We start from the raw sequence: 71384 nt of genomic DNA on the forward strand, positions 1-71384 counted from the left end.
TCTCTCTATCCTAAAATCTTTTTCTCCGCAAAAACGCAACAAGTAGAAGGTCATTTACGTAACGCCAAATCAATATTCTCCTCATTTTGTTTTAAAAAATAATAAAAAAATCCTCACAAAATATCCACCGTTGGATTCCACCAATAATGAGAGATGAAGGGTCAGAAATGGGAGTTTGACCAAAGTACAAAAAAGAAAGAAGGGCGGAATGATTGGGTTTGATCCAAGTTTGACCGCAAAGACAAACCAACAAATTTCGAAAAACATAAGGCCACCTGGACTCTAGAGAGAGAGCGAGAGCCCATATCTTAGAGAGAGAAAGAGAGGTTGAGATTTTTTTGTTTTTTTTGTTTTGTTTTGTTTTGGAATATTTTTTTTTTCTGTCTTAACTTCTTTTGTTTGTGGGAGGAGAGAGAGAGAGAGAGAGAGTGAGAGAGGGATTTGAAATTCTCTCTCTTCTAGATGATGTGTTGTTGTTTTTTTTTTTAATGATTTTTTTATTTTTTATTTTAGATTGTGAAAATTGTTTGGGGAATTAGGGTTTCCAAATTCCAATCATGAATGTGATGCGTAGGCTAAAGAGCATTGCTTCTGGTCGCACTTCCATTTCATCCGATCCTGTAAGTTTTTTTTTTTTTTTTTGGCTTAGTCTTTGTTTGGTTGCTCAGAAAATTTTCAAAAAGAAGGAAATACAATGTTGAAGCTTTGAAGCTTTTTTTTTTTTTTTAAATTTAAAAAAATGAGAACTTTGCATCAGCTTTGGCTTTTTATTTATTTATTTTATATATAATTAATTTGATTGATTTTGTTTTGTTTGTAATAAAAATGGTTTCTTTGATTCTGTTTCCTTGTGGGAATGATCAGATTCTTAAATGCATTTGTCAAAAATGAAAAAAAGAGAGATAATAAATTTTTGATGCTATATAAATTGTTTATTTTTATTGCATTACAAATCATGGGATTGTTTGTGGTGTTGTAGTTTTCCATTTCTTTTTCCTTCTAAAAATGCTGTTGAAGTTAACGTGGGGTTTCATTGTTATGCAATATAAGGTTAATTTAGCTGGTCATTGTTTTTTAATGTTTGTATATATATACAAGGTGTGGTTGGGAAAGTGCCCTCCACCCAAAATATATGTTACAAGTTCGAGTACGAAAATCAGCCTCTCCACAAATTTGGGGCGAGCATTGTGTACTGGGTACGACCCTATAACTTTGCGAATAATGGGCTTCTGCATGATATTTTGATGATGGATCGTGGAGTGGAGTGCGGCTGTTGCGTGAGTCTGGGATTTAATTTTATGATTGTAATGCAGCTAATAAGGCAAATAAGTTTATAGGGTTGTAGTTAAAAGCTAGGAAGCACGGACACTTCATTTAGGATGCGGCACCCGTGTCGTACCGGTGTTGTACCGACTGTGTTATGTTAAATTTTTCAGAAGTTAAATTTTTCAGAAATTGCTCGTGGCACCATGTCGGACCATGTCCGTGCTTCCTAGGTTAATAGTAAGCTTTAGTTTAGCAGCTGGCTTCTGCAATGAACGTCTCTATTTGGTTGGCTATGGGTCTAAAATCTAAATCACCATTGCTTGCATTTGGGGGGAAAAATTGTGGAAATTTGAACAAGGAATTCAGAAGAAAGTCCCCATCAAAGCAATAAAGTAAAACCTAATGTTTGAAGCATTTGGGCTGTGGTTTGAATTGTATGACATGACAGTTTCGGCTGCTCACAGTAATCAGTCTGCCTCAAGGAGATTTTTCTGACTTTTGGCCTCTGATGCCTTTTGAATTATTAGAAATTTAGAATCCTAAAACTTGTTTTAGTCATGCCTCAAGGTGCAGCTAAATTTCACTTTTCTTGAAACTTGTATAACTTCCCAATTGGCTAGTTGGTCGGTCTGTTTATTTAGTGTTTCTGGCTCCTTTTAGTTCATTTTGCTACTTTTATTCTTACCCCCTCCCTGGGAATGTTGTTATGGTGAAAGAAACAATTCATTTGCAGTGAGGTTGGTTAATTCAGACAGAGTGCAGACGCTATGTCAATTTTATTTTTAATAATTTAAGATATTTGGGTGCATCACATTGCTACAACTGTCTAATTCATTTTTATGGCCAATTTAATTGATTTTCTTTAGGGTGGGGATTCTAGCACAAAGAGAGCAAAGGTTGATCCAGAGACTGAACACAAGGACAATGAGAAACCAAATAGACTAGAGAGGTCTGCCACAGGTCTGGAGCAGCATATGGCCTCTACATCACTGGAAACTGCTGCAAGCACATCTGATGCATCTACAATGCCTAGAAAAGAGAAGTCTGGTTATGATCAGCTTCCTAAAGAAATGCATGAAATGAAAATTAGAGATGAGAAAGTAAACCACCACGATGAAAAGGTTAATTTTTTGTTTGAATTAGTCTGTTTCCTCCTCCATGTATAATTTTCTAATTTCTTTAGTCTATATCATGCCTACTATATACGTTTATGAGCAATATTTAATTTTTTTAATTTTAATTTTAATTTTTTATACCTATTCAATCTTTTGAAACGTCCTTATACAGGATTTAATTCTATTAAATCACACAGATCTTGCAAAATCTTTGAAACCACGAAACCTGAAACAGTTAAATCGCTGGTCTAAAATTTTGCATTTTGCAGGATATGGAAGCGACTGTTGTAAATGGTAGTGGTACAGAAGCAGGTCAAATAATTGCAACTACAATAGCTGGTCGAAATGGACAACCAAAACAGGTGACTTGATTTCTTTTGTCATTGCATTTTTTGTCTGCTGTGCTGTTTTCATGCTTGTCTATTGAGATTGAAGTAGGAGTCTTTAAAAAAAAAAGTATATTCTCACCTTCTTCTGGGCCCTGTGATTGATCTGAGGAGTCTGCTTTTATGGTTTTCTTTCTTCTCTTCTGGCTCCCCTCCCCCTCATGCAGTTGCCTGTTGGGGAGGTTTTTATTTATTTTTTGGTTTTTTTTGGATGCCTTTCATGGCTTGGTTGTTGAATATGATTTACAACAATAGCATGCTCATGTGTATATGAAAATATGCGTACTTGAGTGTACTAACTTTCCATGCAAGTAAAATTTTAGTTGATACATAACTCTGAAAACTTGACATCTAGTGATTGAAGTTTCTCTGCATGATATTTGGCTTTAGAACCTCTGCCCTGCATTGTTCTGTATTTCGAACATAAATTTTATTAGAATCAGCAATGTACAAAGCTGTTAATAATTATTTCTTACCTGGTTTCAGACAATCTCATACATGGCAGAGCGTGTGGTTGGCACAGGTTCATTTGGTGTTGTCTTTCAGGTACTTGGACTTCATCTGCCTGTGTGCATAAGTCCATATTGATGTTTTGGTTTATTGTGTGTCTCTGCGTTGATATTTTTGTTAATAAAGATTTTGATGTCTCTTCCATTTCCACATGATACGTATATGTTGTAGGCAAAGTGCCTGGAAACAGGTGAAGCAGTAGCAATAAAGAAGGTGCTGCAGGATAAGAGATACAAGAATAGAGAACTTCAGATTATGCGCTTACTTGACCATCCTAATGTTGTTCCACTGAAGCACTGTTTCTTTTCAACCACTGAGAAAGATGAATTATATCTTAACCTTGTCCTGGAGTATATATCTGAGACTGTCTACAAAGTTTCAAAGCACTATATCAGGATGAACCAACATGTGCCCACTGTCTTTGTACAACTTTATACATACCAGGTGAATACTGAAACTTTGCATTTATCTGTGCTGTAATATTCGACGCATATACCACATAATTACACAGTTGCCTTGGGTCTTTTTACTCATTAAATTGTGTTATGATATCTTTGTAGATTTGTCGTGCGTTAAATTACATGCATAACGTTGTTGGAGTGTGTCATCGGGACATTAAACCACAGAATCTACTGGTAAGATTTTCTTTCTTGCTTCATTGGTTCAATATCAGCATGAAAGAATTTATCAGTCTTTGCTTTTGTACATATTTGTGTGTCAATTTGAACCATACATTTAATAGCCAACCACCCCTCTAAATGAGTCATGAAATTTTAGCAAGTTGCTGTTGTGGCTTTTGACTGTGATTCAATTGATCTAAGAAGATTGATTCTGTCAGAAAAAAAACGCTAAATTTTTTATAGTAAAGATAAGTGACTAACTCTGAGAATATTTTTTATGCAATAAGAAAGGTAGTTGAAATTACTTGTTAGCGCTTCACCTTGACAAATTCTTATGATTTTATCATCTGCTTTGTATGAAGACGATAATAGTTGTTATAATGCATAATCTAGGATTACAGAAAATACAATTATAATGCTATATGGTGCACATTGGTAAAATCAGGGGTTATGTTGTTCTCTGTTCAGCATTAAGATGTCATTTTATTTGAACTCATGTTTGTTACTACATAATGACAAGGCTTCCTAGGGCTGAGGTGTATGATACTTACTGCAGGTCAATCCCCATACTCATCAGTTAAAGATATGTGATTTTGGCAGCGCAAAGATGCTGGTATGCTTTTCCTTCTATTTTCTTCCTTATCGAAAAGGATTTCAGAAATACTCTGAACATTTTAACCAACTTAAAAAATTTATTTGACAATTTTAGGTGCCAGGTGAACCCAACATATCGTATATTTGCTCACGATATTACAGGGCTCCAGAACTTATATTTGGGGCCACAGAATACACAACTGCTATTGATATGTGGTCAGTTGGTTGTGTCCTTGCTGAGTTGCTTCTAGGACAGGTGGGTGTATATATATCTCGCTCTTTTATTTTCTGACTTTTGATGTCAAAGTTTAATAGTCAATATATCTTTGAGATATTAGTTAATGTAAATTTCTACTTTATTTCATCAGAGATGGAGCATGTTTTTTGCAGCACTTACAATAGAATTTTTATCTTTCTTTTTAACTTCTAGAAGTGGTTTCTAGTTGTATAATTTCAAATCTTTTAGTGAATGAAGTGTGGATAGATTTACCCCTATCGTGTTCTCTAGCAAAAGTTTTCTGGTATAGTTGTTCAGTGTGCTTTACCTCTCTATTTGGTTGTGTTCCTTTTTGGACATGCCTTCATTCTTTGGAGATTGGAAGTTTTTAATCTTAGAGGTTTACAGCACTAGGACCTATTTAAAAGCATCTCCTATATTTGTAATTCTGTTTGTTTATTATCTTCCTGCTTTTGGCTTCCCTTTTTTAACTATCCTTGTATGAAGTATGCGCATATTTTTTTGTTATGAAGTTTTTGGAGATTTAGATTATCAAAAAAAGTTTTTGGAGATTTAGTTTCTTTTCAAACAAGACACTTGTCTGGTTCTGATGTTTACTGGGTTTCACATCATATGCAGCCACTGTTTCCTGGTGAAAGTGGTGTTGATCAGCTGGTTGAGATCATTAAGGTGTACTATCAATAACTTTTTGTTTCTTTTGATTATTATTGCTTTTTATGTTTTGCATCTTCTTAGTGATTTTCTTCCTCATTTTTGGCTGTATTATATTAGATTCTGGGGACACCGACCAGAGAAGAAATCAAGTGCATGAATCCAAATTACAATGAGTTTAAGTTCCCTCAGATCAAAGCTCACCCATGGCACAAGGTTTGCTGGAAATTTTATCACTATATTTTCCTCATTGTACATGTACTTGTTGTGATGGTGAATCTTATGACGTTACGATTTCTAGATATTTCACAAGCGAATGCCCCCTGAAGCTGTGGATCTCGTCTCAAGGCTGCTGCAATATTCACCAAATCTACGTTGCACTGCTGTAAGACAGTTTAAATTTTGTTTTCTATGAATGTTGTCAAATGTTTCTGCTCTTACTTAATGATGGTTCAGTAGATACTGGATGGTTGAAGTTTTGTCTTCCAATAATAATGTGGAAGATCGGCTTTTTTTTTTTTGGGGGGGGGGGGGGGGGGGGGGGGGTGAATCTTGAATCTTGATGTGGCTAGAGCTTTGATAGGTACATTTTTAGAATGAATTTGCTACCCAATTCTAGGGTCAAGAAGCTGCTTTGGTAGCCAATTGCTATTATTAATATGCCTTTATAGTAAAACATGATTTCATTTAATCTGTATTTTGGCTTGTTTTATTTATATTATGTAATTTGTCAAAATATAGCCTTCTAAGTCTAGTCATTGTCGGAGATTATTAATTCTTGAGAAATATCGATTGTTGTTAGATGATGATGTAATTTAATCCTGGCTTTAATTCTTGAGAAATATCGATTGTTGTTAGATGATGATGTAATTTAATCCTGGCTTTCAGTTGGAGGCATGTGCGCACCCCTTCTTTGATGACCTGAGAAACCCAAATGCATGCTTGCCTAATGAGCGAGCCCTTCCAGCTTTGTTTAATTTCACAGCTCAAGGTAAGTTGATATTGAGTACTTTCCCTTTATATATTTGCTTAAGGATCCATGTTGCTGATGCCAAAACTCCCTGCAGAACTGGCGGGTGCATCTATTGAACTGCGTCATCGACTCATTCCTGAGCACGCAAGGAATTGAATTTTTTATCAGACATGGTGGTCACATCTGTAGGAAATATAAATGGGTTTTTGGGTGCTTAGTTATCCGATTAGCCGTGCTGCCCTGCCCCAGTAGCCCAGAAGCCGCCCTTTGGTCTTCACAAATTATCATGATAGAAACAAGGGGTAGGAGTGTCATGGGGCTGGCAGGCTGTTCGTAATGGTGTGGTGGATGTGCAGGTGGAAGTGGGAGTGCTTGAATGAGGTTGAAATTTTCCGATTTTTGGGATGTGACGAATGCGTTGATGGTGAATGAGTTGTTACAAATGTTGTTGTGTTGTCATATATAGTTAATGGGCATTGATTGGAGACTAACTGAATGGGATCTGTTAGATGAATTAGGATGTTTTTTTTATTGTATACCATTCTTACTCATTTTTAGTGTTACAAAAAGAAATTCAGATATTCAAGAAATTTGTGTCCAGTTCTCTATTTTCACCTCCCTTTGAGAAATAACCTGTGTTATATAGTGTTGCTTATTGGAAGAGTTGCTGAAAGTTGAACTGTGGAACACTAGAACAGCACAACTCAAATCATAATAAAGCTATTCGCGTGCTTTTTTAATTTTAAGCTTTTTAATCTTATCGTGTCGTCAACCATTCAAGCAACGTTGGAAAAAATTGCCATCTAAATGTGGATGAGCTTGCTGCTATCAGCCATATTGCAAATGTCCCATTCATCTGCTTGCTTCTTTCCTGAACGTGAAGAAAATGCAGGAGCTTCTCAAAAGAAGTGAACCCTCCATGGCTCAGCTTGAAAAGGATAAAAATTGCTTGTATTTCCTTAGTCAATGTAATCATGTGTCGTATCTCAAAAAAAAAAAAAAGAAAAAAAGAATGTAATCATGTGTTATGACTTAAAATTTAATTGGGGAAAATCTATGGCACCTAATAAATTGTACTTGCGTTTTGTTCAAATTTCAAAACTTTGGACGGAAATTCAACTCATTGACCAGTCTTGCTGCACTTTCTCAGTACCAGAGAAAAAAAAAGGGTTATGTTGTTTGATATCCTGGAACTCTTTTGGTGCTTAATACATCCAAGATGATCTATAAAACTTTGGGACTTGGTAGAATACCTCTAGCAAAAACTTGACTGTTTGCTTTTTTGATCTGAATAAAATTAAAAGATACCAATTTCAAAATGTACCAATAAAGACAACCAAAAAAAAGGCCGGAAATTTTAAGCAAGTGGTATGATAAGTAGGCAAAGGTACACCATTTTTATGGTCTGTGGCACTTCCCTTTAAACCATAGTATGCTATATGTCAAGAAGTGAGTATAGTACAAGCTTGTGAGAAAGTCCAAGTAATAGCCTGCAGCTATTAAAGAATGCAAAAATATAGCTCAGCTACATGAATCAGTCGTTCTTATTATTTTAAGTCTCAAACTAATTGGGATGCACGTAGTCTAGGCACTCAATCCTCACTTGGATAAAAAAACTTTTTATTTTTAATTTTTTTAAATCTTTTACTTTTTCTGATAAGGATAAAAGTTAAGCTGCTAACTGTAAACTGTTAACCTCTTTAATCTCAATCCTTAAAACTAACTAATTATACCATATTTCAATCCCAAAGTAATCTAAATTAGTTTGGACAAGGACAACACCCCCTCCAAATCGGGTGGCCTCTCCTTTCATAAGGCCGAAGAATTTTCTTAATGATTCCAATATTTCAACTCCGCACTTAATTCTAAAGATTTAAACAACAGCAAATTGAAAAAATAAAAATAAAAAATTGACGAATTCCATTTAGCTAAATGCCAAAACTATTTTTGGTTGTACAAAGACCTACTGTACTGATTCATGACACCTAAGCTAATTTCTGCCTTTCATCATGAACGTGTTTAGAAAACAAACTGAAATATAAATGCGAGTAGATTGGTTTTTTTTTTTTTTTTTTTAGAGTTTCAACTTATAGTGTCTGCTTGTAATAATATCTCTTTTATTATTAGACCCAAACACCAGTCAGTTTTTGGTGTAGGCAATGATAGAATCTCAAATCTTTTATTCAACCATCAGAGACTTTACCAGTTAAGCTAACTAGAACTCACAAATTTTTCTTGTTTAGTTAGATAAGAAGTAATGTTCGTTTTAAGTTTGTGCCTCCTCATTACTTAGACTTTCAATTGAAAACTATTTTAATCTCGAAACATAGTTCGTACTGTTTGAAGTGATAAAAAAATGACTACTTGTGTGGAGAGAGAGAGAGAGTTGATTACGGATGGCTGAATTTAGAGATAATTTTTACAAGTCTTGTGTGATTAACTAGGTCCAACATAAGAGTGGGTGGCAATTACACTTCTAATCTTAGACCATTGAAAGTTTCCAGGACAGTTCGTTAGCCTAGGAATATCAAATCCATGAAAGGTATTCAAACCCAAAAACATGAATAACATCGATGAAGATTAGGAATCTAACTGTAATGTGATCAAAATTTATACAAGATAGTAGCAGTATAAAACATCTAATAAACCAATATTTCCAGACAGTTTGGGGGGAGGTGGGGATGGACAATTATTTTACAGAAACTTTATACAGAAGATCCAATCCAGACTCAGTCGGCTTGCTTATCATGCACGAACAATCTCTTACCAGCCTTTTATTTAATCATCAGTGGTCTCACTTTCTTGGTCATCCAAACTCATCTTATCAAAGTTGTCTTCTGTGTTATTGTGTTGAATAGATACCTGATGAATTTCTAGACCCCTAGAGGTTATATACCCAAGCATTTGAACTCAGGTGTGTACTCCATAGTCACAGCCTGACAGATCAGATACACTAGGCTCGCTGTAACCAAACTCATCTCATTCTGCGATCATGACACCAATTAAAAATCTGTTTAAAATAATTTCTTTTGGAGATGAGTAAATTCTTAACTTTCATACCACAAAGGACTATATTATTTACTGCAACAATAATTCATTAAAAGACCAAGAAATTGGGGCTCTGTACGAGTATCTCAAGATGCAACAACTGTAATGCAAAGCAATATAGTGTATGGGCAAAAGTAAATTTGTATTTCAATTGGAGTAATTTAACATTTAATGTTGATGGATGCAAAATCACAAACAGCAACTAATTTAAAAACTGCAAAGTTAAATCCCAATTGATGCAGGGAGCGCAACCAGAATTAATGTTGAAAGATTTTAATTGGTTTGAGATACCAGATTTCATTTTTGAATTTTGAATTTAGGCTTTATTGTGATTGGGGATTTTATGAAATGTAATTGTGGCTTGGTTAGAGCTCTCCTTATTGATGTCATCCTTGAAGCCTATTAAAATGAGATTCCAACAATAGTTTGAAGGAGTGCATTTTGACACAATTTCTGATGAGAGATGTTTCTCTTTAGCTTGGTGGTGAAGCCTAGTTTTTTTTTTTTTTTTTTCCTTATTTTTGCAAGCTCATTCTGCACCAACTTGGGTATGGACAGAATTATGATCAATCAAAGGTTTAAGATGAAAATATGATTGGTTTTTATGGATACTAAGTTCTTAAGGATGCAGATCCTGGCCAGGGGTCACCATGGAGCTTGTAAACCAAAACATGCAAAATATTCTAACTACAATTAGATTATTTCATCCTTGAAGTTGGATCAGGAACCAAAATAACCATTCTAGTAATAATTAGATGTCACTTTTCATTGAGTTGTATTAACACCTACTGCAATCATCTCTTAAAGATTATTACTATTATAAAAGCTCATTTCGTCTGCACTACCTTACTTTAGGGTTTGTACTTTAGTGTTTTTTTATTGACATTGTAATCAGCAATCAACCAGCATTAGAGAAGAATTATAAAATTTGAAAGGAAAAGAGAATACAAAAGAGAAAGAGCCAATTTGAAGCCTACCTTATTGCATGGTGATTATTGCTCAACCTGCCAGAGATGTAGTCTGAGAATAGCATGCTGTCTTCATACTCACAAGAATTTTGATATTACTCCAATTCTGCAAGCCAATGATTTGATATAGAATTAATTAATTCAAGCAATGAGATGTAACCTGGAAGGCAATGGATGAGAACTTCCAAATAAACCTCATAAAATGCAGCTGCTTATAGAAAATTGTCTGCCTCATTATATTTAGCTAGCATTCCATGGGTAGTAGCAAGAAGCTTGTTGGCATCACCTAAATATGAACCCACTGGGCCTAAGATGCTCCACCTGAGAGGATATCATTTTTCAAAGGCATATTGTATTTGCAGAAACTGAAACATGCTTTGACATCATGGAAGGAAAGCTTCTCAACTTGAACTGAGAGCGTTGGGCCTTGGCCTTCTGCTTGACAATAACTGGTTCATATATTTTTTCCACAATAATAATAAAGCATTCTACTTAAGCTTTTGATGATATATTCTTCATTCACAGAATCTTTTTTCCACCAAAAGTTTGGTGATGTAGGATTCTGATTGCATTAATAGGTCAAGTTGAAATATAGTTAATGCCTTCAATCCTCATTATTTTTTGATAAAATGTTTTAGAAGATCCAATGTGGAAAATTTCATAGGGGAAAATTATAGTTCATCCCCTAATGTATGGCCTGTTTTCATTTTGCCACTCTATGGTATGGAAAGTCTTAGTTTAGTCTCCTGAGGTTTCTTCCATTGTGTTTTTGCTGATGAAATACAGGATGTCAAACTGCATATTCCATTTAACTTGAGAAAAAAATGTAATGGAAAAAACATCATGGGGATAAAATCACATGATTCAACATAATTCATTTCATAAGAGTATTAAGGATAGGAGGTTCATATTACCTGCTAAATCAGTGTATAGGGCAGGTCCGTGCTTTTCTGGGTTCGAGCACTTTCAGATTTCTGTCTGTGTCAAAAATATCCATCTTAGGCATTAAAAAAAAATTCTATTATAAATTATTAACATTAGAGCAAAAGAAGAATGAGGTTTATTGTTTCAACCTTGAAAATGAAGTTGAAGGACAAATTGTGTGATGACAAAAGCAACTAGTCATTCCATAGCATGCTTCACAAAGGACACTAGAATAGGAGCCAAGGTTTGAGGTGAATATTCTACCAGTAATCCCCACAGGAACACTTTCCTTCTCTAAAATGATGAAAACAGTTTGAATCCCTCAAAATAATATGCCGAAGAAAAACTCTTGATATATATTTCATAGCGGTATGGCAATCCCCACAAACCCGAAGATTCTTGAAGATTCGAATTGGTACTACTGGTGGCAGAGTGAGAAGCCCAAAAGCTATGGCCAACTTCTCACTGTGATAAGCTAGACCAAGCTCCTTACTCTCCTCATCCATATCATGAAGTGCAAACTTCTTATCTGGCACATACCCCGCTTCCTTGATCAATATCATAATCTCATCAAGCTTAGAATAAATCTCAGATGTCCTAGGATGGCCTCTATCTTCAGACATAAATTCATGCACATGACTGTTCATCTCAATCCAACTGCAACCAGGCTCCTTTCTGATTCCCATTGATTTCATCATTTGTCGAATTCTTGCAAAATCTTCCGATCTACCAGCTGCAGAATAGAGGTTAGCTAACAGAATGTAAGGCACAGCATTTGAGGGCTCCAATTCAAAAAGTTTGTTTGCTGCACTCTCTCCCAGCTCTAAATCCCCATGTACTCTACATGCTCCAAGTAGTGCCTTCCATACTGTTGCATCCGGTTTAACATCCATTCTATTCAGTAATTCCTTCGCCTCATTAAGGTGTCCTGAGCGCCCCCAGAGGTCAATCATACAGGCATAGTGTTCAGGACCTGGTTTTATTCCATAGACCTTATCCATAGATTCAAAGTACTGGAGACCATTTTCCACAAGACCAGCATGGCTGCAAGCAAATAGCAAGCCAATAAAAGTAATGAAGTCCGGCTTTGTGCCAGTTGCTACCATCTGATCATAAAATTGTAGGGAGTCCTTTCCTTTGCCATTCTGTGCATAACCAACTATCAAAGCTGTCCAAGTAATCACATTCCTTACTCGCATTGAGTTGAAGACTCTGCTGGCATCTTCTATACACCCACATTTTGCATACATTGTGACTAGGGAATTATCTATTGACAAAGATTCAAGTCCAGATTTAATAAAGTTTGCATGAACTTGTTTCCCAAATTCTAAGACTGTCAATCCTGCACAGGCACTCAGAATGCTGGCAATCACATATTCATCTGGACAGGTTCCTGTAGTTATCATATCATGAAACAACTTAATAGCTTCTTCATGGGAGCCATTGTGAGCATATCCTGTGACCAGGGAGGTCCATGAGATCACATCCTTGTCCACCGTCTGATTGAAAACCTCACAAGCGCAAGCTAAGCTTCCCTGTTTAGCATACATGTCAACAAGAGCATTGCTCACAAGATTGTAAGCCTCAAATCCAGTCTTGATAATCAAACAATGAACGGATTTCGAATTTTTCGTATCCATCATGGAAGCAAAAGAGTTTAGTACTGATGGAAATGTAAAGGCATTGATCTTCATATCTCTTGAATGCATTTTCTTAAATAAGGACAGAACTTCCTCTTCAAACCCATGCCTTACACACCCAACTATCATGGAGTTATAAGAGATTACATCATCAGTTTCCATTGTCTCTAGTCCCCTCCTTGCACTTATCAAGTCTCCACATTTTGCATACATACAAACCAATGCACTTTGAACAAACACGTTAGCACCAAAACCACTCCTAACTATGCACCCATGCACCTGAGCCCCAAAATCACTTGCTGAAACTGTTGCACAAGCTGTCAATATGCTAGGAAATGTGAACTGATTGGACTCAACTCCTTCGGCCCTCATGTCTCGGAAACACTCAATTGCCTTATAGCCATCACCATTCTGAGAATACCCTGTAATCATAGCAGTCCACGACACATTATTTTTCCTATCAGTCAATGTTTCAAAGAGACATTCGGCTTCCAAAATGCACCTGCACTTTGCATACATGTCAACAAGACCAGTGGCAACAAAAACATTAGAGTCAAATCCAGTCTTTATGGCATAGCCATGAAGGTTTTCACCTCTCTGGCGCAAACCCAACATTGAACACCCCCTAAGAACACTTCCCAATGTATACTGGCTGGGTTTTTGTCCCTCAAGCCGCATTTGACAGAACAATTCAAAAGCTTCAATTTCACAACCATGCCGACAATACCCAGATATAAGAGGAGACCAAGTGATAGAACTTTTTTTCGGAGCCTCATCAAAGAGTTCTCTAGCCTCATCTAGTCTCCCTAAATTAGCATAAGCAGCTATAATTGTGCTCCAACTAAATTCATCCCTTTCAGACATTTTATCGAACATCTTACGGGCTTCATCAATTCGGCCCGATTTAGATAACTCATTTATTAGCCGGTTCAAATCAAACGTATTAGAATGAGTAGAATTTGCAACGCTGTAATTACAAATAAAATGAGCTAATCCTAGGTGATTGAATTGATGTAAAGCTTTACACGAGGGACCCAAAAGCCGTAATTGTAATTTAAACATAAACCCAGCTTGTTATCGCTGTGTTCTTTATTGAAATGATCGTATTGTAATTTGTATCTGATACCTGAAGAGCAAAGTAATAGGATAGTATAGCAATTAGCAATGACCAATTAGGATCAGTGCAAAGAAGGAGAAAAGGTGAGGATGGATGAGGTGGCGGGAAACTTTCGTATTCAAAGCGGTAGAAGCTCAAAGCTGAATAGCAATCAGTAAGAAAAGAATGCCAAGGCCCAAGACTCAAAAACCAAGTCATCGTATTTTGAATTCTCAATTGTCAAAACCAGTTTATCCATGACCGTTAGATCGTGATCCGACGGAAGTTGATTTTTTCCCATAGAGTTTCAAAATTTTAATTCGCTTCGCTTACGTTACGTTTTGATTGTTTGAGATATATATTAGACATATATTAGTCCAATGTAATAGGCTCAAGCCCATTCCTGCTTGTACTAGTAGTCTAGGGTTTAGTCGCTTATATATACTCATGTTAGGGTTTATTATAATACAGGTATTGTACTACACTTTTATACATAATAAAAATGTAACCCTTAAGGGATTCCTCCGTGGATATAAGTCGACAAGGCTGAACCTCGTGTTCTCAGTGTTCCTATTCTATGCTTCCTCTTCTGCATCCACTCTAGCATATACAACACAGTATAACACATCGAGCTAATATTTAACATGGTATCAGAGCCAAACTACGATCTTGGCATTAAACAAACATCTCTACACAGTAAAGAAGATTAATGCATGCGTAGCACAGATCCACAACGGTGTCCATGCTTACTTTTAGATCAGGACCCACTGCATTACATAGCTCCCACGAAATCATCGCTGTTGTGTAATTGATGTGTGCAAGATCCACAAACTCAAGCAAAACCGTAGCTTTAATATCAGATCTGTGCAAATTGAGGCTTCAACTGATGAAACCAACCATACAGACGTGCTCCACGGCCTCTCGCGATCAAAACCTAAGAAGCTGGTCTCCCCAAAACAGCTCACGCGCTCCCACGCGCTACCGCAGTTTCAGCGTAGTTATCCACGCGCTGCCTCGAATTCCTAAGGAGTAGATCCTCCTCCGGCAACACGCGCCGCCATGACGGCCTTGTAGCTCGCCGATCTGCCAAACCTTCGAAGTCCGAGCATCAATCTCCCTCGCACGCGCTTGCACGTGCCTCCCGAAGTTCCACACGCGCCTGAAGACTGCTGCTGACATCATCTGATGACATCATCTTGCCACGTTAGCACCATGCAAGCCGTTGCCACGTCAGCCCTAATCCAGGTCATCACCACGTCATCAGCCACGTCGTTAAACACGTCAGCCGTGTCGCCTCGTCAGCACCATGTCACCTAGCTGACCGTTGACTCGGACCGACCCGACCCGGACCACCCGGATTTGACCCGTGAAGCACTGACCGTTGACTTTGACCCTGGACAGTTGACTTTGACTTTTGACCAAAGTCAAAATTTTCCGAGAAGGCCTATCTTGCTCAGTTTTTCGCGTAGATTCCAATTTTGGACTCCATTTCTTCATTTGAAGCTCCAAAATTGGTCAATTGGCACATTCTTCATTGTGGTTTCTTCAAAGGCATTCTTCAAGGCATTTCCAAGTGATCTTCTCATACTTATCCAACCTCAAGCCTTCATCGAGCTTCTACCTTGAGTTTGAGAGAGGGTGTTAGAGATATATATTAGACATATATTAGCCTAATGTAATAGGCTCAAGCTCATTCCTACTTGTACTAGTAGTCTAGGGTTTAGTCGCCTATATATACTCATGTTAGGGTTCATTATAACACAGGTATTGTACTATACTCTTATACATAATAAAGATGTAGCCCTTAAGGGATTCCTCCGTGGATGTAAGTCGACAAGGCTAAACCTCGTGTTCTCAGTGTTCCTATTCTATGTTTCCTCTTCCGCATCCACTCTAACATATACAACATAGTATAACACATCGCGTTTGATAATATTGTCCATTTAACATGGTATCAGAGCTAATATTTAACATTGATCTAGTTGATATGGTCGTTCTAGTTATCCAGCTGAGACCTATTAAATTTTCAAAATTTTAATCCACTCCCCCATAATCAAAATTTCTCTAAAGTAGAGACTATGTTCAAAAATGTTAGGGAAGTGGATCAAGATTCGCTACAAATTCTTAATTCCAAGGTTGCTTCTCAATAGGATAACTAGTAAATAAAATCATTTCTGGTGAGGGGTTGCATTTTCCATTGGTGCATCGTATTCATGTTGTATTGAAGTATAGATATACACCTAATTTGATCTATTTAGTAATTATGTTAAAATACCTCAATTTAACATGACTCGTTTATTAAGCAAATTAACATTACAAGACCCACACACGTAATAGATTTAATAAACAATGAAATGAACAAAGAGCAATGACGTAGAGACGTGAACGAATATTATGTATAGACAATATTTGTCTATACACAAGTGTTTCTAAAGAGTTCTTGCAAATTTGTCCCAATTATACAATAATAAAAAAATTTACGAGTGATAGCTATGAGAATTCTTGTAAATTTTTATAATAATGGAAAAATTATGTCCTAAAAAAACATTTTATATAGAAATACTATTTATACACAATGGAGTATGTGCCCTATGGCCTTTCAATAGGTATATTTGGAGAGAGAGACACCTCAATTGGTTCAAGAATTAAAATTTGTTTCATGGCCCTCACTAGCCGTTTGAGACAAGAAATTCTCAAAATTTTGCAAGCAGTTTCTGTGAGTGAGTCTTTCACTCTACTCAAGTGAGCTTTGATTAGTCGACAATTACTTGGGCGACCTGTTAGGCATGCTTCAAGCAAATGTCTATTTGCCTCCACTTGATTGTGCCTATCAAGTTTGTTTGAGCAGACTTCTCTCTGCTCAAATCCACTCAAGCAGGTTTGTGTCCTCTTGAAATTTAGTTGAATTGCACTTTTTGTTTGCTTATCAGTATTTAAATAGTGTCGTCAAAACTAAACCCACATAAACAAAAAATAAAAAAATTTATTTCTTAAAATTCTCTCCGTTATTTTGATTTTCTTAACAAAATTATTTACACATTTTACAACCTACATTGGTATTTATTTGTAAACAATTTGTATTGAGTGGTATGATCCATTTCAACCCATTTAATAGACATGTTGTATTGAGCTGACACTGATGCAATCCATTTCAACCTATTTTAAGAATATAACCTCTCTCTCTCTCTCTCTCTCTCTCTCTCTCTCTCTCTATATATATATATATATTTACATTTAAACCATTTATGATAATTTTGCTATATTATAATTTTTTAAAATAGTATAATGAATAACTTCTTATACAAGTACAATCATAATAAATACTTATCAATAACTACTGTAATTATGAAACTTTATATTAAGTGTGTGTTTGGGTAGAGAAGAAAAATTAAAATTATTTCATAATTCAGCTTACTTTTGCTACTATTCATGGGCCTCACTGCAATTTTTGGCACTATTCATGGGAACCCCTATATTATTTCAACTAATTTTTACTTTTATCTATAGTACTTTCAGTAAAATAAATAATATCCAAATACACCCTAAGACATAAAAATAAAAGAAAAATAAAATAAATTATATTTTATTAAACTTTATTATATAACTTGTCTCATATTGCAGGAATCCATTTCCAAGTCAATTGCAGAACCAACTGTATCATCATTCACAAATCTATATATCTATATATATATATATAATAATAGGTGAAGCAGAGAAAAACTCAAATTGCAATTCCAAATTAGAACTCTAATTTTGTGCCACGTGTCTACGTCTATGTGGCGATCAGTTCATAATTATCCTTCCAATTGTTCAATTAGAATATGAAATTGAAGTTGAATTATGTGGCTAAATGTCTGTAGGCCCATTCTTATTAAAACCACTTCTATGTATCGAGTCAAGTGAGTTACTGTGCTAATTAAGTTATTTATTTATTTATTTATTTTGCAGTCAAACGTGAAAACCAAAGAGACTATTTTTATACCCAATGAAATCACTGATTTCACTAGAGACGGGGAGGGAGAGAGTCTTAGAGATTTCTTTGGAAACTTTCATTTAATTCTTTTAATAATGATTGTTTTCTCCTTTGGTTCAGACCTGCCAAGTCCAAGCACTGCAGCATTTGTGATCGCTGTGTTGTTCGCTTTGACCATCATTGTGGATGGATGGTAAAATATCAAACTATTTTGTTTATTATTTTTTAATAGTTTGTAGTGAGCTGGTTTGTTTTTTAATTGTTAACTATTACTTTCAATTTCTACTTAGCTCTTCATTGGTGTAGAATAATTGTATAGGGGAGAGAAACATTGGCTACTTTATGGCTTTTCTTTTGTGGTGAGTAATATCTTATTCGCAATAGAGCTTATACTTTCTAGATATATGCTATGGTAAATAGCCTCATCTGGCTACATAAAATAGTTCATTATTTTAGTTAGTGCCTCCTTCTTAGAAGATGTTGATAATGAGGGGTAGCAAATCTATCTCTACAGCTAATGTTATGAGATGGGCCTTTGAACAAAGCTTTAATTTTCTTCTGTTTGGAAATTTGACCATTTAATCCTCATGTCCAAGATTTTGAGGTGATTAGGAAAAAAAAGACATACTTTCTATGCTATATAAAACTTTTGAAATTCATGGCACAGTAGTGGAGAAGTTCTTTTTTTTTTTTTTTTTTGGTAAGAAGAATAATATCATTAAAAACTATGCAGAACCAACTGTATCATCATTCACAAATCTATATATCTATATATATATATATATATATAATAATAGGTGAAGCAGAGAAAAACTCAAATTGCAATTCCAAATTAGAACTCTAATTTTGTGCCACGTGTCTACGTCTATGTGGCGATCAGTTCATAATTATCCTTCCAATTGTTCAATTAGAATATGAAATTGAAGTTGAATTATGTGGCTAAATGTCTGTAGGCCCATTCTTATTAAAACCACTTCTATGTATCGAGTCAAGTGAGTTACTGTGCTAATTAAGTTATTTATTTATTTATTTATTTTGCAGTCAAACGTGAAAACCAAAGAGACTATTTTTATACCCAATGAAATCACTGATTTCACTAGAGACGGGGAGGGAGAGAGTCTTAGAGATTTCTTTGGAAACTTTCATTTAATTCTTTTAATAATGATTGTTTTCTCCTTTGGTTCAGACCTGCCAAGTCCAAGCACTGCAGCATTTGTGATCGCTGTGTTGTTCGCTTTGACCATCATTGTGGATGGATGGTAAAATATCAAACTATTTTGTTTATTATTTTTTAATAGTTTGTAGTGAGCTGGTTTGTTTTTTAATTGTTAACTATTACTTTCAATTTCTACTTAGCTCTTCATTGGTGTAGAATAATTGTATAGGGGAGAGAAACATTGGCTACTTTATGGCTTTTCTTTTGTGGTGAGTAATATCTTATTCGCAATAGAGCTTATACTTTCTAGATATATGCTATGGTAAATAGCCTCATCTGGCTACATAAAATAGTTCATTATTTTAGTTAGTGCCTCCTTCTTAGAAGATGTTGATAATGAGGGGTAGCAAATCTATCTCTACAGCTAATGTTATGAGATGGGCCTTTGAACAAAGCTTTAATTTTCTTCTGTTTGGAAATTTGACCATTTAATCCTCATGTCCAAGATTTTGAGGTGATTAGGAAAAAAAAGACATACTTTCTATGCTATATAAAACTTTTGAAATTCATGGCACAGTAGTGGAGAAGTTCTTTTTTTTTTTTTTTTTTTGGTAAGAAGAATAATATCATTAAAAACTAGAAAGCAGAAATACAACGATCAAAAGCCACCCCAGCAGAATTTAGACTAAGTAACAAGAAGACTTCCATTGGGGGTTCTAAGAAAATGACAAAATCTTGGGAAAGCAAAGCCCCCTTCTAGCCAGTGCATTGGCGCATTTATTCGCCTCTCGATAGCAGAGAAGTTCCAAACTATTTTCTTAACTTCCGTTCCAAATTTTAAATAGCGTCAATCAGTGAGAAGTTTCCTTGATGTTTCTTCCATATTTTTGTATCAATTATTGTAACTTTATTTGAGATGTAAGGCAATATGTTGTATATGTTTGTTCTTCTCTGATTTTTATTTTAAGATTGTTTTTCAGGTTCTATTTATTTAATGATTTGCAGGTATTTCCTTCTCTGCATATATGGAGCAATTACCATTGGGCTGATTCTTGCTGGACGATTAAAAGAATTAAGAGTTATATATATTCTAACTGGTAAAATTCTGATTTGCATTATATAATTTCAAGTTTATGGCTCAGATGCATCTAAGCCTAAATGTGACATCTTTTTCCCTGTTTATTTGTTGCAGTTTATAATGGTGTAGAAAATTCTTTTTTAAGTTTAGCTCCACATGTTGTATAGGTGAGTGCTCTATTTCCCTACTTTTTCTGTCATGATTTGATATCTCTAGATTCCTCCTCAACTACAGGTCCACTATGAAGAAACTTAAAGGAAGAATAATCTTTACCTGCTTTAAGGGCATATTTGAATTCTTCTCTAGCCACCTAGCACCTCCCCCTCATAAGTTCTTAGTGGAGGGTGAGGTCATGGGTTTAAGACCCACTGGGTGCAATAAAAAAAAAAAGTTTCAATAAAGGTTTACTGTTGTCATGCTGATAATTGATGATTAATGGCATTGAAAATTCTTTTCATAGTTTAGCTCCACATGTTGTATAGACGAGTAAGTTTTTTCTTGATTTTGCAGTCAAATTTGAAATCCAAAGAGGCTATTTTTATACCCAATGAAATCATGGATTTTACAAGAGACAGGGGGAGGGAGAGAGTCGTAAGGCACTATGAATGAGAGATTAAGGACCACCACCATGTTAGACCATCTCCCACCTTCAACCCAGCCTCTTGCCACCAATATATACTACCTGAACCACTATTGATACAGGTATCTTTAAACAATAAAATTGGTATCAAATATGATTTAGGTTTTGTTATTTTGGGTTGATTTTTATTAATTTAGGTATTTGGGTTATTGTTTTGATTAAGCTTGAACGACGAAGTAATAAAGGGCATGATCAAATACGTTTGAAACCCATTTAGCTTAGGGTTGACAGCTATTGAAGGTATTGTCGAATTTTCTCTGCTTAAACGTGGTTTGGTTGTCATCCTATGTGATGTTCTTTTCTTCTTCTTCTTCTTATTTCAATTCATTCACTGAATTTATTTAGTTTATTTATTTATTTATTTATTTTTATATATCATTTGTTTTTAAATTCCTTTTGATTTTGGTGTCTTCTTTTTTTCTTCAAATTTTCCTATCTACTGGTTTTGGTGTCAATGTTAACTTTCTAATTTAATGAATACTCCAAACTGGATTGAGTATTGCACGCTAACTATTTGATTTGTATTACCCTTTTCTTATTATAATTATGATTGTTGTTTGGAATGTAAAATTGTATTATTTTATTTTTCTATTTGTCTACAAGGGACAAGAACGAGGCGCTCCATACATATAGTAGAACTCTTGCAAAGGTGTATTTCTACCCTCTTTTGTGAAACTTTATTTCTTCTGCCATCGCACCGCCAGAGCCATTATTGGGTAGGTTCCTTTGACTCTCTATTGATTCAATTTTAATGTCATTTATCATTGATTTATTTCAAGTGTAGATTCCCTATGAGATCTCGACTGCACTTTTTGTTAATATTTCTTTATTTATTTCTGGGTTTGTAGGTGGAAAGGCCAAGCCGTTGGGACAACCCAAAGTTCAAGAAGAATGGGTAAGATTAGGTCTATTTTTCCCTTTATTGAAATCCTATGAATTTAGACCTAACTAAGCTTTTTAAACATGAATAAACTCATGATTAATAATATATTCATTCCCGTGCAGTAGCACGGGTTACATACTAGTACACCATAATGTTTGAGTTTGATTTTTATATTAGATAAGCCAATAATTAAGTTTATTTATTGAGCTTGAATTGTTCACAAACAATTTGACTAGTTTAGTGGGGGAGAAAAATACTATTCTCAAACTAAAAAAAATAAAATAAAATAAAAAATAAAATAAAAAATAAAAAAACAACCACCACAATAACAACAACAACAACCTAGAGGTTTCTGGTACGGTGGTCCCTCAATATTCATAACTAAAATACAATTTATGTGATAATTAGACAATGACATGACGGATGGCCAAAAAAGATGGAAAAGAAAAAGGGACATATAATTACAATGATAATTCATACATGTTTGTTCTCAAGTCAGAAAAAACTATACCAAAATAACAGGAATGGTCACAAATATTATAATAAGAGCCAACATGAGGTCACTTCTTCTTCAACTTCAAGTTCCAACATATGCATCCCACATCCAAGAAACAGAGACGACGAAGAGCCAAAAACATGGGGTCCCTTTATCCCGAATTCCAGTCTGGTCCCTCTCACAATTTACTGTCTGAGAGAGGACCACTTGTTATAATTTTTCAATCAACTTTGGCGGGAAGTTTTTTTTTTTGGTGTCAAAGTTGGCGGCGAAGACATTATGAGACGAGAAAGATGGCAAGGTACAAATGTCAATAATAAAACACAAGTTCCAGCAGTATATTTCTTTATGGTTCTCTGTTGTCGTACTCGTACGTTTTGGCATCTTTTCCCTGTTAATTTATGTCACGTAGTTCACACTTTGACAGTTCACATATTCATTATTTCATCAGCAATATTAATAACACAACAATTTAAACAATTTTTGCCTCAATTTGACATAAATTATGGTGATGTAAACCTTACTAAAATCATTATTTTTTTTTTCATCATTTACAACTCGTCATATGTTGAATTCGACAAGTTATGACAAAAATTGTGTAAATTGTTGTGCAAATTGTTATGCCTTAGCATTTTTCTTATCCCTTTCACAAATCACACTCATTGCGCGTTTTTGTCTTCAACTTCCTAAGACTTTCTTCGTGTTTACTGTAAAGTATTCGACAGTTCAAGGAAAGTGATGATACACTCGCTTTTGATCCAATTCTTGTTCCACACGATATTAATCAACTTTACTAAGATAATGTTTTTTAATCACTTGACAATAACGAGGCATTGTTGATAAATTTTATCATTGAAAAATCATGGAGGTATGTCGTGTGTCATAGTTCCGTTGTACAAAGTAGGCAAGTACCAGCACATTGATGCATACAGATAGGCTTTTATTCCAATAGAATTTTCCACTATTTCAAGCAGAATATGACTTTGACTATTATGCAAGGCACATATAATTAATTGAAACGTGAAATGCAATTTGTCTTTAACTTGAGATCTAAAGCTTAATTATTTATTTTAATAATCTAAAAAAGGAATGAAATAAAAATAACGCAATTGATTAAAAAAAGAAAATTGTTTGTGATGAAACTAGAAGTGTCAATTCGGGTTAGCGTGTCGGATTCGTGTCGTGTCGAGGTAAGGGTATTCGACTAAATGACTTAACTCTAACTCAACCTATTTAATAATCGTGCCATGATCCTTCAACTCTAACTCGACCTACTAATGAGGCGGTTTGACTTGACCCAACCCACTTGACACTCTTAATAAACAAGTTGTGTTGGGTTGACAAGAATGTGACACAACCAATTTTAACTTACTTAATATTAAATATAGCATCCATATAGAAATAAATATTTTTTACATCCCAAAAGTAGTGCATACACTTCAAGTCTTCAATCCGCATTCAAAATAATATAGTTCAATTTCCAATTATATTAAGGTACGTAAAATTTGTAAAGTTTCAATTTCCAATTATACTTGTAAGTTTTTTTATAATTACTAACTTTTCAATTTAAATTTAAAATATAAGTTGGATATAAAAGGTATTTGACAAATTTAAAATAAAATGAATATTTGTTTGTTATACAAGTTAAATAGGTTGTGTTAAATGGGTCATTTTAGGCTGACACAAATAATTTGACATGTCAAATGTGTCTATTACAGGTCATGCGAGTTGACCATCTTATGACTTATTTCTTATCGTATTGCTTTGGAGTCAACTCGTTTATGACCCAAACCCGCTAAAGCCCAACTTTAACATGCAAAAACTCATGTCGTGTTCGCGAGTTAGGTCGAACATTGACACCCCTAGATGAAACTCGAATAGATTAGCCATAAGTCTTAAGTGGAACTTTGGAAGATCTGCAAAACCCAAAAAAGGGAAAGCTTGTGGTTAATATTGGTGTGGTACTGGTTAAAACTTCTTCAATGCCTAAATCAACACTCACATATGTTGTGAGTTCCAGTTAGCTTAATTAGTAAAGTCTATAATGGTTGAATAAAAGATTTGGGGTTTAATTCCTGTTTACACCAAAAATTGATTAGTGTATTAGTTTGATAATAAAGAGCTATTATCAGGAACAGACACCATAAGTTGAAACTCTCTCAAAAAAAAAAAAAAAAAAAAAAAAAAAAAAAAAAAAACCTCACATGTGTTATGTAATAATCACAAGTGTTTCTAGGTACATCATCCCCTTCGTTCCATTAGTTTGAGCATGGCTTATTTCCTACATAGTGTGTTAACTCACATGTTCCAAGATACGCGCCTTCCCCAATAGGGAGGTCATCCATCATTAGGGTGTTTCTCGTCATGACAATGTCAGTCATCGATTTTGGATTTGGACAAGGGTTTGGGATGATTCAGATTGAGCCATATTGCATAAATACACCATACAAGATACAAGATTTTTGTATTGCCTTACATATGATTAGTGTAAGGATTTAGACCCCTAGAAAACACAATATGTAACCTAATTTATTAGCCAAATAGTTACTTAAATTAATTGTTTAAATTTAGGTTAAACATTCATCACGTGTATCAAACACAGGAGAAAAGTAAATAACATAAGATGTGATGACCCAGAAAAACCAATGAAACAACTTGTTTCAAGGTAAAAACTTGGAAGGAATGATTCCAAGAGAACAATCCACTATATCAAATTGAGATTTATAGTCAAGAATACCAATTCGTAGTAAATCTAACTACAGTTACCAAATTGAGCTTTGAACTCCTCAGACTTTTTTGACGTGGATTTGCTCTCACATGAACTTCCAGTTCATGCTTTAGATCTCCCACATAGACCTATAGTCTATGACTCCAAAACCACCCTTGAAAGTTTAGATTTCTAGCATGACTAGTGATGACAGCAATTTCTACAACATTGGATCTTGAGTTTCTTCAAAGAATAACACCGATAGAAGATTTTAGAGAGTTTTGGGTAGAAAAACCCTAGATCTATAATAGGAGGCACAAGAAGCACTCTACTCTCTCTTTAAAACATGCCTTAGGATTTCTTTTAAATACTATGTGAATTAGATATGAAACCCTAATTATTTAATGAGCTTAATGAGCTGTTGGGCCAAAATTAAAATTTTGTAGAAACACAGTTCAATCAATCAAGATTGGCATGTTCATGAACTTGCAACTTCCTTGTTCTTGTATTCTAACTTGCAAAACCTTGAGCATTGTTTAATATACTATATAGACTCTATGATCTAACCTAGACAAGTTTGTGCTCATGGTTTGCCAAATGTTTTAAACTTTTTGAACCTAACAATCTTCTCCTTGGACAATCTGTGACAAAACTTACATACAAAATTAAATGCTCAAATACAAGAACAACTTTATTACAATAAAATGTCCAAATACATCACAAATCTTAATCTAAAACTTCTAACTCAAAAGTTACAAGGAAAGGCAAAAGATCTTGATTGAAATGTACCCGTCTTTCCTGAAATGCTCAAAAAATCACATCAATGCATGTGTTGAAATAAAGACAAATAAATAATATGAATCACGATGCTTTAAAATTCTGCAGAAACGCAGTTTGACCAGTCGAACTGTTTTCTCAATTGGTCGAGACTGACATATTTCAAATTCCTAAACCTGCAGCTTCCTTGTTCTTGTATTCTGACTTGCAGCACCTTGAGCATTGTTTAATATGCTCTGTAGACTTTATGATCTATACCTAGATAAGTTTGTGCTCATGGTTTGCCAATTGTTCTAAATTTTTAGAATCTAACAATTAGCACTATCATATGGCACAATTGCTTTTAGATGTTTCTAATTTTTATTTATTTACTTTTTAGATATGTTTAGTATCCTGACCATTTGGATGAATTTATTTACCTCTATAATCTATAATATATAAAATTGAAGATGTTTTAACTTCTTATTTACTTCTAATATTTTGCTTCACAAGCCTTTGAGGTTTCAAAATTTTACATGTCATTATTATAAAATATAATATTTAAATTTGTATTTTATATTAAACCCTCCATTAGATTTTTTTTTTTGATGTGACTCTATTAAAATCTTGTCTAATTCTATTATATTTTAAACACTCCATTAAAATCTTGCAATGTTATATTTATTTTTTAAATGATAAAAAAAATAATTCCATATAAATACACGATCATTTATATGAATAATTAATACATTTTTTTCCATAGTTTTTTTTAGTAAAATAAAAATATAGTTTTTTTTAGTAAAATAAAAATCATATATATATTTGTTGCACAAGTATTAATTATGTATTTACTTTGTAAATAAGATAAATTCATTGGGACGAACATGTGTTTATATATATATATATATTGATAAGAACATGTGTTTATATGTTATAAGTTATTTTCATTAGTTTATTTTACTTCAAGAAAGTTAAAAAAAAAAAAAAAATTTGGTTAAAAAAAAGTTGTATTTCTCTTTTGGGATGAACACAAGTGGAATTTCACCCAACCAAACGGACAAGATAAAAAAAATACAAAATGGAGAGGTTATAAATGCAAAAGTCATTGGACAATTTAATTATGACAAAACTGTGGCCAATAGCAAATGGTAACTGGTTAATAACACAGTATTATGCACTAATCTCTCCCTACACTCACGGATCAGAATATCTACTCTGTCCAACCCACCGTGAACGTCAATTAGAGCCTAAATTATCTTTTTTAAAAAAAAAAAAAAAAAGAAAAAAAGAAAAGAAATCCACCAATCCCATCGTTTCAAATTCCACTCTCGTCAAAATCTCAACCCCAACCAGCCAAAACAAAATTCCGACAATTTCAAAACCTCAATTTGTCCGAAACAAAAAATTCAAAACCTCGTCAAAATGCAAGACTCGAACACACAACCGCCTCGTTCTTCTTTGTCCGAGGCTGCCCTGGACGCGTCGCCGCTCCTCGGGCACTCTTTAACCGACAGCCTAATCCGGAGCCGCCGGTTCATCCGTCGAACACCGCCGCCTCTGCGAGGCGCCGCTCGGCTCCTCCGCCGCGCGAGTGGGCGGCGCATGATGCTCCGGGAGCCGTCGGTTAGGGTGAGGGAGAACGCGGCGGAGCAGTTGGAGGAGAGGCAGAGCGACTGGGCGTACTCGAAGCCGGTTTTGGTTTTGGATATGCTTTGGAACTTTGCGTTTATTGGGGTCGGGTCGGTGGTGTTGGGGCTGAGCGTGGAGGAGAGGCCGACTGTGCCGTTGAGGGTGTGGGTCGTTGGATACGTGGTGCAGTGTTTGTTTCATATGGGGTGTGTGATCGTTGAGTATAAGAAACGATGCGAGGCGCGTTTGATGGGATTGGAAGGAAGTGGGGTTTGGGAAAGTGGTGCGGATTTGAATTTGAATTCGAGTTCCACTTCTGGGTCTGGGAGTGATGGTGAAGATTATGGGATTGAGAATCGACAGGCTGAGGAAGAAACCAGGTTAGACTTTTTGACAACGTTGTCCTTGTTGTTTTTTGTTTTTGTTTTTGTTTTTGTTTTTTTTTTTTGTTTTTGTTTTTGTTTTGTTTTGTTTTGTTTTGTTTTTTTTTGTTGTTGTTGTTATTTGCTTCGATATATCTTTTGTTTAACGTGGGGCTTGGTGAAAAATTCATTTTGCATTGAGAAAATTTGTTGACAACCTTTAATGTTGTTTGGGGAAGTAGTAGATGGAAATGGTTTATGGGATTTGGGTGCTGTGTTATATGAAGTGGGTAGATATGCCATTTCTTTGCAATTTTCTGTTACTCATGGTTGCTACTATGCACAGGAATGAATTAAATTGTGAATTTTACTATATTAAATAATAATATATAAAGGAATGGTATTTGGGCCGATTTGGAGATCTTATTTACAGGATGGCAGTTAAGCATAAAAGGTTTGAGCAGAGCAGAGCACAGTTATTAAACGTTGTATGAAAAATTGAATGCTGTTATAAACTAAACAATGCTGTATCTTATCTACTTGGTAGTTTCAAGGGCTATGAGAAAAGGAAGTGAGACCTGGATGAGAGTGTACAGTTCACTTTATCTATTAGCTTCTTTTATAGCTGTGCAGTCTGCTCGTTTAATTTTGTGTGACACTTTTGAGTAATTAATTTAGACTTTTCAGTAATCAGGATTTGGTTTCTGCACTATCCATTTCTAAAATGAAACATCTTCCCCCTCCCCCGCCATCCCAAATGCAAAGTTGAAGTGGAATACATTCTCTGAGCATATTGTTGAAAATGTCGTTATGCTTCATATTATTAAGCTATAGAAGTAAACATTATTTGCTTATATCTAATAGAAATGTATGTGGATAAAACTGAATGCTTTGGCAGTGTTGTGAAGCATCTTGAGTCAGCAAATACGATGTTTTCATTTATCTGGTGGATCGTTGGATTCTACTGGGTAACTGCTGGAGGTCAAACTTTGACACGTGATTCACCTCAGCTTTACTGGTGCGTGTAAATAGGTTTTCTTGGATTCAGCAGCTTCTTTGAGCATTTATCTTCTTAGCTTTCCTTTTCTATTTTTTTATTGCTTATGGATGGGTCTATTTTGCAGGCTTTGTATTACATTTCTTGCTTTCGATGTTGTCTTTGTTTTGATATGTGTCGCCGTTGCATGTCTCGTTGGAATTGCTGTTTGCTGCTGTCTGCCATGCATAATCACAATCTTGTATGTTGTGACGGATCAGGTAGAAAATGATGAATGCTTCCATTATATTCACACAATTTAGTCTAATTTTTCAATCGAACTTGTAACCTTCAGTTGGTGTTTGTAAAATTCTAATTGCTATTCTGGTTGTGAAATGGTAGAACTTTTAATAGAATTGAATGGCCAATCCACATGTTCACAAACCCTTGTTAGGATACTTGTACGATTTGATGATTGTTAGAAAATTTTCCTCATGTTCTTGTTTCATGATAGAAAATTTTCATATAGGTGGAGCTTTTCTTAACTTCCTCTTTGAGTATGAGGAATATTCACAATAGAAAGTGTACTATGTATTAGGTGGGTTTCTTTTTTTGGTGTGTGTGTTTGTGTCTGATCAGTCTGAAGAAAGCATTCCGTCTAAATCAAAATCCTAGTGGTTATGTGTGTTTGTTTCATTAGTTGCAAACTGAACTTAATTCTCCCTTATGTTTTTCACTTTTTCTTTTTGGAGTCAGTTTTTGGAATATTTATTTAGATTTTATTGCAAGATTCACTCTACTTGCTGCATTCCAATGCATTGGGATCTTTTAAACAAAGAATTATGTCAAATTGAAAGGATTATTCTGAATTAAAGTTTGAAGGATGCCCTGGAAAGGCATGATGGATGGGACACATTTAGTTAACATTGTTGTTTGAAGCAGGGGATATCATTCCTTGTGGTTCATTGTGATGAGGTTCTAATTACTGAGTTTGACCATAAGGGATCTATGTTTTAATTTTGCTTGGGCACTCACAAATTTATGTATGAATATGTATTCTTCCATCCACACTAGGCATTGGGTATTTCACATGTGACCTCATTTCATCTTTTATATGTGAACAGGAAGGAGCAACAGAGGAGGAAATTGATCAATTCCCAAAGTACAAATTCCGAAACATAAGTGATTTTGAGAAAGTTAATGGTGAGATTCAAGAATCTTTTGGAGGAATGATGATTGAGTGCGACACAGATACTCCCATTGAACGTGTTCTGTCCCAAGAGGATGCTGTAAGTTACAATTTGTGGTTTATATATGTCTAATATTTTGAATACGTCTTGTATGTCATCCTTGAAAATAGCTTCACAACTGACAAAAAGGGTTGGGCTTATGGCTATTTTTTCTGAATAATACTATTTTAAAAATCATTTTGTTAATTAGGAGTTGGGACTGTTTTGAAAGTATTTGGAGATGTGGTCTTTTTTAAATCTCATCTCTGAAAGGGTCTGGAACTCATCTCTTGATGGAACCTAAAGTGACTTGGTGAATAGGAGAATTATATCTCGAAATTTCACTTTTGACACTTTTGTTTTTTGGGTTCATCTTAGGAATGCTGCATTTGCCTTTCTTCCTATGATGACGGAACTGAACTGCGTGAACTCCCTTGCAATCACCATTTCCACTGCATTTGCATCGACAAATGGTTACACATCAATGCCACCTGCCCTCTTTGCAAATTCAACATTTTGAAGCCTGTCAACCAAAGTGGTAGTGAGGATGTATAGAAAACAAGCTTCTCAACCAAGTGCTGATCAGATCCATCTTTTATAGCATGAGCATGTGCGTGTCTCTCGTGCACACTTGGTGTGCTGATACGCATCCTTGACCTTACTTGCTGTAAGTGACCTTGCTAATGTATCTTCCATGTATTGGTGTATATGGGTTTTTATATATATGTTATGTATAAGCAGTCTTGCATGTTTCCACGATAATTGTAAAGATGACAGTTCTTTTGAGTTGTAATGCTAAATATTTTGGAACTTAGGTTGTGTTTGGAAACAGATTATAAAGCCAGCTTATTTTACTATTTAGCTTATTTATGGTACTATTCATGGGTTTCACTGAACTGTTTTAGCTAGCTTTTACTTTTATCTACAGTACTTTTAACAAATAGTTTTCAGTTTCAGCTAAATAAGCTGTTCTCAAATGGACCTTTAATCTTATAAATGCTGGGAAAAAAAGGAAAAAGAAAAGGAAAAGCCTTTTACTATTACAGAACCTTTCCTGCTGTAGCATGTGCGTGTGTTTCAATTCCTATACTACTGCTGATTGAGCATTTGAGCTTCATCCAGTAGAAACTTGGACCAGGTAAGAATCGAGGTCCGCTGCGTGTTAGGAAATCCTGGATATGTTGGCATTTGTCAAAAGGAATTTTAGGCTTAACCAATAAGAAACTTTCTTTGCGCGCGCGCACACACCCATATATAACGGAAAACTTAAAAGCTCTTTTTTTTTAAGAAGACTAGTATTGACTGCACATGCAAGGGATGTGCTAGCCAGTATAACGATTGAAATTAAGCTTAGAAATAGAATTTATTTATAATTATTTAATTATTGAATTGCTTAGAAATTATACTATTAAATGTTTCAAAATATTTGGATCTATTGCTAAATTTATGGTTACTTTCAATATAGTCACTAGTATCTCAGCCCTGTCCTCATCACTTTCTCCCAAAGCTCTCTATAGCAGTCATTAAAAAAAAAAGAAAAAGAAAAAAAGAAGAAGCTCTCTATCACACTCTAATTAAGTTTCTATCAACACAGAACTACTAATAGACCAGAATCTATCAAAAAGCTTAAAGATTACTTATCCAAGTTAATATTATAGTTTCTATTACAATACTGGTATTAAATTTTGTGGTAATACTCATATTTAATTTTTTAAATCAGCTCAACTTCTCAAGAACAAACTAAAAAAAATTACTTTCAAAGATTATGTTGAAGTGCATGCTTGAAGCAAAATCATACTTTCAAATTTCAATGATTATGTTGAAGAGTACTTGTATACCAATTTTTTTTTTTGGTTGTGTAAGTATATATATATATATATATATATTGTGTTAACCAAACTAGTGGTATTCTAATGCTATTGGTTCATGCCTTATAAAGTGCTAGGAGGAAGGAAACCCTTCCAATATGAGACAAAGAGCAAAAATTGCTTAAGGAATACTCATGAGTTTCCTTAGAGCAAAAAACTCTCCCATAATAAAAGGATCACATATATATATATATATATATTTTGTTGTATTTTTCCCAAATGTTATTTTCAAATTTTACTGTGAAGGATCACATACATAGACAATGTGTTATTTGTTATATTAAGTAAATAATATAATTTTTTATACTATATTTATGTCAAAATCTAAATGTAGGAAAAAAAAGTTTGATAAATTAACTACAATAATAATGTTAGATCATATTAGACTATATACAAAAAAGAGCTTCAATATCACAAGTGTAGTTTATAGTGAATACTCATGAGTTTCCTTAGAGCAAAAAACTCTCCCATAATAAAAGGATCACATATATATATATATATATATTTTGTTGTATTTTTCCCAAATGTTATTTTCAAATTTTACTGTGAAGGATCACATACATAGACAATGTGTTATTTGTTATATTAAGTAAATAATATAATTTTTTATACTATATTTATGTCAAAATCTAAATGTAGGAAAAAAAAGTTTGATAAATTAACTACAATAATAATGTTAGATCATATTAGACTATATACAAAAAAGAGCTTCAATATCACAAGTGTAGTTTATAGGGATGAGTATATACCATGTATAAATAGAGGCCTAAAATAATGAATATATCCATATTTAGACATTTGAAATACAAAAGGGAAGACAAAATTGATACATAATTGAGTAAGGCAGCACAATCTAAAGAAGAAGCAATCATGATTTTTATTTTTATTATTTTTTTTTTCTCTCTGTGATCCCTAACAGTGAGGTAATTTAGGTGATAAATTTGGGAGAAAAAATTGACTTCTATGTGTATATGGATAAGTAAAAAAACATGTATGGCGGTAAAATCTAGAGAATAAGCAATCATGATTCCCTTTTTTTTTAATCTCTTTGAACCGTAACAGCGAGCTAATCCAGGTGATAAAATTGGGAGGAAAATTTGAATTTTGTGTGTATATGGATAAACAAAAAACATGTGAGCAAAAAGACAAAATGCCTTCCTCTTTTCCCTCTTTCTTCTCTTTTTCTGTCGGTTGGCTCATAGCTGACTTTTTTTATTTTTTCATCTCTGTCCCTCAACGTGTTCTCTATTTGTGTCTATCAACAAGGTTAGTAGCTGAACAAAATTAGAACAAAGAGATAAAGAAAACTACAGTTCTGATTGCTGCAGAATAAAATTTAAAAGACAAAGTACCCATCAAAACTGACTAACAGCAGAAGATAGAGCAAGAAACATCTACAATTGACAACAAAAGGACTAAAAAGGGCCCCATTTTTTTTAATAGCTCACACATGAAGTTAGGAGCAACATAGTAAAGTAGGAAACGGGAAACCTCTAGAACTGATGAGGAAAAGACCAAAAAGGAGTCCACTTCTTTTTAGCTCAAACATACACTTAGCAGCAACACATTAATTTTAGCATTATAAAATTGCAGCTGCCGTTTAAGTCATGCTTGTATCGTTTTGTCAAACACAAACACCTCAACTATCATTTTTTATATAGATTATAGATGACGGTATTTTGGGAACTTCCATAAAAGGAAAACGAGGCATTTAAATGAATTTTTTTTTTTTGAAAAGAATAAGAAATATAAACCAGTAGATATATGATAAGGTTTGCTGCGTGTTAGGAAATTATGTACGTGGACATGCTTTAATATATATATATATATATTAAGGTAAGAACTTGCAGATGAATTGACACTTTCTCAAGTACAGAGTGCCTGAGGAACTGGGGGCGAAAATGTTCAAGTTGCGGAGTTAGCAACATATTATAATTATTTCTTAAAAAAAAAAAACTTTTATAAATTAAGTATAAGGCTTAGTGTTTTTTAATTGATCATATGACTTTTGTGATGGAATACATAATAAATGTTGGCTAATAATGTTGTAATAGTAACGAACTTAGTAATAATATTGTAATATAAACAAAAATGGGTAAAAATGATGTAGACCAATTAGAATAGATCATGTCAATGGTAGTGAAATAAATTGTAAAAAAAAATGTTATGTTACTAGTATAATATCATTATTCTCTCCCAGCGTGTGCATGCGTGTATATATATAAGGTAAAAATGATGTAGACCAATTAGAATAGATCCAGTCAACGGTAGTGAAATAAGTTGTTAAATATTATGTTACTAGTATAATAGCATTATTCTCTCTTTCAGTGTGCTCCCCAGCTGCTATCGTGGCTTTTGAGGGGTCCCTTAGGCATGCCATGGCCTCAGCAGCCCACACGAGGTATGCCATGGCCTAGCCAGCGTGCATGCCACGGCCTTGGCTGCTTGCCCACGCAAGGCTGCCATGACCTTAGCTGCATGCCCAAGCTGGATTGCTATGGCCTAGGCTGCATGTACACGAGCTGTCATATATATATATATATATATATGGGTCGTGCTAACGAGTGCCTTAAGGGAACTCGTTAATAATTTATTTTATGAAAGTTTTGATATTACTTTTGTGAGAAATGAAAAAAACTGTCAAAATATTAACTTTTTTTTTTTTTTTTCATTTTCCATAAAAAATTTCTTTAAATAGATTATTAACTAGTACCTTAAAGACACTCTTTAGCGTTTCCCTATATATATTTATGAAGTATCTTGTACGGTTGTTATGACCAAATTGATAAAACTAGTATCTAATAGTGTAGTAATTAAGGAACCAAACCATTTCATCGTTAGGGAGTTTATCATGTCATCAAAGTCGGCAATTTTTATCATAAAGGAGTCTAGTTTTTAGATTAGAACGATATTATTAAATTGGGACTAGCTTGGATGGTTGGATTGGTGGCTCATTGAATTGGCACCTAAACTACTATTTTTCGAAATTTATATTATTTGTGCAATGAATTCGATCAAACGTGGTTATTGCCAACTGATTTGATTTTGGTGTTTACATCAATTGCATCAAATGAGTGTAACATCTTGTTTTAGTTTAAGCACCTAAAAAGCAGTACCATTTTGAATTACATTATTTATACAACTACATGATTATGATTGACAGTTTTGTTGTAAAATTTTCAACGCTTTGCGTCCCTTTGCTAAAGTTTATTTGCTGAAAAATGATTAAAATATAGTTATATTTAATTATTTATACCTAAAAATTACAAAGAAAAAAGAAAAAAGAAATAAAATTAAAAAGAAAAACACATTATGACACCCTAACAACACATCACATGGGCGCCGGATTTGTCATCGCAAAAACGATGCACCAGCCGGGAATCGAACCCGGGTCTGTACCGTGGCAGGGTACTATTCTACCACTAGACCACTGGTGCTTTGTTTGTTCTTTTTTAGCTAGATTCCATACTACTTCTCTAATTCTATGCCGGATATGAATTTTAAATGAGGAGGTATATTCGGCATGTCATAGAATCAAGTAGTTTAGAAACAATACAATCAGTTTTGATTATCTTTAATCTGGTGAAAATTTTAATTTAGAGAATTGATTCTCAATTTAAAACTATCATTCAGACTCCTAAACAAAAAACCAAATTTAAATTTGGTTATTTGAGAATTTTTTCCATTAAAAAAAAAGAGTTAAATTTTTTTTTTCGTTATATATATGGGCCCGTTTGGTTTGTGTTTTCAAACAACATTTTTTAATTTTTAAACAGCATTTCATGCATTTCAACACACTTTTTCACCTATACGTATTTCAAAAAACTACAAACAACAATTTTCAAACTACTCTACCAAACACCCCCATATGTTCTCAGTTCTCGCAAGAGACTAACTTTAAATTTGACATTTTTACGGACATTATCCTTTTGTTTTATATACTTATAGTTACTTACCAATTTATGTCGAAGGTGGTTTAGGATTTGAAAACCACATGGATATTGGAACATGCCAGCTGCAGAGACGCGCATTAGAGTAGGTTAATTTAAGTTGCTTGGCTGATCAATGTGTATCCTAGTATCTATTTAGAGGAAGGAGTTTTGGGTTTTTGGGTTTGTAAGATAATCCTATAGTTTAAAGCTACTCTTAGCATATATAGGGCTGGGAAAAGAGAGTTAATCTATTTGTGTCATGATTGGTAGCATTCAAAGCAGCTTTTGTATCAGAAACTTGGGCATAAGTTTTTATGGTACTATATATATCAGCTAGATAAGCTCCTGCATGATCTGAGCAACTGATATTAAATTAGAGCAGATTGCGTGAAGTTCAATTAGGGGAAAATGATGAAGCTGTTTTGGTTACTTGCAGCTAATGGAAAGTATAATTGTAGTGATACATGGGAAGGAATAAGAATAAAATTTCCATGGTCAGCTATCAGCTAATGGAAGCTGATTGGTATAAGAAACATATTCCTAAACGTGCTTTCATATGTTAGTACTTAGTTGACTATCAAAGGCAGACTTACAACAATTGGGAGAGGCTTGTGAAATAGGGGCTGCAATGGACATGTCTTTTGTATATGTACGTTATAGAAAGAAAAGAAGAAAAAGAAAAAAACCAGAGACCGTTTACTCTTTGAATGTCCCTACACTAGAAGACTCTTTGAAGGAAGTGCTGCAAAAGTGCCAATATGGAAGAGAAATTGGTAGCTGATGAATCAAATTGGCCAGTGAACAAACTTAGTTGCAGAGGGGGTTTAGAAAGCAAGTCCATAACTAGCCAAATAAAAGAACGAATGATGCAGCGTGAGGTTCCCACGGACGTAGAATTAAGCTCTCAATTGGACTCTCACCAAGGAAGTGAAGTGATGTTTGATATAAGGAGTTGATTGGCTACAAGTAGAAGAGTTGTTAATTGGATTTAAAATAGAGTTTTGCAACTTTGGGAGAATCACAGCTGATTTCATTTTGGAAACTTAATTGTACTTGCTATTGCAACTATTATCATGAGAAAATTATACCATGTTTTGGATATATGCAACTTCTCTCTCACAGCAGGTGAACCTCACATTATATATATATATGGGTCTGGTTAATGTGTGCCCTTAGAGCACACATTAAACTTTCTATTTTTGAAAATATTTTCTTGAAAATTGAAAAAATTGTCATTACTTTTTTAATTCTCGAGAAAACTTTTTTCAAAAATGAAAATTAAAGGCACACATTAGTAAAATCCTATATATATATATATATATCTTTTCTCTCACCTATGGTAGGTTCTACAGTGAGAATTTACTTAATGTTAGAGAAGATACATATACCCAAAACATAATATACTTTTCCATTGTCAAGTGCAAGTGCTATTGAACTTTTGTTTATAAAATTGTACGTAGGTCTACAATAGTTCTACTTTCTTCCTTAGCTCAACTTTAGCCGCTTGTTTTGGAATGATTTAAGTTTTTATTGTACTCTTTTTGTTGAATACGTATCATTGAAAAAACAGTTTCTCAAAAAAAAAAAAAAAAGATTATTAAAAAATAAAATAAAAAACCCTTAATTAAGATATTATTCAACTTAAAGTTGTAACTTCTAAACAAATTTTTCTGTGACAATTTGTATGTATATTCAATTAATCTTTTGAGAAGCACCAAATCCTTCAATATTTTCCAGGATAGTTAATTATACAAAACTGGAACCCCAGTCACAATCCCACCACCAAAATTCCTCTGCCCCCAAGCCACTCCCATCCCCAAGGGAATTCCCACCTCTGTCCTCGAACACGATGCGTATTCTGGGACCTTAACTCTCACAGAGATATTCACAATCCCATTCCTCTCGCCATTATGATCTCTCAACCTGTAACTCAAAAAATGCAAATAGCTCTCGGGCACGTACCCCCCAACAAAATCTGAGACCGGAATTCTTGCCGTCCCCACAGTTTTATCGCCCAACGAAGTCTTGCATTGAACCTCCAACGTTATAAACTGTGCATGCATCGACATGTCCACCACGAGTTTTTGGTTCCACTTTGGACAGCTCCCGCCGTCAGTATCCATATCTGTCCTGCGAGAGTTGTAAGAATCGGTTCGTACAACAACGAAAGCATTCTTCTTGATGGGTCTTCGATCATTTCGTAGGTCTTCCCCAGATATCACTGTGATTTCAACGGTACGGAATAACGTGCTTGCCATAATTAAGCGTGAATGAATAATAATGCACCTGAGGGTTGTAAACTTGTAATATTTGCGAGTTTTGGGAATTGAAAGGTTTTGATGAGATTGATAAGGTGCGAAAGGTGTGTTATTTATGTATAGAGTTTTTAGTTGAGAAGGGAAGGTTGAGAGAAAGAAGACAGAAAAGTAGAGGTGGTTTCAAAAACTGACCAAAGAACTAACACGGAAGATGAGTTTCACAGCGTTTTATAGACCGCGCCTTGTGGTTGTGGCCATGTGGGTACTAGAATCTTTTACAAATACTTTTTCGGAATGATCCTATGTGCGCGCGTGGAAACTGCATCGAAAGTCAATTTTGGCGTGTGAGCTGTGGAATTTTCTAGTCCTTTGCGGAGAACAATTCCAATCCCTTTTGACTCATGTTTTCATGTGTTAAGACAATTCCAAATATTGGTATAAATTAGTAAATTATTTCCTTTCTCCTTCTAAGTTGTTACCATTATTTGCTCTCGAGTTTTGTTTGTTACGCATACTTTATTGCATACACTTTTATACAAATTTGCACTAAAATTTTAGTATAATTTTTTGCGTGTGTAAAAAGATGTATGCAAGAAGATGTGTGAAACGAATATTTTTCTTCGCTCTTTAATATCCAGATTCAAAGAACCAAACTTGAATTTTCAATAAATGATACTATAGTTTTCCTTCCAACCACTTTAGAGGAAATTTTTCTTCGATTTATTAAGTGGCGGCTTAATTTAGAATTTGCATATAGTCAACATGTTAAAAGATTTAAGTAATTACATATATATATATATATATATATATATAGGCATAGTCAACATATTAAAGGATTTAAATATATTTTTGGTCTGACGAATTTAGCTTTTAAAGTGGTTGCTTTTAGTTCCCTAAAAAATGTGGTCAAACTAAAAATTGACAAGCTATCATTACATATAGACTAAAAGCTTGATTGTAGATCACACGACATTTAAAAGTAAGTCTAAAAACACAACAAGTTTTACAATATTTTTCAAAATTGCTGAGGTGACAGTAATTCGTGATTGGTATATACTAAAATCATGTTAGTGATACTCTCATATATAAATTTTACTCAAAAAAAAAAAGAAAAAAAAGAAAACTATTACAAAATTTTATTAGGTCTATACTCTTTAGTATAATTAGTGACTATAATGATCACTTAATTAAAACTTTAGGGACTAAAATTGTTTATGAACTAAATATTAAAGACCAACAATATATTTAATAACCAACAATAATTTAAGAGTTATCTGAACAAATAGTCATTTAAACCGTTTGCATAACAGGCTCCTCGCCTCCCCCAGTTTAATTTGAAGGAAAACTAAACTTTATCGTAAAACATATCTTAACATCTATATTATTATGTCGGAAAATTTCAATTTGGATTTGATCCACTCTTCGTCACATTTTCAACATTCCTTAATGAAATAATGATATCCTTGTCCATAAAATAATCCTATCATTATATAATTGTATGTTTTTGAAGAATTGCTAAATAAACATACATTAATATAGAAGACATATTGTTGGAAAATCTGGTTTTGCATTGTATACAAAACACGCAGGGAAAGCAACAAACATGAATCTATTTCATTCATGAGAGATAATATGTAATCTTGAATTCTAGAACAAAGAATAGAAAGCATACCTTGATGCAGTGAAATTCAAAAACAAGACTTAAGAATACCTCTAATCAACATCCCAATTCCACATGGTGCTCAAGATAAGTGGTCTCTCAATCAGTCTTTATGTACATTAATTCTAAAAAAAAAAATCTTCTTTTTCTCATTGTAGAGAAAAACTATTTTCTTTTCTATTCGTCGTACGTACATTCTAACTACCTTTGTAGTTACTTTATCTAATAACTTATTAAATAAAAACTAATTATATAATTGGGTTAGCCTTTTTGGGCCTACCCAATTGAGCTTTAGTTTGTGGTTTGAGATAGAACCAAAGGGAATAAATAAGACTCTAACTCTAATGGGTTTTGGATTTATCTGCCAACTCTTGATTAGTCCAAAGTTACCATTAATTATATTTAATACTACTATATAAATATAATTGCACTCTAGGTCTTATTAATAAATTATATCCCAAGACTCTAATGATATCATTTGACCCCTCCATGAAATATCTATAGTAAACAAAGTTATAATGAACTGTCACTTTGTAAACAACTATTTTATCATTGAATATCCTGTTTAATCTTTTAGTTATTCATATTTATTGAAATCTGATTTTAATAAATATAAACTTTAGTAACTCCTTACTAAAGTAGGCGCCTTGAATAACCAATTTCCATTAAATTTATTTCAAGGGGATATTTCGTGTCTCTATAAAAAGGGATTATGAATTCCATTTTGAGAATATGTATTCCTTCAACATTATGTGTAGTTACCTAACATACTGAGGTTTTGATTGTGAATATTATATCTCACTCCTGATATATCAAAGTAACCTATATTTCATGATTGGATTCACTATCCTCTCAGGATTGAGAGTCTATGAAATTAGAAGTCGTGAGATTAATTATTCATGTAACAGTTATTGATTGAATAATTAATCTTACAGCAATCCAGTTCAATATGTCTTAACACTTAAAGACACATCAACATATCAACTAAAAGTCTCCACTTCCATGATCAAGACAAATTATCTTAGTTAATGTGTTATAGTCTTCGCAGATGAAATGTCCAATTTCATCACCGACTACGAACTACGTTTTAATTTTGCAAGGAACTTGTGATTTATATATTCTATAACTAAATCACATATAATGCATTTCAAGGACTATAATAACGTCCCATTAATTTATTTATAAATAATCTTATATAATTAAACAATTTAATTATTTATGACATTTCAATAAATTGGATTTTAGGGCATAAACCCTAACACATATATCTACTAAAGTGTTAGTTTACAACTCTCTCCAATGCATTTCATATGTGAAAATAACTATGCGGCTAGTCAATGCAAACGTGAGAATTTACAAAATAGCAGGATATCGTATGTAACTAGTCTATACTCTATAGTTTTTGGCTTTTTGCAGATTGGGAATTCTTCCCTCACTTCTTATATTCTATGTATAAAGTGTATTGTTATTTTTCATTATTTGGCGGCGCCACTTGGTGGGGGGTATGAGAGTATCTTGATTTGGTCCGAATGGTTTTAGGCTTTTAGCTCCTTATTGGAATGGAGGGCCCGCATGCAAATTTTAAAAGTCTCCCACAGTCCCACCTCTAATAGACTACCACCACCAAGTATCAACTAGTCAATCTACGAATATATCCAATTTCACAATAAATTTGAGTGTATTAGAGTATTTATATTGGTGGTCCTAAATCTATTTTAGCACCTAAAATACTAGAAAACATGCAGTATTGATGGTAAATATTTTATTTTATTTCTCTCTCTTTTCTTCACCTTAAAATAATATTTTATAAAATTACCAAGAGTACTTTTGAAAAAATAAATTTATGTACACCAATCACAAATATTATAAATTTGGGTGTGTCTCTAGATTTTTTCAGTATCAACTACTAATCCATTATCAACATAAAGAAGCTAAATAACGAGTCTAGTATACAACTTTATCCATGATTTTTTTTTTCTATAAAAAAAAAATATTAGAGAAGTGGTGAGTTGTTAGTCAATGAATCTGATGAGATCTTTGCGTGATTTGACAGACCTTGTAGGCTTGAATAGTGAAGGGCTGCTATAGGGTGGAGTGACCCTTTAAGCTTTCAAACATGTCGATTGAACTTGATATTCTAAATGGGAAATTGACACTTGGTTCCATATTGAGTTTCAAAGGCAGAAACACATTGTTGACCAACCCATTGCTCGGATTGGACTGCTTTTCGCTTGAGTGTCATTTGATTAGGCAGTTATGTACACCAATCACATATATTATAAATTTGGGTGTCTCTAGATTTTTTCAGTATCAACTACTAATCCATTATCAACATAAGGAAGCTAAATAATGAGTCTAGTATACAACTTTACCCATGATTTTTTTTTTCTATAAAAAATATATATTAGAGAAGTGGTGAGTTGTTAGTCAATGAATCTAATGAGATCTTTGCGTGATTTGACAAACCTTGTAGGCTTGAATAGTGAAGGGCTGCTATAGGGTGGAGTGACCCTTTAAGCTTTCAAACATATCAATTGAACTTGATATTCTAAATGGGAAATTAACACTTGGTTCCATATCGAGTTTCAAAGGCAGAAACACATTGTTGACCAACCCATTACTCGGATTGGACCGCCTTTCGCTTGAGTGTCATTTGATTAGGCAGTTATGTACACCAATCACAAATATTATAAATTTGTGTGTCTCTAGATTTTTTCAATATCAACTACTAATCCATTATCAACATAAAGAAGCTAAATAATGAGTCTAGTATACAACTTTATCCATGATTTTTTTTTAATAAATTCTTTTTTAGAGAAGTGGTAAGTTGTTAGTCAATGAATCTAATGAGATCTTTGCGTGATTTGACAAACCTTGTAGGCTTGAATAGTGGAGGGTGGCTAAGGGGTGGAGTGACCCTTTAAGCTTTCAAACATGTCGATTGAACTTGATATTCTAAATGGGAAACTGACACTTGGTTCCATATTGAGTTTCAAAGGCAAAAACACATTGTTGACCAACCCATTGCTCGGAATGGATTGCCTTCCGTTGAGTGTCATTTGATTAGGCAGTTTCGTTGAGTCCAAGTCCAAGTGTGGGTTGGACAATCCTAATCGAATCTATTAAAAAAATCGTGTACATCTATTCTATATTCAAGGTTAAAATTCACTTCTATTTAAATTCTTTAATTTCTTTAATTTTATTTAAATGTAAGATATCTGACATTTAAAAAGTAAATAAATGTCAAGTGTCTTACATCCCACTAAAAATAAGAGGAAATTGGAGAATTAAATAGGAGAGAATCTTATCTATGTTATCATGGTTTGCATAGTGATGTTGACAAAACAAAGAATTTCCATCGGTGTGTATATAAAGAAATGTGGTATGATCCAATTCTTTCATACAAGTCAAAACTTAAAATAAACATTATATGCATAATGTATGGGGAAAAAATTCCACATTCCACTTGCATAGTTGCAATTTATGTGAGTCACGATCTTGTCGACTTTATCCACGCAACAATTTTACTTTTTATTAGTGACCCTGACCATTACATACAATGATACAAATTACAATACACGTGACGTGAGCTCGGCCGACGTGGAGTATACGTTTCGTTGGTAGACAAATTTGACAAGGTCAGTGGTCCAATTGGTCAATTTCCCTGCTCATGCTTGCGAAGTTGCGAGTTATCATCAGCCTCACTAATTAAGCAACTTCCTCTCCTTTTTAAATATAAAGTCCATATATATAATTTTTTATTTATGAAAAAATACTAACATATATTATTGGTGCAAACACAATAATAATGAAAATAATATAAAGAAAAATTGAATAATATTTTTAAATATTATTTCTTTAAAGAAAAATTACATAATACTATTTGAATTCGCTTTCTTTAAGGAGATTTAAGCTCTCGTTTGATTAATTTTTGTAATAAGTGCAACAGTACAACATATATCACTATATCAGTAACATTTATTTGCTAATTGTTATCGTTTTTCTTCCAAAAAAAATTATCATTTATTTACTAAAAAAAAAAAATCCCTTTGGAGTTTAATGCTTCTATTTGATAAGTTACGTGCATGGACTTACTTTTTTTTTTTTTTTTTTGTTTTTTTGAGAAAGAGCATGGTTACTTAATTAGAAAACTATAAGCATAGCGTGTTATGTTAATTATAAGGCTCTACTCTATCCCTTTTTTTTTCTTTCTTTTTTTCTGTTAATAAATACTCTTTCAACAGGAGGAAAAAAGAAAAGAAAAGAAAAGAATACTAGACCAGGTAAAACCAAGAAAAATTCTTCCATCTCCAAATGTTCTATATTTGAGTGATGTGGTTTTTCTCTTAGCGGGAGAGGTTGTCTGTTATCCCAGTCTTATCTCTCTGTCAATCTTTCTAATTCTGGTTATCTAGAATACTTTGGCTTTGCCATAGCGTTATACGAAATTACCATTTAATTTCTTCATAACCATTTATATACTCAAGATTTATTTAATAAACGCATAATTTGGAATATCACATTAGACTTCAATTTCTCATTCATGTTTAATAATTTTTGACAAATGACCACATGACGTTAATTACCTCACAGATGAGAACGCACACCAACGTAGACCTGCTTCAAATAACATGTGAATCCTGCTTTAATGTTGGCTATTTAAACACTTATAAAACCAACAAAAACTATAAAGTTTCAACTTTCAACGCATAAACAAATAACCCGCAAGAGAGAGAGAGAGAGAGAGAGAGTATAGCGAAGATAGTATGGATAGTATCTTTCAAATATATGCGCTTGGCTCTCAACTTTAAGTTCCGGTTCATTTGACTGTTATTGAACCTAATGCAACTATGGGAAAGTTAGGGTGTGTTTGTTTGGAGGTGAAATAGGGTGGGTGAAAAAATTTTGAGAGAAAATGAAGAGGAAAACTTTTTTGAAATGTGTTTAGTTGGGTAAGGAAAAAGGAAATAAATAGTGGGGTCTAAATATTTTTGCCCATCAAAAAGTTTTTTCTCCAAAATGGGAGAAAACTATAGAAAGAAAATGAGTTGTTTAATAGACGAAAATGCCTATGTGCACTTGCACATGGGCAATTCGTCCATTTTTTTTTTTTTTGCCTCTTCCTTTTTTTTCTTTTCCTGCCTGTTTTCTTTTCATTTAATTTTTTTTTTAATTTCTTGTGTTGTGAGTGTGATAGTTGTTTTGTTTTTGTTTTTGTTTTATTTATTTTATGTTTAACTAGACATGATTTTTTTTGGACATGTTTTTTATTTTTTAATAATTGGTGATTGTTTTTTTTTTTTTTTTTTTTTGTTTATCACTTTTTTGTTTTAATTGGCCATCAGTTTTTAACAATGGTATATGAATAAATTTATATAAACTTATTTCTTCCATTATTCCATTTTTCCACTTTTAACCAAACAAAAATGAGAGAAATTAAATTTTTTTATTCTTTAACTTTTCCATCTTCCTATCATTTTCTATTCTTCTACTTTTCTACCATTTCAACCAAATATACCTTAGAGAAATAATGAATATAATAGTGAGAGAGAGACATTTTAAGGGATTTAATGAAAGAGAGGACTATGTTCATGTCATAATAGCATAGTAGTAATAGAATTATTTGTGGTACTACATGTATGTAATTTGAACCACATCTCTCCCTTCTTTTTCTATTTACCTATCTCTCTCTCTCTCTCTCTCTCTCTCTCTATATATATATATATATATAAATTAAAATTTTCTGTCGATCTCTAAGATTAGAGGCTCTTACCAAACCAGTGACTAGTCCTCAAAGCAAAGGCAAGTGACAGCAGCGATTTACTTACAAAGTTACAATAAAAAACGACAGCCAGACTTCAAAAGAAAATTTTATTGGTTTTGGTTGGTTGCATCATCACTTTGTCGTCATCGTAGTTACGTCAGCTCCTTGCATGCGAAACATTTTTCCATGAATTTTTGTCTGTAGTACTCTTTTCTTTTCCATGAAATGAATATTTGTCCATCAAATTGAAACTGGGTCAACTGCCAAATAATTGGCAATGCCAATAGTTTGGAAAGTGCGAAGGAAATGAAATAAAAATAATGTTTAAGAGTGTATTTTTTTGGACAAAATTTAGTTACAAAATTAGCAGTAGCCTTAGGTTATAATCTTACTCAATAAAATAAATATTACTACATATTTTGAAAATTTAACTGTTGAATTGTATAGTTTTTTATGCTATTAATACACATGTCAAATTTTGTATCAATCAGATATTATTTATTATATAATTTATATATAAGTTTATATTTTATGCATAATTTTAAACTACAAAAACTTGCAATTTAAACAATTTATTGATAACAGAGCTATTGATATTTAAATTTGTAGAAATTTTGCAAGTATGGAGGATATAAGAAGAAAATATAATCTAATGGTAAATTTGTCAAAATTCACCTCTAGTAAAAAGATATTAAGTAAGGTTGTAGTTTTAAGATACAAACAATTTTGTGGCTAAATTTTGTTTTGTTTTGTTTTGTTTTTTTTTTAATTTTCATATTTGGGAATTTAATAAATGGAATGATCAATCTTGAGCATTAATGTTTTCTATAAAAAAAAATTTAATAAAATGTAGGTGATATATTGCGTTTACCCTTGTTTGTTTGTTTTTTTATTTTTTTAATTTGAAGGTTATATCAGTAAAATAATATATATAAAATTTCATTTTCTTGTTTTATAAACTCACAAATACATTAAAAAAATATATATACCACATTTCAATTTTATCTCGAGCTCACTAATTATAATATTAATTAGAGATCAAGTTTGTAAAAAAATTAATTGGCCCGAGCTCGGTTTAGCTTAACTTGTTTCATGATTCAAGCCATTAAGCCAACACAAGCTTAAATAAACAGAATTCAATCATATAAACAATTTTTTGCTTATGCAAAAGCAATCAAGTTTTATAACAAATTGTATATAAAGAGTGTAAAATGTAAAAGCAATAGCTTCCACATTAGTACAAGATTGTAAATAAGAGGAGGTGAGACACATGCTTAGATATTTTGTAAGTTCCTTCTCATATCAAGTCCATAATATACCTTATTAACATGGTTACGTCTAGGCATGACAATGGATTAGGTTTTAGGGGGTTTTTCTATACACTAGCTCGACCATAAGGTTTGTAAGTTTTTAAATGGATTTGGAGTGGGTTTGAGTTCACATTTTAAATTTTGCTAGTGTTTGATTTTTATATCTTAAGTACCTAGATCCAACCCGATTGTGTATTTAAATTACTAAAATTTTCTTGACGCAAAAACTAGGTTTAATTTCCATGATAAAATTAATTGTGTCTCTCAGTCTCTCCTTTTAAAAAAAAAATTAAAATACAATTCAATTTAGTGCAAATGATTTTAGTAATTTTTAAATATTATTAAATAGTATTTTAGATTTTCAATTTTAGGCTAACCTTGTTCCAATCCTCATGGTAAACATATGTGTTTTGAGTTTTTAAAATATATTCATGAGATGAATTTGGTATGGAAAATTGGAAATTCCTTGAATTTAATATGTTCTGGTAAGGATTTGATATGTAAAATATTTCATGGTTTGGGTTTGGAAATTTTTTTTATTAAGAATAATTTTATATTATTCGTCCATTAAGATTTAAGGGTTGGAGATGGAAAATTACTATTAAAAATTTGGTAGTCTTGGACCAAGGTAATCTCCTTGTAAAGGGTAGTGTAATAGTTCTTTTAACGCTGAAAGATTAATTGAAAATTGCTACATATTTAAGTTGAGAGTTCGTGTACTGTGTTAATTTGAGAGTAGTGTATAGGGATTTTGAGATTGTGAAAGCGTCAAAATTTTGAGTTTGTATATTATTATTATTTTTTTGTGTGTGTAGTAAGATTAAAGTTAGTTGTGTTTATGAGGTTTGTGAGTATTTTTGTGAGAGCTTTTTAGTATACAATAATGGATTTTGGTTGGTATATATTGCCTATAATTTAAATTTTGTATCTTGCTTGGATGTTTTGGTTTCTTATTTAAGTAAATACACTTTTCTAACCCCAAATTACAAGAAATTGATATAGGAGGTGCCATTGTTACAACAAATTAGTGCTCAATGAGCAGGGGTGAAGCCATGAATTTTTGTTTGGGGGGGCCAAGTTGCGACGCTAATATATTTATCAAGACAACTTCCACACCCACACACACATATATAAACACGCGCGCCTTTTATTATATATACACACATATATATACACACTTTTTAATTTGATAAGTTATATATATACACACACCCAACCAAAAAAAAGAAAAGATCTTAGTATTTTCAATCAAAATTATTTTTGACGGTGATCTTTCATAAAATAAAATTCATTTTTTTCATTTTCATAGTCAAAATCTTAAAAAGTTTCATTTTAAACACAAATTATCAAATTTTATGCTAAAGTAAGTAAAAAATCTTTCAAATGAACTAATGAAATTTTCAAAAACATGAATGATCCAAAACTTGGAGAAATAAGTTAGGTTCTAAACATATTTAAAGCTACGTTGCTCTAACACATTATATGACAACTAAAGACACATTTCTTGTGTAGTTTTAGTGACAAAATTTTTTTAATGAGTCAATGACTTGTTAATCGTCATATAACGGGTTGAAAAATATAGATTTAAACATGTTTGATACCAAATTTTATCAAATATTTAACAGATATAAAAGCACATTTTACAATAAAAAATAGAATTGCAAAAAATAGAATTTCGAAAAATAAAGTTATATCTTTATAACTATTAGACCAATTATTTTTTTTAAGAGCATGATTGAACTAATTCAAATATTGGGGGGGGGGGCAACTCTTATTTTTTAGACTAAATTTTAAAATATAAAAATAATTGTATATTATTTTTAAAAAATTTAAAATTTTGGGGGGGCCATGGCCTGGTTCCCCCACCCTTGTACGTGCCTCCGCCCCTGTCAATGAGGTTCTTGGTATAGTTTAAAAAAAAAAAATTGGTGAATGTTTACAAAATATCTTGATTGTATTCGGCTTGTGCCTATGTTGAGTACACTAATTGTAAGGTTGGAGCTTGAGCTTATTAAAAATTCAAGTAGTTTAAGCTCAATTTGACTTCGCTTGCTTCACGAGTTAAGGTATCAAAGCTAAACAAAAACTCGAATCAAGACCACTCAGTTCCGCAACAAACTTTGTTCATGTGAAAAAAAAAAATCATAATAATTTGCATATAAAGAGCATACAATTTACAAATAATAACTCTACCTGTCAGCCCATATTAAGTTTATAATAATAAAACTTCCTAAGAGCATCCTTATCAGATGTGGCAAAAATTATGCCATTTTGCCACACTAAAACCCTACTTTATTATTTTACCACATCATTTTACAACATCGCATTTATCAGATGTTTTATACTCCAATTCTATACATTAAAATAATATTTCCTACACATTAAAATAATATATTAAATTCCTCTTCCCATCATCATCGTCCTCATCAACCACCACTGCAAACTAGAAAAACCAGAACTACAACAACAACTACAACCACAACTAGAAAAATTGTTGCGGCCATAATCACCAGAAAAACCAGAACTGCAACAACAACAACAACTACTACTACAACCACAACCAGAAAAATTGTTGCCACCACAATCACCAGAAAAAAAAAAAAAAAAAAAAAAAAAAAAAAAAAAAAAAAAAAAAAAAAAAAAAACCACCACTGGCCATCACCCCCACAGCCCACCACCACTGCCACTGTCACCGCCCATAGCCCATAGCCCACCACCACCATCAGATCAACCCAAATTGCAGCAAAAAAAAAAAAAACCACAACCAGAGAGAGGCAGAGTGAAAGGCGGATAGAGAGGAGAGGGAAGAGGGTGAGATCGACGGCGGCCTCGGGGTGAGATTGGCGAGATCGAGCGTGGCTGGAGCGTGGTGAGATCGAGCTACGCCGTTGTCGTGGGTGTGAGCGTGGGTGAGATCGTCGTCGGAGCAACGCCGTCGTGGCTGGAGCGTGGGTGAGATCGTTGTCGGAGCACGTCGTCGTCGCTGCCGGACTGGTCGAAGAGAGAGGGAACCGGAGAGTGAGATCGAAGAGAGAGGAACCAGAGAACCAGAGAGTGAGAGAGAAGAGAGACGGAACTAGAGAGTGAGAGAGAAGAGAAGAAAAAATGAAGAGAGAGGAGAGAGAAGAGTGAATAAAAAACCATTTTTATTTTTACCACATCTGACCGTACCGTTGCAAATTTGCAACTGTACTGTAGACATGTGGTATAAATTTTGAGATTTGGCACATCTCATAATGCTCCATTTTTGTGTTTGGTGTGGCAAATGTGCCAAATATTTAGCATTTGGCACATTTGCCACACCTGCTGTGGATGCTCTTAAGTCAAGTTAATGTGTGACTTGTTTATCCTCTAAGACAGTAAGACTCTAACTCTACTAATGAACTTCTTCACAAATAACATAATTTGCTTAAACTCAACTTCTTTATAAAACAATCTTCAAAACCAGGCTTAAAACGAGAATAACCAACATGTTGGTGGCCCGGTGGTAATGGCTTGGCCTACATGTCTCAAGGCATGGGTTTGAGTTTCCCCACTAGCTGTGTGACTCATAATACCATACTTATAAGTTGTTCACTTAGCTCATTAATGATTGTGATGTGAGATTTTAGTTTAAGAGCGGTTAGGGTGCTACTCTAAGAAACACAGACACTTCATTCAGGATGTCGTATTCATGTTGTATCTATATCATATCCACGTTATGCCAATGTTGTACTAGCCGTTTTTTGTTATAATTTTTCAAAAATTATTTGTGTCGCTGTGTTATACTAATGTCCGCACCTGTTTCCATATCCATGTGACCATGTCCATGCTTCGTAGGTGCTACTATAGTCGCATTTAATTAAAATGAGATGGTCCATTGAATGTAAAAGTACGAAACGGCGTCGTCTTAGATAATTTTATCTGAAATGGCAGTGTGCCCAATGAAAAAGGCTATCTCACACTCTCACAGGTTTGAGAGAGAAGGCAAAAATGGCAGCTTCCTCTGCTAACCTCTCGCTCCTCTCCAAACCTTCAACAGCTTCGTCACCACCGCACCTTCTCTTTAACCTCCCTAAGACCCTCTCCGCCAATCCCCGACCCGGAACTTCCCGGTTCAAATGCTCGGCCGGGCAGATCGGATTCTTCACCCGGCTGGGGCGTTTGATTAAAGAGAAGGCCAAGAGTGACGTGGAGAAGGTATTCTCGGGCTTCTCAAAAACCCGCGAGAATCTCGCCGTCATCGACGAGCTCCTACTCTACTGGAACCTCGCTGATACAGACAAAGTCCTCGACGAACTCGAAGAGGTTTTGTTTAGTTTAGTACTAGAATGCTCTTTATACTTTCAAGTTTATTTTTGTCATTTTTCCTTTATTTGATGAATTGAGTACTAAACTATGCATTGAATTCAGGCTTTACTAGTGTCTGATTTTGGGCCAAGGATCACCATTAAGATTGTGGAGAGGTTGCGGGAAGATATATTGTCGGGAAAGCTTAAGTCAAGNGTTTGAGAGAGAAGGCAAAAATGGCACCTTCCTCTGCTAACCTCTCGCTCCTCTCCAAACCTTCAACAGCTTCGTCACCACCACCTTCTCTTTAACCTCCCTAAGACCCTCTCCGCCAATCCCCGACCCGGACTTCCCGGTTCAAATGCTGGCCGGGCAGATCGGTTCTTCACCCGGCTGGGGCGTTTGATTAAAGAGAAGGCCAAGAGTGACGTGGAGAAGGTATTCTCGGGCTTCTCAAAAACCCGCGAGAATCTCGCCGTCATCGACGAGCTCCTGCTCTACTGGAACCTCGCTGATACAGACAAAGTCCTCGACGAACTCGAAGAGGTTTTGTTTAGTTTAGTACTAGAATGCTCTTTATACTTTTAAGTTTATTTTTGTCATTTTTCCTTTATTTGATGAATTGGGTACTAAACTATGCATTGAATTCAGGCTTTACTAGTGTCTGATTTTGGGCCAGGATCACCATTAAGATTGTGGAGAGTTGCGGGAAGATATATTGTCGGGAAAGCTTAAGTCAGGGAGTGAGATTAAGGTGTTGATACTAAGCTTTTGTTTTGTATATTTAGTATGGCATTCATTGTTCTCTGTTTGGATTTTTATGTTTTAATGTTGGGTGGTTGGTTTTGTTTACTTGGGCCGAATTGTAGCTTAATTTTTTAAATAAGCTAACTAGCTATAGACTATAGTATTAAATTGAGCTGGGTTCAGTTTATTTTCTGTACTTGGGACTTTTTGGATCATTGATGATGTGTAAATTGTGATGTTTCTAGGATGCATTGAAGAAGAGTGTGTTGGAATTGATAACTACGAGGGGTAGTAAAACCGAGCTTCAACTCGGATTCAGGTTTGCGGGTTTTGAAGCATTAGTTTTTGCCCATTGTTATGTTTTACTGGATTTGGTATTGTCATCAAGTTGGAGTTTTTATGTTGGTTTAACTTTTGTTATGGCACCAGGAAACCGGCCGTGGTTATAATTGTTGGTGTCAATGGAGGTGGCAAGACAACATCACTTGGTAAGACATGAAATTATAGCAGTTACAAGTTCTTTGCGGATCTTCAAGATTAAACCCCATTTGTTTTGATGAAATTTATTTCCCAAGAAGGTTTTAATAATATAGATCAGCTCATTGAAGGTGGTAGAGAGAATCAGTTTATATAATTTTTTATATTAGTTTCCTAGTTTATATGAATTCGGCTGAGGCATCACTAATATATATTTACTAAAAATCTATGCTACTTAATAGGTTTTTTGTTTCCTTGAAAAGATTCCAAATTATTTTTTTTGCTGAACTACATTTGTGGGGGTCTATTATAGTTGATTGATCCTTTATCAATTACAACACGGAAAAATTCTCATGAAGTTAATAGACTAGAGTAAAAATCTATGCTACTTAAAATGAATTCGGCTGAGGCATCACTAATATATATTTAGTAAAAATCTATGCTACTTAATAGGTTTTTTGTTTCCTTGAAAAGATTCCAAATTATTTTTCTGCTGAACTACATTTGTGGGGGTCTATTATGGTTGATTGATCCTTTATCAATTACAACTTGGAAAAATTTCATCAAGTTAATAGACTAGAGTAAAGTTGACATATAGATCATTTTATTATTAAAAGGAATTCTTCAAATTTTAAATGAAATTCCAGAGTATGGCAAGCAATAAATTGATATTCTGATAAACTGCTTTTGCAGGAAAACTGGCCTATAGACTGAAAAACGAAGGGGCAAGGTAAGATTATTACTTGAGTATTGCTTTTCCTTCAATGAAATATAATGAGTTGAGTGCATTACAAAGAATAGAAGAGACGCCTGGATTTTTGTGTTCATTTGAGAATCTGAACTGGACTTAGTAAGATACCTTAGTTGTTTTGGCATGTGATATGATTACAAAGACAAGTAGTTGATTGTAAAAGGAAAAAATATGAATAATATTTTGTGTTTTAATTTTATGTTGTTAATCCTTCAGAGCATATTTCGTCACATAATAATATTGTTGTTTGTTAATTTTAATGTTTTCTGGTCATAGGCTATTTTGGGGTTGGGTTCTTGTTAAATAACTTAATATCTGGAGTTGTTCATGTTAAGATATGGAAAATTGAATACAAAGTATATGGTGTATGTTCAAAATAAAGAGTGTCATTCCTCAGGTGCTTTCACTGGTGTCCACAAGTTCAATCTTGGTTTAAATAACCTTTTATTGGTAGGTGATTTATGTTTCTCTAACAAATAGGCAAAAATACAAATTACCTCCATTACTATGAGGTATTGAGGTTGCTATCATTTTGCTCCCTCGACTTTCAAAACCTGCAATTTACATTGATGCCGATGTGACCCTTCTGTCAAGAATCACTAAATTTGAGCCGTTAAACTCGAATGTATCAATACAATTTTGTTTTCGACATAAATAGAAAAGAAAAGGTTAAAAGTAAAATAAATATAAAAATTCTAAATTAATCAATTTTTTTTTTTTTTTTAAAATCCCACCATGATTGCCATTAACACTTAGAAGGCTAGAACACCCAAACCCAAAAAAAAAAAAAAAAAAATTGTCTCTACCATGCTTCGGCAGCAATATACCCTCAAGCCACAACACCTTCCACTACCAACTGTTATGCTTCTTCACCAAAAAATCCCCAAAATATCCAATCAAGGCAAACCATCCCTATAACCCAAAAATACCCAGCTCCATTACACACCATGATGATTCTCCCATCACCTAATTAGCAGCAATGGCCAGACCCACACCTAAACCCACTTACAACTGCTGCACCTGTGTAGGGGTCAAGATCTTTCAGAAATACTATAAATGTCTGATACTTGAGCAATCTCATTTGGGATGGACAATTTTCTGTACAAATACAAAATTAGACGCCAATATTATTGATCTTATTCTAGATGAAGCTAATATTCTCCATATTTAAATAATTTGACTTATTTTTGCTTATTCTCCTTTGCATTTCTAATATTTGCTGAGTGGGGCATGCCTTATTCACAAGTTGGTCTTCATTCCATTTTAAAAATATTTCAGATACTGATGGCAGCAGGTGATACTTTTAGAGCAGCTGCTAGTGATCAGCTGGAGATATGGGCTGAGAGGACTGGGTGTGAGATTGTGGTGGCTGAAAAAGATAAGGCTAAAGCATCATCAGGTAGACAACTAAATTATAATAGTACAATGAATTCATTTTGCATATTGTTTCCATTGTTTTTGTCTGTAAAAGTTTTATTTGTTATGTTATATTTACTAATTCATGATATTAAAGTGCTCTCTTAATAGTTCTTTCACAAGCTGTGAAAAGAGGGAAAGAACAAGGTTTTGATGTAGTTTTATGTGACACATCTGGACGTGAGTACCCTGGACTTTCATGCTTAGCTTTTAGTATACTTTAATGTGCCTCTTTGTGGATTAAATTTCAGTACATTGTAATTTTATGTTGTCAGGTCTCCACACTAATTTCAGCCTGATGGAAGAGTTGATTGCCTGTAAAAAGGCTGTGGGGAAAATTGTTCCAGGTGCACCAAATGTAAGCTGAAAGTGTGGCACCTTATCCTTATTTGTACAATTGAAGCATTATATGTTTAATTGTGTAAGAACCTTGTAGCATGCCTGAGAAATTGGGGGTGGGGATCTGTGATGTGATGCTAAAGTATGACTTCATGTCTGTCTGTTGCTTTGTCCCTAGTTGCCAATAAACAAGTGGTAACATAAATTAAAAATTATTTTCCTTCCTTTCTTTCTTTCTGTGAAAGCTAATATTATTTGCTGCGGTTGTGTACCGTTTTGGTATCCTCTTTTTGAAAACAAATTTGTTACTCATCCAAAAAAAGAAAGAAAAAGTTATTTCTTATGTGCTCCTGTATGCTGGTTCCATCCAGCTTTTGTGGTCATGTATGTAAAGATTTCCTAAGTGAAAAATATAACATGTAAGGTGGATGCCTAATAATATTACGACTGCAGTTATTCCATCTCCAATAGCCATCTCTCATGGTCTCTTTGATGGCTCTTGTTGTTATGGAGAATGGCTTACATAAATTTTAGCCTTCATACTGGATCATATGACTGGAGACTCGTTGTTAAACAATAGTTGTTGGTCTTTAAGACTGTCTAAGATTATCCCATTATATGTGCAGGAGATCCTGCTAGTTTTGGATGGGACAACTGGTTTGAACATGCTACCACAAGCAAGAGAGTTCAATGAAGTAATATTTCCTTCTTTGCCTTCCACATTAACATATTTGGGTACTAATTATTATTATTATTATTATTGTCAATCAAACAAAAAGATTTTGATATAATGGTTGCTGGACTGGTTTTTATTATGCAATACAACTAAAGCTGAGAAAAAAAAAAGGCTCCCTTCAAGTTTCCCTGGAAATTTTTGACTTGGAACTTTTGATACAGGTGGTTGGAATTACGGGATTGATTTTGACAAAACTTGATGGTTCTGCCAGAGGTGGCTGTGTGGTATGTTTTAATGTTCATCTGAACCATAATTTTGTATGGTCTCATAACTTTTTACTTTCTGGCTTCCCCATTTTTGTCCCTATTTCTTTTATATATTAATATCCAAGGTGGTCGCGTAACTGTAATCGCTTTTCGCAGGTCAGTGTGGTTGATGAGCTTGGCATCCCTGTAAAGTTTGTGGGTGTTGGAGAAGGTGTTGAAGACCTTCAACCCTTTGATGCGGAGGCCTTTGTTAATGCCATATTTTCATAAAGCGTAAAAAGTGGCCAGCAAATTAACTGTTAGTTTTCTGATTTCAGATGATAGTGACATTTTAGATCCTTTAATTCTTTTGTTTGACTCGTATTTGTTGAGATGAAAAGTAGGCGGCCATGGAACTCACTTCCACTAAATATATATATCTTTTTCATATCATATGTTATAGTAGAACCTAACTCAGCTCTGAATTAGTCGCCACCACCATCCCACACACAGGATGCCACCCTGACTGGTGTCATAATTCACCCATAGGAGTTTTGGAATTTTATCTTGAATCACTAGTGCCTATCTGATACCAGTGTAATGGTTTAGAAATGGTGAAACCTAATAAATAGTATACTGCAAATCTCTCCTAAGACCAGTTACAAATCAATTGAATTTTCTTCATGACACGCTAAATTGGTGTCTTTGTGTTGTCTGCCTTCTCTTTTGTAGGGTTTTTCTCTTCACAATTCAGCAGCAGCGCTCAGCATAATAGCAAGACGCTATAATGAAAGCAAGCAAAGCAATAGAAGATAAAAGAGAGCCCGAAGTAAAGAGGTTAACCTTGAGGCCACTCTTTTAAAGACGCATTATTATACTAAAGTGTGAAGAAGTTACCTGGGGCTGCGGAGTAAAATAGCTGTTGTTGAGACTCTGCACACAATTCTTTTCTGCTTTTTGTGGCTGACAGTGGTGACAATTTGGTGTGTGTGAGAGAACAGAGAATCTCTAGTTGATCACTAGTTTAACTTATTTTTTCCCATGTAAAAAAAAGAGTAAAAATAGTACTACTGATAATGTGAAATTCATGCATCATTGTTTCTAATTTCTAGCCCATGACGGATCCAGCATTATTGTGGCTTTTAATGTGGTGTTAAACGACCCATGTATTTATGTTCTTACGTATTTTTTGGTGCATTATTAGTTAGCTTTGACCAATTGGGAATCCATTAGGTTTAAAGCAAGCAAACCATGCCCACAGAACTCGGTCTTTCACAAAAGGGTTATGGCTTTTTACTAAAGCTGAAAGCTTATCTTCAAAAAGGTTAATTTTTTGTTGCTTATTTGGTAGAAGTCGAGACAAAAAGTTAGAAGCTATGACACAAGTATCATCACCTTAACTCCACCCCAAAGAAAATCACGTTTCACCCAGGTAGTCCTTACACACAACTTGTACTGGTGTCCAAGCTTTTCAGTTAAAACTAGTGCCAATGAATGAGAAAGAACTCATAGCAGGTTTTCACAACAAACAACCCAAAGACCAAAGAAAAAACAAACCACAAAAACAATACAGAGGTGTATAAGAGCTGTGTTTAAAAAGCGTACATACAATTCAACGAATGACAATCGTAAATGTATTGCCCCCATACTTAACAAACCCCACATTCCCGCCTTCTTTTTCTTTTTTCTTCTCTAATTCTGAGTTCCAACAAGAAGTAAATACAATCGGTAAATATCAAGATAACATCATGATCACTTTATTCCTCCTCTTTTACCAAACCTTATAAATTCACCCTAAGCTTTGGTAGAGTACAATAATTTCTTAGTCTCCTTAAAATATGAAATTAATACAGCTATATAGTTATTTCCACCATGTCTCACTCTCAGCACACATTGCATAACTTCCAATATCACCCATGCATCTGTCAACGCTATTTCAGCAATGAGCATATTTAATTAGATGGCAAAAGTATCTATTTTTCAATATGTTGAACCAATGTAAAATTTTATTGGGTTTTTACCAAACTCATCAGAGGGTAGAGATTCAAACTGAGATACCCAAATTCAAATTTGTTGAACCACAACTTCATAACTTGGCAACAGGCATGTTAAAGAATGTAGAGCGAGCAGTATAGGCTAACTTCCCAGTTCTCTTGACCTTGAACTCCATTGCTACTACAGTAAAATTTCTTCCACTCCTCACTACAGAGCAATCAACTATCACCTCTGTCTGCATGCAGAAAACAGTTCCATCTCACAGGAGATTAGTAAAAGGTAAAAGAGAAAAATTGTAGCAATGTGAAAGCAGTAAAAAGATAGATCACCATCATAAGGCATGCGTATGCACATGCTACGAAACATTCAAAAGCAATATATATCATTGGTAACAAGTTAGCATAACTTGACTTTAGCCTAGAATTGTCTTCTGTGAAACTGTGACCCGGTTAATGGCTTAATGCCAGTAAGATGAGATCACATTATTATATATTTGAAACATTAAAATGTATGTTGAAAGCCCAACAAATAGTTGATGACAAGTACAACTCAAGACTCAATGTGTAATTATCATCCTCTTGGCCTCATGTTTGAGATGCAGGGTCTTCAAGCAAACCTAATTAGAATAAATTATATATTAAACAAGAAATTTGAGTATCAACATCACTCTTACTCTTATTCACCCAAGAAGAATGAGGTTGCAGTTATATCTTTCCAATAACTCCAACCTTTGGTCTATATGCTTAGCTTTGCACTCCATTTGCTATTATGGTTATCAAATACTGTTCCAAGGCAACCTGAATTTGGCTTCTCAAGGAAACATTCCAGCATTCTAAGAGAAGCTAAAAATCCTAACAGTGCCTCTTGTTAGTATGTAGCTTGAATGCCTATTAAAGACTTGATTTCTTTTTGTGCATGGCGAAATTATATTTGCCATGTAGGTGGTAGTAGAAACCACTTGACCGACTTTCAAGTATATATATTTGATGTGTTATTTGTTTTCTAAGAAGGTGCTGCAATCTTGAATAAAGAATAGGAATTTATTTATTCTTTGTTATTTGTGAGAGAGATCTCTTTGGTGTATTGGAGTTTGGGTTTTGTGAGAATGACTCTATACTAATTTTGTATCTTCCATATTTGTTAGTGAATTTTTCTTCTCATCACCACCCATGGATGTAGGCTAAAGGCCAAATCACATAAATTCTCGGTGTCCTCTCTTGTGTGTGATTGTCTATTGTTCCTTTAAGTTTTCTTCGTTTCTCTTATTTCTTTTGGAGATCTTTCTCAAGTACATAATAGTTTCTCTACCCATTTTGTTTGGGAGTGCTTTTGGAGGCCCTTTTGCACAACACCTCTCTAGATGAATAATGATGGCACACGGAAATATGAAGCCAGCATCAAATGATTGGCACATCCCAATCCACAATATAAATTTGAGGAACCATCTCGTTTATAAATCTTAAAAATTTAGAACTTTTGTGACTTAAAATGCTAGGCAGAAAAGCAATTTGAATCCCACAAAAAGAAAAGGATTTCTACACACTACATTCCCACAGATCATAGGTCCAGAATAGTATAGCATACATGTCATTTGTCAAAGCCAATAACGCAACACATGAAAGCACAACCTAATGAACCAAAAGTGTACAGAAAAAACTCACATTTACTGGAGCACTAGAGAGATATGAAATACTCAGTTCCCCAAGAAAAATATCCTTATCCTCGGTCACCACGGTTCTAGCACAAGCATACGACACCTTCTCAGCAACAGCTGCAACAACCCCTCCATGAAAGTTATCATAGATATTCTGCAAAGTGTAAACCCCATGAAAAAGCATTTACCATTCATTTGAGGAAAACAAAAGAAATGCATTCGCAAATGTCTTGATCTCTGTAGTTTTGGTTTGACAAAAAGGAATGAAATGCTTAATAACTATATCAACTAACAGAGTCACTTGAATGGAGCAACCTTCAGTTTCATTGAGTACACAACGTGGGTGAGAGAATTTAATAAGTTTTTCCCTTTAACATGGACATTCTATTTTTCACTCACATATAGTTCGCTTAATTTGGATAAAAGAATTGATAGATACAAGAGATCGATTCTTTGGGTTGAATCCAGAAATTAATTCTGCAAAACCACTCACACTCAAATCAAATCAGCTGAAACTACCACAAAATCATGTAACCTTCTTTAACTCATATGTTACACAACTGTTTTCATCAAACTAATAGGTAACAGCTCTTTATATTTCTGTTAAGAGACAATCTTGAGCCTTTTATCAATAGCAATAAACTTATGTAATTGATGAGTGTGAACTCGTCAGTGCTGTTCGTCAGATGGAGATGATCCTTCAACTTCCACAGATGGTCACCGGTGTAGTGCCTGCCACAACGCCTCTGATGCCAAAGTTAGACTATGAAACTCTCTTAAAAGAAAAGCAATATAAGATGAACTGAAAAGCAAATAAACAGTCTCCTTTCTTACTTGTCTCTCCCTTTTTTTGGCGATGTCTGGGACTTATATATCTTCTTATGGCCTCTAGCCATTGGGGTAGTTATAGAGGTCTTAATGCTTCTTTTGGTAACGTCTGGGGCTGTTTAATGTGTCATCACTGTCCTTCAACGGATTGTACAGTTGTCCCTGTAACCGTTTTGGGTTTGATTGCCTGCATTGAATGGTCTGGATATCTTCGTTAGTAAAGCATATAATTGACTCACCTAGCCAGAGTTTGGATTCGTCCGTATTGATAGGATTGTCCATGTGTAAATGAACTCGTCAGCCCCGTCAGTTGCCCCCCGATTCTGTGTTCGTTATTTAAATGACGACCATAGAATGTGAAGAGTTTACAGTTTACGAGTGTCGTTTGGGATTTCGATTCGCATTAAATGCAAAGTGGCGGCGTTTCGCAAATCGTGGCATATGTGGCACCTGCCGGTGGGTGGAGTTAATGCTTTGATTTGGTGGGACTATTGGGCTTCCCGCTAGTTTTTTCAGTTTTCCAAAGCCTTAGTTTAAAACTTCTTCTTGTTCACTTTTTTCAAAAATCCTTCAATCATTTGCTTTGATCATCCTCTCCGGCGACCTCTCTCTGCAACCTTTCTCCGAACTGGCAATCGGCGTGGTGGTGCTCCCTCTTCTGATCGCTTCCTTAAGGTACGCTCATTCTCCTGTGTTACTCTTCTTCGCCTTGTTGTGGCTTTGCATCTGATCTTTTTCTCTTTTTTCTTTTCGTTTGTTCTAAATTCCATGGGGGTTTAGCTCACCGTTGTGTCTTTTATTTGGTTTTCATGGTTAGTAGCTCTGAGGTTAGGATAGCTTGCCCCTCAATTTCATTCCTTTTTGCTCACTTAGGAGGGTCTTTAGGGGTTTCCTCTAATATTGAGGATTTTGTTTTTGAGGGTAACTGTCTGAGTGTTGCTTTGGCTGATCTGTTGCCTTTGCTTCGTCAGTCTTTAGATTGGTTTGCGAACGAGGTTGGAGTGAGAGTATGTATGTCTGAAGTTAGGTCGAGCGAGCTTGAAACTGGGTTGTCGTCCAACGGCGGCCCAGCGGAGGAAGATACCACCGTCTCTGGCCCTCGAGAGGTTAGGGCTTTTTATGCTTTGGGAGAGGAGTGTGGGCTAGACGCTGACACATTGGCAAGGTTTAGAGATAGATTCCAGTTTCCGGATCGAGTTAGGGTTCGTCTGCCTAGTGAGGAAGACCGGGCGTGTCACTTCTTCCCAGGTGAGGTATGCTTTTACGAGGCTGCCTTCACTTGTGGGTTGAGGTTTCCCGTCCATCCTTTCTTGATGGAGCTGTTAGATCACTTTGGTATCGCTCTAGGGCAACTTATGCCTAATTCATGGAGAATTTTAGTCAACTGTATGGGGATATGGCTGGCAGCTAATGACGGGGATATGATCAGGGTTAATGAACTGGTGTATTTGTATCGTTTGAAAGCGTCAAAGGAGCATGGGTATTATGAACTAGTGCCTTGGGAGAGGAGGACTAGGATTGTCAAAAATTTACCTTCGTCATTCAGGTATTGGATCCAGATTCTTCTATGTGTCTGGGGACAATTTTGAGACACCTTTGGGCGAGGTTTGGGGTGATCTCCCGGTGTTACGTCGTCGGTGGGAAACCCCGACTTTAGGTGCGTCAATATTTCTTCTTCGTTTCTTGAATTCTGTCGTGCTTACAATTATGGCCGCTAACACCCTCTCCCTTTTTATTTTTTATTTTTTTATTTTTATAGTCAAAAGACGACCAAAGCTTAAGAGTAGGTACAGAGAATGTGTGCAGAAGGCTATCAAGTACGCGCAGACAATCGAGAGCTGGGACGATCTCGTTGATCCCAGAACTCTTGCATTCTACTGCCTCGAGCCTGAGCCCTCTGCCTTTGTTTTGAAAAATCTTGACATAGAAGGAAAAAAGAGTAAGTTCTAGCTTCGTCAGTATTGACCTTTCTTTCTTGTGCTTTTCTTCGGGACTAATGTTCTTCTTTTGACAGAGATGACGTCCAAATTCAATAAAGATATGTATGCGAAGATGAGGGCAAAGAAGGACGAGCCCTTGTCCAACATAGAAAAAAAGACCGTGCGTGTAGTTGGGAGGGGTCTTTCTGCCACTCCGCCAGCTTCCGCCACTCCCCTTGTCTCCGGCACTGAGACGACGAGGACTGCTTCTCCGTCTACTTCAGTAGAGGAGCTTCCCATGCCCGTCTCCAAGAGGCCACGCCTGACGGGGAAAGAGAAAGAGAGAGAGGATGTTGGTCGCTCAACAATCTGGGGGGACGAGAAGCTGGCAGTTGAACGGGCCCACAGCATTGTGACGGCTGACGACCTGAAGGCTTTCTCTGGGGTCTCCTTTAATACAGTTGCTAGTGGCCACGTCCATAAGCTCGTTCAGGTGAAGTGCTTTTACTTCTTTCATGAGCAACCCTTTTTTTTTTTTTACCGAAGACTTGGTACTTCTTTTCAGGTTCTAGGAGAGAGCTTACACATTGCTTCTGAGTATCTTATTCAAGAGGCTAAGCTGGCATCCCTTTCGTCAAAGGTGCAAGCTCTGGAAAGTGAGAACTTAAAGCTGAAGAAGAACCTTGTTGACTCTATGGACGAAGCTACTACTTTAAAGGAGAAGGTCAAGGGTTTAGGTGACGACCTTAGAGCTGAGTGCCAACTGAACTTGGAGAAGGATGAGCAGCTTCAGAGCTCTAAGGAATTGCTGAAGACCATTGCGGCTAGGTCCGTTGAGGCCTTTCAAACCACTAAAGAGTACAATACTGTGCTTTTCAGTTGGTATTTTAAAGGCTTTGAACTTCTTCGGAGATATATGGTCAAGCACCCAACCGGCGTTGACATGGGGAACCTGGACTTGGAAGAAGTGGACAGGGAGATGGCCGCTGACGAAGCTGCTCTGTCCGCGGTCCCTGTTGATGATGCTCCAGGAGATGCCCCTGTTGACGATGCTACTGCCGTTGATGCCCCTCCTGCTTCTGAAACCTGAGCCTGCTACTTAGTTTTTAACAGAAATATTTCTTTTGTCTGTTGACCATTGCCTGTTGTGTAAATCTTATTCAGAAACATTTTTCTTTTTCTTTTTGGGGAACAATGTTTAAACCCAGTGTTTATGGGTTTGCAAAAGAAGCAATGGTGATTTCTTGGTTTTAATTTACTTCTTGCATCTTACCTGTGTTTGCAAGTTATATGCTCTTAATTGCATATGTGATGTGTTTGGTGAAATATTTTTTATTTCTATGAGACATACCTTCTTTGGAACTGTGAGCGTCAGTAGTTTATATTTGTCACGGTATGGCATTGTGATCGTCAGTAGTTTACATCCGTCAACGCGGAATCTTACTACTTAGCCATTTTTTGGCTTTTCAATCACCATTAGTGATATTATCTACGTCAGTAACTTACATCCATCTACGCAAAATCTTGTTACTTAGCCATTTTTTCGGCTTCTTATGACTTACACCTTTTTCAGGGTTTTGTAGTCGTCAGTAGTTTACATCCATCAATGTGGAATCTTACTACTTAGCCATTTTTTGGCTTTTCAATCACCCTTAGTGACATTATCTTCGTCAGTAACTTACATCCGTCTTCGCGGAATCTTGTTACTTAGCCATTTTTTCGGCTTCTTATGACTTACACCTTTTTCAGGGTTTTGTAGTTGTCAGTAGTTTACATCCGACAATGCGGAATCTTACTACTTAGCCATTTTTTGGCTTTTCAATCACCCTTAGTGACATTATCTTCGTCAGTAACTTACATCCATCTTCGCGGAATCTTGTTACTTAGCCATTTTTGGCTTTTAGGCAGGTTTATTCATCAGTAACTTACATCCGTCTACGCGGAATCTTGTTACTTAGCCATTTTTTGCTTTTGTTAGATTCTTAGAGCGAGCCTGTTTGAACACGAATATTGGCTAAATAATCAATTTATTGATAGTTAATGACGAATACGTCTTTCAATTACATCTACTGATGGTATTTCTTCAAATGTTCAACGTTCCATGGTCTTGGGAGCCTTTGTCCGTCTAAGGTCTCCAGATGGTAGCTGCCTTGTCTAGAGTAGTGGATGACTTTGTATGGTCCTTCCCAAGTAAGGCCGAGCTTTCCTTGAGTTGGGTCTTTGGTTGCTTGGGTTACTTTGCGCAGGACGAGATCTCCTATGTTGAGTCGCCTGAACTTCACCCTTCTGTTGTAGTACTCTATCATCTTCTTCTGGTATTCCGTCATTCTGCTGAGGGCTTTGTCTCGTACTTCGTCAAGGCAATCTAGATCAACTCGCAATAGATCGTCATTCTCTTCTTCGTTGAACGCTTCCCGTCTGGTGCTGGTTATCCCGACTTCGACAGGGATCACTGCTTCTGTACCGTAGGTAAGTCTGAAGGGGGTTTCTCCCGTTGGGGTTCTGGCCGTGGTTCTGTAGGCCCATAGGACGTTGGGCAGTTCTTCTGGCCAGGCACCCTTCGCATCGTCCAGCTTGGTCTTTATGATCTTGAGCAACGTGCGGTTCGTCACTTCCGTCTGTCCATTCGCTTGTGGGTGGCCTGGTGATGAAAATTGGTTCTTGATGCCTAGGCCTGAGCAGAAGTCTCTGAAACCTTGGCAATCGAACTGTCGTCCGTTGTCTGATATGATCGTCCTTGGAATCCCGAATCTGCAGATTATATTCTTCCAGACGAAACCCTAGATTCTGGCCTCGGTGATGGTTGCCAGTGCCTCTGCTTCAACCCATTTAGTGAAATAATCAATAGCAACTAGTAAGAATTTTACTTGACCTTTGCCTTGAGGCAGTGGGCCAACGATGTCGATTCCCCATTGTGTGAACGACCATGGAGATGTTATCGTCGTCAGCTTTTCTGATGGAAGCCGTTGAATGTTCCCGAACCTTTGACATTTGTCACATTTCTTGACGAACCTTATTGCGTCATCTTGCATGGTTAGCTAGAAGTAACCTGCTCGCATAATTTTTCTTACAAAGGATTTTGGGCCTACATGATCTCCGCAGATCCCTTCATGGATCTCTTTTAGGACGTATTCGGCCTCTCCTTCGTCAACGCACCTCAAGTAGGGCATAGAGAAACCTCTTTTGTATAAGGTATCATTGAGAATTGTGAATCTTGCGGATCTCTTCCGGATCTTCCTAGCTTCATCTGTGTTTTGGGGTAGGTGGCCATCCTGGAGGAAGGACATGATGGGCGTCATCCAACTACTTGTGCCTTCGACTGTGAATGTTGAAATTTCTTCTATGCTGGGGTTTCTCTGTATCTCTATCATCAAGTCTGTCCTTGATTCTGTCTCTTCTGACGAGGCTATCTTTGAAACTTCGTCTGCAGCCATATTCTGGCTTCTTGGAATTTGGATGAACTCCACTTTTTCGAACTCTTGAGTCAAGCGTTTCGTCAACCTGAGGTATTTCTGCATTCTTTCTTCTTTTGCTTCGTACTCTCCTCTGATCTGCCCAATTATTAGCTTTGAGTCGTTCTGGACTAGCAGGTTCCTGGCCCCAAGCTCTCTTTCGAGCCTTAAACCTGTCAGAATTCCTTCGTACTCAGCTTCGTTATTGGTGGTTGGAAATTTCAGCTGGACTCCATATTTCAATGTTTCTCCGTTAGGAGTGGTTATGACGACCCCTACTCCCCCTCTTTTTTGGGCTGACGAGCCATCGGTCTGCATCACCCATGTCTCGTCCTTGTTGGCAAGGCTTGGCTCGTCTGGATGGGTAAACTCGGCGATGAAGTCAGCCAGAGCTTGTGCTTTGATGGCCGTCCTGGGATGGTACTCCACGTCGAATTGGCTGAGTTCAATTGCCCACTAGACCATCCTCCCGGCTGCTTCGGGTTTGTTCATAGACTTCTTGATGGGTTGGTTCGTCATCACTAAGATTGCGTTTGCCTGGAAGTATTGCCTGAGCTTGCGCGAGGCTACTATCAATGCAAACATGATTTTCTCAATCTTTGGGTACCTGAATTCAGCTCCTTGGAAAGCTTGGCTGACGTAGTAGACTGGGAGCTGTTTCCTATCTTCTTCTCGTATTAAGGCTGCACTGATGGCTGTAGATGAAACTGCCAAGTATAAGTACAAGTTTTCACCTTCTTTGGACGGGCTTAGGAGTGGTGGATTGCTAACGTAACGCTTGAGCTCTTGGAAGGCCGCTTCACATTCGTCAGTCCATTCAAAGGCTTGCTTTAGGGTCTTAAAGAATGATAAGCATTTGTCCATTGCTCTAGACACGAATCTGTTAAGAGCTGCAATCCAGCCTGTGAGCTTCTAGACTTCCTTAACGGTCCTAGGTGATGCCATATTGAGTATGGCTTGCACCTTCTCAGGATTTGCTTCTATTCCTCTCTGAGACACCATGAATCCAAGGAATTTTCCGGAGGCGACATCAAAAACACACTTACCAGGATTTAGCTTCATTTGGTATTGCTTAAGGGTATCGAATGTCTCCTTAAGGTCGTCCAGATGCTCGAGTTCTTCCTTACTCTTGACGAGCATAGCGCCAGTCTGGATAGTACACCTCCCTGATAAAGCCTGCAGTCAAGAGTTTACTCACCTCGTCAGCAATTGCTTGGTCTCTTTCAGGCGCAAATGTTCTTCGTCTCTGCTTAATGGGCTTCCTCTCTGGGTCCACATTCAACCTGTGTTGAATAACTTCTGGAGATATGCCTGGCATGTCGTCATGGCTCCAGGTAAAGACGTCCAAGTTCTCCCTGAGAAATTGAATGAGCCTCGTTCTCATCTCAGGACTTAAGGTCGTCCCTATTCTGGTTGTTTTCGTCATTTCCCATTCGATCAACTCCACTACTTCCAGAGCTTCCACATTTTCTTCCTCTTTTTCTTCTACTATCCACGTGTGGTTCTCCTTAGCTGCTAAAACAGCTTGATAGCATTCTCGAGCTAGAACTTTGTCTCTTTTAACTTCAGCAACACCATCTTCTGTTGGAAATTTCACTTTCAAGCAGTAGGTGGATGTGGACGCCTTCCACTTGTTGAGAGCTGGTCTTCCAATGATGACATTATAGGATGAGGGACAGTCTACTACCAAAAAGTCTATCTGACGAGTCAACTGCTTTGGGTACGTTCCCACTATTACTGTCAGTGTCACTATGCCTCTAGGATACATCCTGTCACCGCTGAAACTGACGAGTGGGGAATCGAATGGACGAAGTCTTCTGGGATCCAGCTTCAATTGTTGGAATGCGGAAAAGTAAATGATATCGGCAGAGCTACCGTTGTCCACGAGGATCCTTTTGGTGTTGAACCCTTCTATGGTGAGCATTATGACCAAGGGGTCATTGTGAGGCTGTTTCACTCCTCTGGAGTCACTCTCGTTGAAGGTTATATCCTGATCAGTTTGTCTGTGCTTTGGCAGGGGTGTCATATGGACGCTATTCACTTGTCGTTGATGTGTTTTCTTGAGTGACTTGAATAAGCCCCCAGTGGTAGGCCCCCCTGCGATTGTCTGTATCTCCCCGATCACATTTTGAGGAGGTTGGGATTGACGACCGTCGTTCCTGGACGAGGACTCATGTTGGCCTTTGTTTTCATCTCGGAATTTATTGTGTTCCCCCTTCTTCACGAATTTTTGCAGCTTCCCCCTTCGTATCAATTCTTCTATTTGCTCTTTGAGATCCCTACAATCTTCGGTGTGATGGCCATGATCTTTCTGAAATCGGCAGTACTTACTCTTGTCGCGGACGTTAGGAGATGAGTGCAATGGTCGTGGCCACTTAAGGTAGTGCTCGTCTTTAATCTGCGCTAAAATTTTGTCAACAGGCATAACGAGAGGGGTGAATTTTACCGTTCGTGGATTTTTATCGTCTTTCCTTCTGACTTCGTCATTGATTCGACGATCTGGTCAGTCCCACTTTTGTCCTCTACGATCGTCTTCTTTTCTTCCTTTGTCCCCTAGTTTGTCCCCGTCCTTGATAGCAGCCAACACGTCCTCAGCGTTCATGTACTTCTACGCCTTAAGGAGCATTTCAGCCATCGTCTTTGGGGGATTCTTCGGGAGTGAGGTGACGAGATCTCTAGACTTCAGCCCTGCCTTGAAGGTCGTCAACTGCACCATATCGTCAGCCTCGTCTACCTCTAGTGTCACCCTGGTAAAGCGCTTCACATATGACCTCAAGGTCTCCTTCTCTCCCTGCCTGATGGTGAGTAAGTGATCTGCGGTTCTCTTTGGTCGTTGTCCTCCAATAAAATGACGCAGGGAAGCGCTGCTCAACTGCTTGAATGTGTCGATGGACGACGTTGACAACTTTGTGAACTACTCTCGGGCCGCTCCCTTGAGTGTTGTTGGGAAGGAACGACACAATATTTCATCTGGGGGCTGCTGAAGTCCCAGGGTCGTTTTAAAAGTATTCAAGTGATCTTGGGGGTCCTTCAGTCCATCAAAGGACTCGAGCTGAGGTAACCGGAATTTTGACGGCACTGGACAGTCGAGGACCGCTGTTGTGAATGGCGAATCCGTCGCCTGAACCATCCGATCCACACTCCGCTCCGTTTTTTCTTTGATGGCATTCCTTAGTTCTTCCATCTCCCTCCTCATCTCCCGAAGAATGTCTGAATTTTGCTCGGCGGGAGTGTTTGGCCTTCGATGGTCACTTCTTCTGTTGCTATCCCCTCATCTTCCTGATTTCCCTTCGAACGATTTTCCTCCTGCTGAAGCCGTAGCCTCATTTCTTGGTTTTGCCTAGTCAGTTCTTCAACTGTGGCTGCAAGGGCCTGAACTTACTGAGCTAGGGCTGCAGAATCTTGATTGGACTCCATCCTAAAAAGAATAAGAATAAGGAACAACTATTTTGAGTTTGAACACGAAAATGTTGTTCCCACAGACGGCGCCAAACTGATGAGTGTGAACTCGTCAGTGCTGTTCGTCGGATGGAGATGATCCTTCAACTTCCACAGATGGTCACCGGTGTGGTGCCTGCCACAACGCCTCCGATGCCAAAGTCAGAATATGAAATCTCTCTTAAAAGAAAAGCAATATAAGATGAACTGAAAAGCATATAAACAGTCTCCTTTCTTACTTGTCTCTCCCTTTTTTCGGCGATGTCTGGGACTTATATATCTTCTTATGGCCTCTAGCCGTTGGGGTAGTTATGGAGGTCTTAATGCTTCTTTTGGTAACGTCTGGGGCCGTTTAATGTGTCATCACTGTCCTTCAACGGATTGTACAGTTGTCCCTGTAACCGTTTTGGGTTTGATTGCCTGCATTGAATGGTCTGGATATCTTCGTCAGTAAAGCATATAATTGACTCACCTAGCTAGAGTTTGGATTCGTCCGTATTGATGGGATCGTCCATGTGTAAATAAACTCGTCAGCCCCGTCAGTAATATCTTCATCTTTAAATTGCTATCTTATGTATAGGATCACTACAACTAGAAGACCATCTAAATATTCAAAATAAATTTTCATAAAAAAAATTTATAATTCATGTTTATTCCCCCACAGTTTCTCTAACACCAAACTGTGAAACAGGCAAACAGCTTCAGTACTTTATAAGACCCAGATGCTAAAATTTTTTATTAAAAAGGTAAAATTTTTGAGCAACCAAAAAGCATAAGTGTATTGGTAAAAGAAGCAACCAAAAAAAAAAAAAGGATGAGAAAAAAGAGAGAAGAGTTAGTTACACAGAGAGCGGGTTTGACAGTTAGGAGACAGGTGATTCGGCCACGTAGGACTTGGTCGGGCTTGATTATGTGGTGAATGAGATGAGAGTAGAAGTCTTTGGTTTTGCAAATATCTGGGACAGAATCTGAGTTGATTCCCATTCCTTGAAGCAAGCCATTGAGCATAGAAACATGTTAAGCACAAACGTCCTTCACTACTGTTACCGAGGATTTCGACTTTGCTTCTTCTTCTGGGCGAGGATTCGATGTGGGTTTTCCCATTTTCCTTACTGTCTTTATATATCTAGCTACTTCGCTGTTCTACCATTGACGAACGAGTACAGAGACTACAGCCAATAAAAGCAGGATTTTTAGGAAGCAAGACATGATTTCTCTCTCTAAAATCCAATCAAAACCCGTTCCTTTTTAGAGTGCTAGCAATAGTGGTACTAAATACCTATATTGCTATTTTTAGCACCACTAATACTTAAAATACATGCTACAGCAATTGTGCTATAGCTAATTTTTTTTTATTAAACTCTCTCTTCTCTCGTTAAAAAAATATTTTATCTTTTCTTTCTTTTTCTCTTTCTTCGGCTTCTCTTCTTGCTTCCTTTTTCCTTCTCATTTTTTTTTCTCTCTCCCTCGTCGTTGAGACCCATCTCGCACAGTCCTCGACGCCACCAACCCACCTCCCCCACTCCGATCCCCTTCATCTAATCCTCACCATCCACGACTCCCTCTTTCACAATAACAACAATAGCAACAACAGAGAGAGTTCTATAAATCACATTCATCAAAACTCTCACCACAACAACGACAACAGCAACGGCAATAGAAATGGCAACAGTATTATTGTTAGTAGCAGAGAAAACCCATATGAGTTTATGGGGTCTAAGGGTCTAGAGGTATGTGGGTCATCCACGGTTGACCCATTCTTCAACAAGATGGGTCAGATCGAAGGGCTGTATGAATGGTTGAAGTTGGCGGTTTGTTTGCCTATTGCGGCTTGTTAGGCTTGTCCTCTTGGGGTTTGCTTGTCGATTGGTTTTGTGGCCACTAAAGTCACTCTTCGTGATTGGAAAGATAAGCAAAGTCCCATGCCCATTTGGAGGTCTAGACTCTAGAATCATGTGGATCACCAGAATTTCAATCAAATGTATTCTCTTCTCTTTTGGGTATGTCATTTTTGGTTTTTTAGCTCTTTTTTGTTGTTTGGTTGATGAGAAACTAAGGCTGCGTTTGGTTGAATGTAAAATATTTTCGAGTGTAAAATATTTTTAGGTGAAAATATTTTCGGAAAATGAAAATATTTTCAAGTGTTTGGCTGCATTATGAAAATTGTTTTAGAAAATGTTTTCATGTGTTTGGTTGCATTTTGAAAATGCTATTTTTCTATTAGTTTCTCACATTTTCTCAGCTTCCAAACAAATTTTATAATAGAAAATTTCAATGTATAAACTTAAAAAAACAAAAATCAAAACAAAACCATTCGTTAAACTCAAACAATTCGGTCAAACTGAGAGAGGGAGGAAGAGAGAGTGATCAAAAATTAAGAGAAAGCGACAAGTAGATTGAGAAAGAGAGAGATTGGTCATGGGTAAGTCATGGGCGACGATCTCGGCGGTGCGATCTCGGCATCGTGATCTC

The 71384-nt window shown here is 35.6% G+C and overlaps 6 protein-coding genes and 1 non-coding gene across 12 annotated transcripts in view; 3 read left to right on the forward strand and 4 right to left on the reverse strand.

Annotated features, from left to right (window-relative positions):
• The first annotated feature begins 325 nt into the window (after positions 1-325).
• LOC111991610 (shaggy-related protein kinase theta) lies at positions 326-7093 on the forward strand. The gene is made up of 13 exons (XM_024023397.2): positions 326-620; positions 2133-2387; positions 2651-2743; positions 3254-3313; positions 3449-3721; positions 3838-3912; positions 4454-4510; positions 4607-4747; positions 5348-5398; positions 5501-5596; positions 5682-5765; positions 6269-6371; positions 6448-7093. The coding sequence occupies exons 1-13, from the start codon at positions 558-560 to the stop codon at positions 6507-6509; spliced, it is 1413 nt and encodes a 470-aa protein (XP_023879165.1). The 5' UTR covers positions 326-557; the 3' UTR covers positions 6510-7093.
• A 1803-nt stretch (positions 7094-8896) lies between these two features.
• On the reverse strand, positions 8897-14250 carry LOC111991616 (pentatricopeptide repeat-containing protein At2g03880, mitochondrial). Of its 6 annotated transcripts, XM_065761523.1 has the most exons (5): positions 11443-14250; positions 11284-11347; positions 10564-10690; positions 10379-10475; positions 8897-9337 (listed from the first exon to the last, which is right to left on the reverse strand). In XM_065761523.1, exon 1 carries the CDS (start codon positions 13993-13995, stop codon positions 11554-11556), a length of 2442 nt encoding a protein of 813 aa, XP_065617595.1. In that variant the 5' UTR covers positions 13996-14250; the 3' UTR covers positions 8897-9337; positions 10379-10475; positions 10564-10690; positions 11284-11347; positions 11443-11553. The 6 variants fall into 6 exon arrangements, with proteins under 6 accessions (XP_065617595.1, XP_023879173.1, XP_023879175.1 ...); XM_024023405.2 differs by lacking the exon at positions 10564-10690 and having other exon boundaries at positions 11284-11343; XM_024023407.2 differs by having other exon boundaries at positions 10379-10690; positions 11284-11343.
• Positions 14251-26970: 12720 nt separating this feature from the next.
• LOC111991620 (E3 ubiquitin-protein ligase At1g63170) lies at positions 26971-30792 on the forward strand. Its single transcript, XM_024023411.2, has 5 exons — positions 26971-27727; positions 28608-28727; positions 28834-28966; positions 29810-29974; positions 30293-30792. The coding sequence occupies exons 1-5, from the start codon at positions 27141-27143 to the stop codon at positions 30467-30469; spliced, it is 1182 nt and encodes a 393-aa protein (XP_023879179.1). The 5' UTR covers positions 26971-27140; the 3' UTR covers positions 30470-30792.
• Positions 30793-35148: 4356 nt separating this feature from the next.
• On the reverse strand, positions 35149-35219 carry TRNAG-GCC (transfer RNA glycine (anticodon GCC)). The gene has a single exon. It is a non-coding gene; the product is annotated as a tRNA-Gly (tRNA).
• Positions 35220-37324: 2105 nt separating this feature from the next.
• Positions 37325-38171, reverse strand: LOC111991619 (BON1-associated protein 2). The gene has a single exon (XM_024023410.2). It carries the CDS (start codon positions 37970-37972, stop codon positions 37457-37459), a length of 516 nt encoding a protein of 171 aa, XP_023879178.2. The 5' UTR covers positions 37973-38171; the 3' UTR covers positions 37325-37456.
• A 12435-nt stretch (positions 38172-50606) lies between these two features.
• LOC111991614 (cell division protein FtsY homolog, chloroplastic) lies at positions 50607-56731 on the forward strand. The gene is made up of 14 exons (XM_065777490.1): positions 50607-50993; positions 51099-51151; positions 51678-51729; positions 51968-52041; positions 52152-52210; positions 52893-52929; positions 53286-53400; positions 54106-54349; positions 54478-54546; positions 54642-54724; positions 55332-55400; positions 55603-55665; positions 55804-55945; positions 56359-56731. The coding sequence occupies exons 1-13, from the start codon at positions 50679-50681 to the stop codon at positions 55915-55917; spliced, it is 1347 nt and encodes a 448-aa protein (XP_065633562.1). The 5' UTR covers positions 50607-50678; the 3' UTR covers positions 55918-55945; positions 56359-56731.
• An 890-nt stretch (positions 56732-57621) lies between these two features.
• The window catches only part of LOC111991609 (uncharacterized), a 28249-nt gene continuing 14486 nt past the window's right edge, over positions 57622-71384 (reverse strand). The window contains exons 2-3 of the mRNA XM_065761731.1: positions 59283-59429; positions 57622-57856 (exon numbers count right to left, since the gene is read on the reverse strand). Coding sequence (XP_065617803.1) covers positions 57713-57856; positions 59283-59429 — 291 coding nt within the window. The 3' untranslated portion in view covers positions 57622-57712. The remainder of the gene's footprint in view (positions 57857-59282; positions 59430-71384) is intronic.

This window comes from Quercus suber, unplaced genomic scaffold, assembly GCF_002906115.3.
Source record: "Quercus suber isolate HL8 unplaced genomic scaffold, Cork oak 2.0 scaffold_2, whole genome shotgun sequence".
Lineage (NCBI taxonomy): Eukaryota > Viridiplantae > Streptophyta > Magnoliopsida > Fagales > Fagaceae > Quercus > Quercus suber.

Excerpts from the sequence above, each read along its gene's own strand:
- LOC111991614 (XM_065777490.1), top strand. The coding sequence starts at position 50,679 with ATGGCAGCTTCCTCTGCTAACCTCTCGCTCCTCTCCAAACCTTCAACA. Across the intron at positions 52,042-52,151 it reads GAGCTTCAACTCGGATTCAG|GAAACCGGCCGTGGTTATAA; the intron begins GTTTGCGGGTTT and ends TTATGGCACCAG. Across the intron at positions 54,350-54,477 it reads TAAGGCTAAAGCATCATCAG|TTCTTTCACAAGCTGTGAAA; the intron begins GTAGACAACTAA and ends CTCTCTTAATAG.
- LOC111991620 (XM_024023411.2), top strand. The coding sequence starts at position 27,141 with ATGCAAGACTCGAACACACAACCGCCTCGTTCTTCTTTGTCCGAGGCT. Across the intron at positions 28,967-29,809 it reads TGTATGTTGTGACGGATCAG|GAAGGAGCAACAGAGGAGGA; the intron begins GTAGAAAATGAT and ends ATATGTGAACAG. Across the intron at positions 29,975-30,292 it reads TTCTGTCCCAAGAGGATGCT|GAATGCTGCATTTGCCTTTC; the intron begins GTAAGTTACAAT and ends GGTTCATCTTAG.
- LOC111991610 (XM_024023397.2), top strand. The coding sequence starts at position 558 with ATGAATGTGATGCGTAGGCTAAAGAGCATTGCTTCTGGTCGCACTTCC. Across the intron at positions 4,511-4,606 it reads TTGGCAGCGCAAAGATGCTG|GTGCCAGGTGAACCCAACAT; the intron begins GTATGCTTTTCC and ends TGACAATTTTAG. Across the intron at positions 5,766-6,268 it reads CAAATCTACGTTGCACTGCT|TTGGAGGCATGTGCGCACCC; the intron begins GTAAGACAGTTT and ends CCTGGCTTTCAG.
- LOC111991616 (XM_024023405.2), bottom strand. The coding sequence starts at position 13,995 with ATGTTTAAATTACAATTACGGCTTTTGGGTCCCTCGTGTAAAGCTTTA.
- LOC111991619 (XM_024023410.2), bottom strand. The coding sequence starts at position 37,972 with ATGGCAAGCACGTTATTCCGTACCGTTGAAATCACAGTGATATCTGGG.